The sequence below is a fragment of the Hemibagrus wyckioides genome, linkage group LG19 (genome assembly GCF_019097595.1).
Source record: "Hemibagrus wyckioides isolate EC202008001 linkage group LG19, SWU_Hwy_1.0, whole genome shotgun sequence".
Lineage (NCBI taxonomy): Eukaryota > Metazoa > Chordata > Actinopteri > Siluriformes > Bagridae > Hemibagrus > Hemibagrus wyckioides.
The window spans coordinates 9,750,656-9,822,744 of NC_080728.1; the positions used below are offsets into that span (position 1 = coordinate 9,750,656).

At 39.4% G+C, this 72,089-nt stretch overlaps 4 protein-coding genes across 7 annotated transcripts; 2 read left to right on the plus strand and 2 right to left on the minus strand.

The window, feature by feature from the left end:
• Window positions 1–19,728: 19,728 nt before the first annotated feature.
• brd1a (bromodomain containing 1a) lies at window positions 19,729–37,592 on the minus strand. 4 transcript variants are annotated; one of them, XM_058417587.1, is made up of 13 exons: window positions 36,916–37,197; window positions 34,872–36,240; window positions 34,243–34,399; window positions 34,028–34,159; window positions 33,135–33,263; window positions 31,175–31,487; window positions 29,763–30,017; window positions 28,343–28,789; window positions 27,930–28,056; window positions 25,083–25,216; window positions 23,771–23,880; window positions 22,555–22,709; window positions 19,729–21,517 (listed from the first exon to the last, which is right to left on the minus strand). In XM_058417587.1, the coding sequence occupies exons 2-13, from the start codon at window positions 36,221–36,223 to the stop codon at window positions 21,334–21,336; spliced, it is 3,495 nt and encodes a 1,164-aa protein (XP_058273570.1). In that variant the 5' UTR covers window positions 36,224–36,240; window positions 36,916–37,197; the 3' UTR covers window positions 19,729–21,333. The 4 variants fall into 4 exon arrangements, with proteins under 4 accessions (XP_058273570.1, XP_058273572.1, XP_058273569.1 ...); XM_058417586.1 differs by lacking the exon at window positions 36,916–37,197 and adding an exon at window positions 37,266–37,592 and having other exon boundaries at window positions 19,730–21,517; XM_058417589.1 differs by lacking the exons at window positions 28,343–28,789; window positions 36,916–37,197 and adding an exon at window positions 37,266–37,592.
• A 307-nt stretch (window positions 37,593–37,899) lies between these two features.
• Window positions 37,900–46,835, plus strand: zbed4 (zinc finger, BED-type containing 4). Its single transcript, XM_058417585.1, has 2 exons — window positions 37,900–38,575; window positions 42,101–46,835. The coding sequence occupies exon 2, from the start codon at window positions 42,303–42,305 to the stop codon at window positions 46,062–46,064; it is 3,762 nt and encodes a 1,253-aa protein (XP_058273568.1). The 5' UTR covers window positions 37,900–38,575; window positions 42,101–42,302; the 3' UTR covers window positions 46,065–46,835.
• Window positions 46,836–46,875: 40 nt separating this feature from the next.
• On the minus strand, window positions 46,876–51,207 carry alg12 (ALG12 alpha-1,6-mannosyltransferase). Its single transcript, XM_058417590.1, has 9 exons — window positions 50,965–51,207; window positions 50,575–50,707; window positions 50,323–50,496; window positions 49,987–50,181; window positions 49,804–49,908; window positions 48,661–48,883; window positions 48,323–48,492; window positions 48,138–48,213; window positions 46,876–48,057 (listed from the first exon to the last, which is right to left on the minus strand). Exons 1-9 carry the CDS (start codon window positions 51,190–51,192, stop codon window positions 47,820–47,822), a joined length of 1,542 nt encoding a protein of 513 aa, XP_058273573.1. The 5' UTR covers window positions 51,193–51,207; the 3' UTR covers window positions 46,876–47,819.
• Window positions 51,208–51,894: 687 nt separating this feature from the next.
• Window positions 51,895–57,365, plus strand: creld2 (cysteine-rich with EGF-like domains 2). The gene is made up of 10 exons (XM_058417591.1): window positions 51,895–52,250; window positions 52,362–52,444; window positions 52,617–52,727; window positions 52,851–52,942; window positions 53,019–53,195; window positions 54,245–54,343; window positions 54,512–54,595; window positions 55,591–55,686; window positions 55,793–55,933; window positions 56,908–57,365. Exons 1-10 carry the CDS (start codon window positions 52,122–52,124, stop codon window positions 56,985–56,987), a joined length of 1,092 nt encoding a protein of 363 aa, XP_058273574.1. The 5' UTR covers window positions 51,895–52,121; the 3' UTR covers window positions 56,988–57,365.
• The last annotated feature ends 14,724 nt before the right edge of the window (window positions 57,366–72,089 follow it).

Sequence of the window (72,089 nt, forward strand, 5' to 3'; positions counted from 1 at the left end):
GGGCTCACTGAGAACTCTGAGGTTTTCATGTTATGGTGTTGGTAAGAGGTTGATATACTTGTAATGGTTAGGCACATAGTCATAATGGGGTTCATGCAGACTTATACCGCACTGGTAAAGTCCAACTGGTCAGAAAGTGTGCAATTTAATTTTGCTGACTGCAGGAGAAATCCACAGGTTTATATTAATAAGCTCATTCAAAGAAATTATCATGTCTATAGTAACAACTCACTTACAGGAACTTTTTCCCCCCACAAATGACATGCCATATAATCCCTGAAAGTATAAATCTTAAGCTTTACTCTGATCATATTGAACACTGAATCTAAAATGTGTTAACCCAGCTGGTATTCATAAAAATACATTCAAATCCTACTCAGAAAAACATTCAAATCCTACTCTTGCTCCTGAGTGGCATGAAAGAAATATTAAATGCTAAAAAACGAAAGAAAGGAAAAGGGAAAATAAGGTGAAAACTTACTTTTCTTCTCGGCCTGATCTTCAGAAATTCCGATTACAGGTCTTCCAGTTGAATGTGTGACTTTGGTAAAGTGGGTTTAGTGATTCTAGTAGGACTAGAGTTAAATATACATTTTTTTCATCTTTTATGATGAATGTCTAATCTGAACAGATGTTTCAGGAATGAGCTCTTAAATTGATTCACACTTAATGGAAAATAAATCAAGAAAGAAATCATTCAGAAGTATTTTCATTTTAATTATTAGGTTTATAGGTACTAAGTTGTAGAGAGCCAAGACAAACCAAAAACTATATATATATATATATATATATATATATATATATATATATATATATATATATATATATATATATATATATATATATACACAGACAAGATTTTTGTGACGTCATTAATTATCGCAAAGTTGTCTGATTCCATTTTAACAAATAATAATAATAGATAATCAAATAATAAAATCACCCAACCAACTGTGATCAAAAGTTTACATATCCTTGAATGTTTGGCAACATTACAAACACACAGGTTGACACACAGAGGTTTAAAAGGCTATAAAAGGGAAGTTTCCACACCTGTGAATTATTGTAATTGTAATTGTCTGCGTATAAATACAGTCAGTCAGTTTCTCAGCTCATGAGGTGATGCATGACTACTGCCAGAAGAATTGTTCGGGATGCAAAGAAAAACCCACAAACAACTTTGAGAGAAATATAGGGTGCTCTGGAAAAAAGTGGTGTTGTTTCAAGGAGCACAATAAGGAGGTACTTGAACACAAATGACCTGCATGGTCGAGTTGCCAACGGATAGCCGTTACTGCGCCCATGCCACAAAATGGCCCGCTTTCAATACGCCAGATAGCACTTAGACAAACCTCACAGCTTCTGGAGTCCTTTGGAGTGATGAGACCAAAAATTGAACTTTATAGTCACAACCATAAATGCTACATTTGGAGAGGAGTCAACAAGGCCTACGATGAAAAGTACACCAGTACACTATAAAGCATGGTGGTGGATCTCTTATGTTTTGGGGCTGTGTGAGCTTCAGTGGCACAAAGAAGTTAGTCAACATTGATGGCAAGATGAATGCAGCATGTTATCTGAAATTACTGGCAGACAATTTGCATTGGAAGCTCCTGGATGTTCCAACATGACAATGATCCAAAGCATAAGCTCCAATGGCTACAGCAAAGAAAAAAAAGTGAACATTCTGGAGTGTCCATCACAGTCCCCATACCTCAGTATCATTGAGCCACTTTGGGGAGATCAAATGTGCAGTTTGTGCAAGACAACCAAAAAATTTACAGGAACTGGAGGCATTTTGCCAAGAAGAATGGGCAGCTATACCACCTGAGAGAATTAAGGACCTCATGCACAATTATTACAAAAGACTGCATGCCATCATTGATGCTAAAGGGGGCAATACACGATATTAAGAACTAAAGGTATGCAAACTATTGAACAGAGATTATTTCCTCATATTCTTTATTGTCATGTTTTGTTTGAAGATTGTACCATTCTGTTATGCCTTACATATGAACTTGAGTCCTATAAGAAATATATAGTTAGTGTGTGTGTGTGTGTGTGTGTGTGTGTGTATAAATCTAATATCATCAGAACACAAATAGCACACAGTCGAACCACTTGTATCGCAAGTTGAATCAAGTTGAATATGCGCTTAAGCTCTTATATCTGTTAACAGCATGTTTTTCCCTCCAAATCTGTATCGTTCCTCTATGGACTAGGGATTTCTAAGTAACAGCAATGGTCGATTTACTCCAAGCTGTTTGGAATCATTAATCATACCTAAACTAATACAAAAATAATAATGTATGTAAATGTAGGTATTAAGAATGGAAAAAAATGATGATGATGATGATTATGATGATGATTGCTATTATTATTATTACAGACATCACTGCATAATGTTTTAACCTACAGTTAATCTCTTGTAGTAAATGTCTAGATGGGGAATGAGTAATCTATGACTCAGAATGTCCTATAATGATATTATAAAGGTCATCATGTAGTCATAATCTTTTTACGATGTTACAGTGGTCAGACTTGCAGTCATAATGTAGTTAAAATGGTGTGTAGAGCAGCAAAGTAATATTTAGAGACCAATTAGCATTAAAATATAGATTATAGTATAAACAACTTGGGGAAGAACTTTTATCGAAATAATGATTTTATACACAAATACATCCAACCTCTCTGAACCCAATCATCTCATTTCTAGTAGTTTAATACACCTCTAAACTCTAAGCCACAAGCATGAATAAAATCAACAAATCACACAAGCAAACGTCCACGAACATATCAATATCCTCCAATTTGATGTGCCGTTTAAAACTACTAGAATTCTAGCAAAACATGATTTGAGTCAATAATGAATCATTTTCTGTGTAACACTGGCCCAAGGCTTTCCAGCTGGCCTTTCCGAAAGTTCAACCCTGATCGTCAAACAGATCATCAAAATAATTGAAATTTAAATATTTACACAACCGAAAACAAGCATGCAGGAGCAAATGTGACCTCATCTTTCAAATCTGATGAAATATTGAATTAATCTTACCCCCTGATTTTAAGGACATTTATGACTGCATAACTGTTGTGCTACCTCGTCTACAACCTCTCCAAATGCTTCAGACAACGTCTTGTAGGTCTGGCATGTTGTGACTAATTAATATATTGTGATTAAATAAACAAATAATATCCTTTTTGTGTTGTAGCCAGATTTGCTGAAATGAAAGACTGAATTAGCAGAAAATTTGAGGAAGACGCTGGAGAGCTTCCAGTCCTGTAACAGTGGAATTAGATGCAGTTAATGACACGGGGTTCTCTGTTCTTACTAACGCTACAACGCCTAAATGCAGCTGTCATTTTAATGCCTCACTAGTTTGGACATCAACAGTTCCTTTGTGCTTTATTATTTGGAGGCTGTCGAAGCTGTAATATCACAAATGTTTCATTTCAATGCTCTTGGCCTGATAACTGGCCAGCGCAGCAGCAGTGGGGAATTCTAACAAGGTCGTTAGTAAGAGGGGGTTTTACAGTGCAACGTCGTTAGTAAGGGGTTTTACAGTCATTATCTGTTAGAAGCAGGCCACAGCATTAACAAAGCTGTCAGCTCTGAGTTAATTCACTCAGTGATTATTTGTGTCCTTCACAGCCATATATTTGCCTCCATTTTGTGAGGTGATTTGCTATTTATGAACAGATAAAAGCTTTGTGTTCAGGACAAGAGCCTTCAGAAAGACGTGATGTCCCAGTGAAGCTTCGGTGAACAGATATGCAGTGAGTGGATGTTCACCCTTTCCCCTCCCACACTCCTCTCTCAACTCTCGATCACTTTAAGGCATTTGTGCATCTCCTGCTATTGTATTCTTTGCACAAACTGCAATTGGGCTGGTAATGGACCCTTTCTGTCCTGTGTGAGCAAAGTGAGAGACCTTTTTTTTTTTTTTCCTTAAACTTTTGTCTCATCTGTCTAAAGGACGAGTACAGGAGTACAGGAGTTGATGTATGGAAGAGAGAGTTTGTACAGAGCCACAGGAGCATCACATTAGCATGTGTAGACAGGAGGTTAATAGCCTAGAGGCTCTGCTCTGACAGAATCGCAAAGGTTACCGAAGCGAAATAAAAAAAAATATATAAGTCTGATATTTAGATTTCATCAAACTGAAAGTGGGTGCAATTAGGGTTCCGTTGTTCTGGCTGATTTCAGATGGGACACGGAGTCAAAACTAAAAGATTTCCATTGTAAATATGAGAGAGGGAGGAATTTCTCCCACTTTAACAAGAGTTGACATTAGCAGCAAGATTTTAGTGTGCCAAATTTACAAGATTTTTGAAAGCAAAGTCATCAGAGAGATGTGAATTTACATTAAATAATTATTGCCCATTTTGTGCACTTTTAAAATAAATAGATGCTTTTACAATAAATTCTTGTGCTTTATCACACTGAGCCTTTAGTGGAAAGGCTGTCAAATCAATATCCGTCCTTTCAGCCTGTTTTATTCTTATTTGTAACAGTGTAGTTAAAAACAGTCCCATGTCAGGAGCTCAAGTGACACAGCCCAATAAAGTCAAGTGGTAAAAGTCAGTTCTTAGCAGTAGAGTGGTCAGAGTCTTGGGAAAATCCCATCAAGGCCTTATGTCTTTCTTAGCATGGTTAGAAAAGAGCTGCCTCTCTGTACTCATATATTTTATGTTCCAAGCTTTGCTGTGTAAAATAACATCAACAGTAAAACTAGGTGACATAAAGCAAGCACTTTTTATGGCTAAAATAAATCATATTGACTTTTGAGTGACCCAGCAGAAATGTGTTTGCTCTATTGTCAGGAGATCGCAAGTTTGAAACCTGACAGCGAGACAGGAGAGAAAGGGGATGCCAAGGGAGCAAAATTGGCCGTGCTGTCTGGGTGGGAGGGATGGCACGCTCTCTCTCCTCTGTCAATCACAGTGACACTAGCCGATCATGGGCCTCTGTCAGTATGCAGAAGAGGGTAGATAGCACTTTGTGTGTTACACTGCCCTGTGATGCTGCAAGAGCAACATTTCAAAAAGATGTGGTCCGTTGGTTTCACATGTCACATGAGAGGGGGGGGGTATGGTAGAAAGCAGGGTCACAGTGAATTTGGAGTCGGAAGTCTCCACAACACTGGGTATGAGGCAGGAATGCAGCCTGGATGGGATGCCAGTCTATTGCTCGTCAACACACACACACACACATTTTTCTTCTTCTCTTAACCAATCCACCTACCAGCATGAGATCTAATTGGGAAATCAGAAGACATGGAGGAAACCCATTCAGAACATGACAAGTGCAGTGCAAGTCCAGAGCAGGACAAGTGAATTTCCACACAGACACAGCTCTGACACCCAGCTGAATGTGAACCAAAATGTAGTATTTCTAAATAGTTTTGTCTTCTAAAACAATTACACTGCAGGGAATTTTTTATTTTAATCTTAAGAAGTACAGTGAAGAGCTCGATCAAAAATAACACCCTAGATCATTGCAAAATGTTTTATTTTATAGTATTAAAATCTTCATATTTAGTCTAATATAGTAGAATCTTCATATTTAGGCTAATATAGTAGAAAGCAGTAAAAATGACTGCTAGTGTTCTTGCTACTACAGTCAATTAATATGAGGTCATAATGTACAATGCATCAACTCATATTCTTATTTTGCTCACTTTTCAGTGTCAGAACATGAGGACTGTGAATTTAGCAGTGTTTTTGTGCACTCTTGGTGAACAGAGGCAGAAGTTTGCCATCTCCAAAGGGAGTTATCAACAGGCAGGGAATCAGTCTCATCTTTATGCATAATGAGGAAGTTTATTTTGGGAACATCAGGTCCTTTTTTTTTTTTTTTTTTTTTTTTTCTAAATTTTATCTTACAGAGGATGAGACATGATGTTTCTATTCCCTGCTCTGCACTCTGCATCACACCACTGCAGAAAAAAAGGAGCAGTGGGAATTCAACATGAATACAGAAGCATAATTCAAAACTGCAGATACAAAACAACCTTGTTTGCAGTGAGGGCGATGCGAAAAAGTTAAGACTCTGATTCCACACTCCTTGTTCTTTAAATATGATGGTATTTCAATTCTTTTAAATATAGATGGGTCCATAAATAGTGGAAATCCATAGCAGTAACAGAGATTTGCAGTTGGCTGTCATGTGTTTCCACAATCTCCCATTTCAACACTACATCTTCCAGAGGCACGACTGAAATAAACAAAGAGTGTGAGGGCTTTGGGGGAGTAGCAAAGCCATAACAAATAATTCCCTTTTCTTTCACTTTGGGTCTGCCAGTAAAAGCATCTGAAATAGTCGTGTGGCTCGGGACAGTTTAAAAATGAAAGAATGCAGCAAAAGTAACCCACAGGAAAGAATGACACAATGAGGTCAGGAGCAGGATAATTGCACACCAGGATGTGAGAAGCACAACAATTAAGCAATTTAGACACTTTGGATGTTTTCTAATTTAAGGAGAATAAATGTATATCATTTACATTATTGCAATTGCTGTAAGAGTTTATTGTGAAAACAATCAGACAAATCCAAAGCATGTAAAAAAAAAAAGAAGAGAAAAGAAAAAACAGGCAGAGACCAGACTATGAGTAAACTACAAAATAAGGGCAAATCCAAACTAAAACTAGGTTGAGGGCAAATATCAGAAAACCAGGAAAACAATACTCTATAAATGGCTTTGTAAGGTGAGGTAATGAGCAGTACTTTGCACCTGGCTACATGTTTGTTGTCGGTTTCTATACAGTAGATGCAGGTGTAACTGTGAACAGATGTGCATGCTTGAAAATCTGTTGAGTGTGAACAAGGCAGAGCTCATTGTTTCTTCGCAAGGGTCATCTATGAGCAGCCAAGATCATTTAAAATTAAAATGATCTTCCAGACCTGCCTGGTGTGACACTGGTTCATCAACCTCTCATCATGTGACTCCTCTGGTTTCACTAGAAAAATATATATCTTGGTAAGTAAGTATAGAAAAATGTATCTAATAATTCTCATTATAAGCTATTTTTATGTAGACTATTTTATACGTCTTTACTATAGTCAAGTTATACAGGGTCCCCTTTGTGTCATTCTATAATTATCTGTCATCTGAAGAAATTCTGTAATGAATAAACTATAGAACTAAGGGGAAATTAAGGAGTTGTGCTGTCACAGAAAAAAGCAAACTATTTTATTGTGCACATCACTCTGAACAATTAGTTTCATTTATTTGTTTTTTTTTCCTCATTTTATAGTTACCTTTAACGTACTGGAATATTACTAAAAATGTGAATATCACATTAAAGGTTTTTAGTTACCTTTAATGTAGTGGAATATCACTAAAACATATCACTCTTGTATTACTGAATATGTATATGTCATCCTATTCATAAACCACACCATGAAGACTAGCCAAGAGCGAAAAAACCTAAAGGAAAGGCTTTAATTCTCACTGTTACAAAGTGCTGTGACTGGAGACTCCTTCCATAAATTCTCATTCTGAAAACTTCCACCATATCAAACACAATGCATTTTAAATACATTTATTGTTTGACTTGGATTTAGTTTGATTTAGTTATTTGTATACATACAAATGATGAGATAAGTTATTAGAATGGGTTCATTAATAAAGCAGCCAGAACTGCTGCTATAGAAAAGTAATCTATAACTCCTGCCCAATCAGTATCAATCATAAGAAGTACTCTGTATCTCAACTTGCCAATATTCAGCTTTTCCACTTGCTCTCATTTTTGCAGCGCTGGATCCATTTTCACATATAATGAATAATTTCATCTGGATGTCTCACTTCATCAGAATTGCTGATTTGATTATAAATCAGGGCATGTGATCAAAACTATTTCTGTGCCATTTTCATATTGAGAACCTCACAATCAATATTCTTATTCCTAACATCCTGTATATGTTTAATATAATCAATCCTGTACCTTTCCTCTGCATGACGCAAGTACTATAATACTGTAATTCATCAGGAAAATCAAAATCCCTTCATCTGGTGCCATCCACAAGAGGAGGGTTTCCTATTTGAGTGCTGCTTTTCTCTTGGTTTCCTTTTTACTTTCTCAAGGGAGTTTTTTCTTGCCACGCTCACCTCTGGCTGGCTCATTAGTGTCTAGACTGGGATTTCTGTAAAACTACTTTGTGACCATGCCTGTTGTTAAAAGTGCTATACAAATAAAATTTTTATGATTTCAGGGTCTTTTTTCCTTTTGGAACAAAAGTCCATTCATTACATTTTGTTACATTTAATTAAAATTTTATGTGACGGCCCAGGAAAGTCAATTTTTGAATTTTTCTATTACATAGTAAATAGGATATATAGCCGAAAAGTTTGTCAGTCAAACCTTGATGTGGTTGTTGAACATCCTATACCAAATTTAGTCCCCCTTTGCTGTTATAATAACTTCCACTCTTCTGGGAAGACTTTCAAATAAATGGAGGAGTGTGACTGTGGGGATTTATGTTCATTCAGCCACAAGAGCATTAGTGAGATCAGGCACTGATGTTGGCTGAAGAGGCCTAGTGCATCTCATTCTAATTCATCACAAAGGTGTTCAGTGGGGATGAAGTCAGGACTCTTTGCAGGCCACTCGAGTTCTTCCGCTCCAAACTTGGCAAAGCATGTTGTTCACCGGGCTCACTTTGTGCACAGGGCATTGTCATGCTGGAAGACGTGTGGGCCTCTTAGTTCCAGTGACAGACAAGGCAAGGGCCAAATAGATTATGCAACTTAAAATATGGCATTTCAAATAACAAATTATTTCCATTTTTGAGCTCATTAATAAGCAGCAGCCTGTGACTTATCAGCATGTTTTCATCCCGCTCAGTTAACCGGCAGCTAGACTAACTCACTTCTCCAGTTTGCTAATCTGCTGCTGCCCTCTATAATGGCTCTGTTAGTGGGCTGGTGCAGTGCCAGCAGTGACGGAGAGATTGATGTCCACAGCCTGTACGATGTCGACAGCAAAGCAGGGCACGGTGTTTCTAGCCATGACAGGCCGCAGGGGGAGAATACGAGATGGAGTGGCCTGTGGAGCCCGTGATCCTGTCCTCCCTCTTATGGCCCAATTTCAGGCATCAGGGTGGTCAGTGAATACTAGAGAGCTCACACAGAGCAAAAGAAAGGGATACTGAGAAAAAGCAATAAGGCAAAACATGTAAAGAAAGGGGATTTAGTACATTTTATGTGAGGAGAATGAGCCAAAAATGCTCTGCATTCAAATGCAATAAAAATCTGCTATATCATTGCAGCAAATCATTCTACATTATTTGCGCGTTAATGGCAGTGTTTTAACATTTCCGCTGGCTCCCATCATGCTTCTCTCTCTCATTTTCTCTTTCTCTCTCTCTCTCTCTCTTTTTTTTTCTCTGTCACTCTCTCCTACTCCCACAGGCAGCAGACCTCAGACCTTCAGCATATAAATTTCTCTGTTTCCCGCTGGAGTCCATTTCAGGCATTCGCTCGCCCACACACACTCTGGTGCCTAACCCACCGCTGCTTGAAGGCCTGGGCCTCAGGTCCAGCCTGGGGGCCACTTCACACCTGAGTATGTACTGGATAAAAACAAGAGCACAGACCAGGTCCTTTTCAAGAGAACTGGAGTTTGGTGTTAAACAGGTTCCCCCTGTCATTTTTCCTATGTCCTAACCTCACTCCCAGTCCTCTGGTCCTCTCAGTGCTTCTTTGCGCCTATCAGCTGTCGAGGAGATATTGATAATGCTAAATGAACCCCTAAATTTATCATCTCACAATGAATATTGAACTGAGCTACCATGCAATATGCATGCAGGATCATCATTTCTCTAAATTGTATCCATGAGCTTCAAGTTGTTTCAAATATTCATTTTATATTACTAGAATTTTTACTGAATACAAGGCTGTACTGAATACAAGGGCAAGGCTGTTAACCCTTTCTACTTCAGGGGTCATATCATGGCAGACCCTAACCTCTGACCCCAAATTCCTTCCAAGCTTGGATATTTTACAAACTGGGTAGACTCTAGTTTTTTTCACAAAAAGTTCCAGCAGGTTAAGCGGCTACTCTAAATTGCCTGTAGGTGTAAATGAGTGTACAAATGATGCCCTGTGATAAGCTGGCATCCCATCCAGAGTATACTTCCCTTCGGTGTGACTGGGATAGACTCCAGATCGACCACAATTCTGAACAGGATAAAGGAGTTGTGGATGATAAATGAATGACTTAAATAACTGAAATATAATATGGCAGCTTGTGGTTTTTGGCAGCAGTGTGCCTCAGCAGGTAGTGTCAGTGCCTCACAGGTACAGGATCTTGGGTTCAATCCTGAGCTCAAGATAAGCTGGTCATTTACTTCAAATGGAAAACATGTTTTTTTGGGTGGAACAAAGACACAGTGGTTTCAGTCTTTTGTTCTAAAACCTCCCACTGTCCTTAGTTGGTCCAAAATATCACATGGTTGTATGCATCACTGTGTAAAGTGGCAGTTTTATTTCATTGTGATTTGCTTGTCTTTTGCAGCTGGAATACATTTGAGGGAACATTTTATTATACCTTTTTTCCTTTTTTAAATAAACCAACACAACAGGCCATATGTTTCATTGTCACATCCGTGCCTCTGACACCGCTGCTTTTTGCTTGCTGTTTGACATGGTTGTCAAAAGCATTACACAAAACACAAGCCAAATCAAACCCTTTATACTGATTTAATAGAATCTAAATAAATATTTCCCTACATAATTCCTTTACATAGGTCCTAAAGTGATCTTGTAATTTTAGAGATACATACAGAACAGCTATGAGACTAAGTAGACCAGTTTCACTGACACACAACAAAAAATACCATCAGTATAACAATACGTAACAATATACTGTCATGTACACAGTTAATTCTGAGACAAAGCATTCAACCCATTGCAGTTCAGAGTAATCTATGAATTCTGGCAACATCATTTGATGCCATACATGAGCTTAGCTATCAACACCTTTAAGAACTGTTGGTTCTTAGCAGCACAGGGCCCTAGAAAGAAATATAATAAAGATCACTAAATATTCACCAGTGGTTGTTTGTCTAGATCTTTTGATATGGGTTTTCTCCATTTCTCCACTTTTCTTCTTCCTATAGGCTACACCTGGCTACTCTAAAGTGCCCCTAAGGGTGGATTTCTGCTGTTCAATGTTCTTTGACTTCGCTCCAAATCTACCGCGCCACTGACTGGGGTGAATCATTTCCTAAAGTTGAATGAGTTTGCCATTTTTATATCCAACCAATTTTTAAGAATAGTCTCTTTACCTTTATTAATAGCTCTGCCTTTTCTTAGCATCTTTAGGAGGCCTGACTATCTACTCCATAGCACAAGCCCCCCAGCACAACTTCAGAGAATTTTCCTATATTACAACAAATACAAAATGACTCTCTGGATCATTTAGTTAATTCACAAATACAGGCTTTCATCACTGTTTCAACCCACACACACAGCAACATTTGAACAAAACTAATGTATAGAGCAGACATGCGTTAAGCCAATTTGACATAAGTGTGTGCAGGTGATGGTTAGATAATACTGCAGGTAATTACCTGCATCCCCCATGTAATTTCAGGAACATTCTCCCTCTTCCTTTGTACTTAGATCAATTCTCTTGAGAATGAACAACAGTGTTTTATTCACAAGTAATCAGTCAACACCGGTGACAGAGCGATGGAGACAGACAAAGGATGACTGTGCTGAAACACAGCACATTCCCCATTCAGCAGGACAAGATTTGATAGTGGATCTAAAACTAGCTCAAACCTGTCTGCTCTCCTGCATCCAAGGTAAAACACCATTAAAGGGATGCAGAAGCATCAGCTCTTTTTAGTCTATCTTGAAAATTACATTGTGACTGTCTTTTGCAATTGCAACAATTTCAAAATATGTCATGCTTCTATACTGCTGAAGTACCAGACGTCACATCCGTCTTCACTGTAGTGACAGAGCTCTGTGACAGGGTGGATATCTTCCAAATTCAGTACTATAAATCAGGGTTTTGGCCCTTTCCTCTACAGATAAGGCATTTCACTCTAATGACGTTCCTGCCAGTTTCATTGCAGTGAGAAAGCTATCTTAAGACAGGCAGAATGGGCTTTTTTGTGAACACCCGAGCAAGCATCAGGAAGACCCTGACTGAGATTGACATTTAGAGCCAGAGACATAATGCCTTCAGGGCAAATGAAGAGATTTTTACATTCATAATAGTTTTCGTCTCTGACTGAGACAGACTGAGTGTAAGTTAATAACAAACATTCATCAATCCTCTTAACCTTGGCAGGGGAAGTCATGCTAGACGGAGGAAGGTTCCAATTATCCCAGAAATGTTTTGGACAAAAAAACTGACGAATAATTTAACTAGCCCATTTATTAAGCCAAGAATAAACATTCAAAAACAAGGTTTATGTGTATTTAATCATCCATTGTCTAGTGTTGGAATGACGCAGTAGTGAATCTGCGTCCTAATTTGATCTGAACCAACAGAAAATGATTTAAAGCCTGTTTTGCCTCCTCTACATATTTTCACAAAGAGAGAGAGAGAGAGAGAGAGAGAGAGAGAGAGAGTAAAACTTGTTACTTTGCCCAGCTTTATTGTTAATTCTCTCTCACACACTCACTCACTCACACAGACCGACTCACACACACTCACTCACACTTCAATAGCCCTTCTTCAATGAATAAAAGTGGTAGTACTGTCATGGAGGTATGGTGTTGTAGTTTGAGGGTTCCTGATTTAATCCTTAGCTTGAGAGTAAGTTTCACATATTGTTCCTGCAACTCTGTGGGCTTTCTTAGGGTTCGCCAGTTTCCTCCCACCCCAAAACACTGAATGTTTTCTATTGTATATTATGTATTTATATTTCACACCCATGGATGGTGCCATGGATCCACCAATGGGCACAGTCTCAATGAAATTTATTGATAAACCTGTGCCTGCTGTAGCCTTAGATTCCAGTTTCTTAGCTGACAGGAGCAGAACCAAATGGAGATGGTTTTCTGCTGACCATGGTTGCAAAGAGTGGTTGCTATAGACTCTGTCACAGCTCAAACGAGTCTTGCCGTTCTCCTCTGACCTCTTTCATCTGCAATGCATTCCACCCACAGAACTGCCACTCATTGCATGTTTCTTGTTTTTCACACCATTCTGTGCGTGAAAATTCCAGGAAATCAGCCATTTCTGAAATACTCAAAGCAGCCAACAGCTTGGCACCAACAACCATGCAAATGTCAATGAGATCACATTTTTCCCCAATTCTGATGTTTGAATATGAAGCTCTATGACTATTAAGCTCTGGACATGTATGCACTGGCACATGTTTGGCCTATATATATAGGAATGTTGATGAGGTTGGCAGATTTTTTCCCCTCTGTGTCAGTCAATTAATCAATGAATTACACTGAACACTATATGCATATCCCATATACAAATAAATCTGTAAACACATCCCACACATAGACACATATGTGTGTGCATTATCTAACCCTTTTATCATGTACATCATCTAGTATTAACAGCAGTTTTGATTAGAGCAAAGTAAAAGATGGCATACTATCCAGCATCCCAAACCTTCATCCTCATCCTCCTCTACAACAGCACACGTGCTTGGCTGTGTTCATGCTGTAATTAGGCTCTGCCTCGCAAAGAAGCATCATATACAGTCAGGAGCTTGTAGTCTCCAGTCTATTTACTTTAAAGCTGGACTCAGCTAATTACCTTCACTGCACAACTAATTATGCCTCGCTTCAAAGCCTTTCCTGATGTGGCTTGAGTTCCGCTGTTTACAAGGTGGACTGAATCGTGACATTTATAACCATGTTTCCTGAAGGAGAACGGGCACACAGAGGCCGTGCAGCTTGATTACTAGTTGAATACAAATCTTTTGCTGCTAAGTTCTCATCTTGTTTTGCTGAAACAGAAGACAGGCTTGAAAGAACCATTTCCAACAGTTTCTTTATACCGAGAGATCTTGATGCAAAAAAAAAAAGAGCCCAAAGACACCTCACAACACCAGCTTGTGAGTAATCCATTGTCTCTATCTAAATATTTATTCCATCTGATCATTTTGCACTACTAACATCAGCAGCTGCCACAGTGTTCTTTGTTACAGTTTCCAGAGCTCTATTAGCATAAAAATCAATCGTCTGTGTAGGTAAATGTGGCCCACCAGCAGAGTTTGGCAATGCAGAGGAAGCACATCAATGACAAATGAGCCTGGGCTTGCCATTTTTAATCAGAGATATGATTACAGAGACTCCATTCGAGAGCTACAACAGATGGAATAGATTTATCCTGTTTAAGTTCATGATGCCTTATCAATATGATGCCGGTGTAATTCATAGATGGCAAAGGGGACAATCAGCGATTCAGAAGATTTAAAAGACAAGCTGGTTGATGGAGAGCTTGAGAAGCAAGACTCATCTGTCAGTCATCTTGAGAAAGCAGGTTTTGAGCCAACATTGGAAACAAGTGCAGTCATGATGGCAGTAGTAAATGATCCTGTTTGATCCTGTTGATCTTCATTTCATGCTTTAAATACTGTAAAGATGGTGCAAAAACACATTTAAAAACTTATTCCGTTGGGCAGGACTGGAAAGGAACAAGTACTTTTGCTAATGTGAAATTAGCAGTGGTGTTCGTTCATTCATTCATTCATTCATTCATTCATTCATTCATATTCAGTGGCAGCTTTATCCTGGTCAGAGTTGCTGTGAAACAATGATAAGGCGGAGGCAGGACCAAAACCAAGACAAAAGCATTACATGCTCTATGTATGCTTGTTGTCCATGTTTGTTACAGTAATAATAATGTATACTTGGAGAACAGCATTTTAAATGTAATGTTTGTCATTTCATTTGATTTACTAGCACAACACTCGTTTACTTTTCTACCAACTTTTAACAGCCAGTCTATGCATACTTAGGCTGAAGTACACAAGATGCCAATTAAACTAACAGGCTTTTATATGGGGAAGTATAAAAATATATTTCATTTTATTTCATATATATTTTAGAATTGTTGATCTTAGACCTCCGTTGCTCTATATTTAGTGGACATTTTTAATGGAATGGAATAGTTATTTATGGTTTGTTGTGTGAGTATCTAATACATGGGTATGTAGTACCATGTAAATGATCTTAATGGATTAAGATGTGGCCTGTGACTGATTACTCAGTGGGATTTAACAGATTTGGATGGTCTTAATGATTGTGTTAATTATGATCTTGTGGCTATAGGCTGTGTCAAGTAGGTCCAGTAGTGATGCAGTTTATCTTCCCCATCAGTCTGCCATTGTGATCAAAACTATTACGATAATAATTAAACAATGAAAGTAATGACACACAAACTATGTTCTAGATCTTTAACTGAATGAAGCATAAATTAACCCTTAAGAGGTTTCAGCCAGGGTTGCCAGGGTTTTTGAAAGACTTTCAGTTGAGAGTAAAAAAATGTTGTTATCTACAGTAAATGCATTGTCTATTGTGTAACTATATGTAGTTCTTATAAAATGTAGTGCAATATCAGGCATGTGTAGAAACTACAGTAACAACCTACAAAATAAAAAAACAGACAACCAGAACATACAGTGGCTTTAATACGCAGAGCAAGAGCATGAGGTAGACTACAGGGTATTTGATTATACCACATCTATGTAAACATCATACCAGCAAATATCCTACCCCAACCTCATCAAGATATCATTCTGGAAATATCCATGTACTATTAGCAAAATTCACAAAATAAGAAATACTACAGCAATAGTACTTCTAATGTGCTGATTAGTGTAACGTGTTCAAAGAAGCAAATCTGCTGATGCACTGACTTGGAAATGTGGACGGACGGACAGACAGACATTTAATCCAATGAAATCTCCACCTGCAGATTATTTACTTTTTTTGACTGTATAAAAGCGGACTTGTGATGGACAGCTCAGTAAAAGGCATTTAATAGTGCAATCATGAGCTAAGCAATTGGAGGTTTTAACAACTTTTGACCACTTGACAATTCTTTAGAATTATATGCCATCCTATTCGTTCTGTATATATTTAACACCTTAAAAAATGCAATTTGGAGTTACAGAATGAATGTCCTAGTTGCATGGATACGTCACAGTTACAGAAGGGAAATGATTTATAATCACACCGGGTCACCCAGATGAGGATGATTCCCTTTTGAGTCTGGTTCTTCTTGATTTCTTTCTGATATCATTTCAAGGAGATTTTCCTTGCCATTGTTACCTCTGGCTTGCTTATTAGGCCTATATTGATAAGTCTTAAATTCACAATCTGATTTTATATATTTCTTTAAAGCCGCTTTGTGAGAATGTTCACTGTTAAAAGTGCTATACAAATAATATTGAATTTATTTCATTTAATATGGGGACATTTAAGATTTATGTTTAGGAGAACAGCATGATTTAATGTGGCTTCATATACATACATATATATATATATATATATATATATATATATATATATATACACAATGATATTCATTATTTTGGAGATTAACAGAGGATTTGGGAAGGTGTAACGTTTCTCCTCAGTCTTGGGGTTTGATGAGATTATGGGAGCTGCATTACCAGGGTGTTGCGAGCAGGTTAGCAAGCAGTCCCAGTACACACTTTTTGACAGAATATTACTTATTTATTTGCTACACTGAACATGCGAGCCAGGCCCCACAGATACTAATCACCACATACATGAAGGGTAATGAACATTCTCATGCAACTACTGTCATTACTACAGGCTCAGTGCAATTACACAGTACACACACATTTTATCCTGCTCCAGTGGATTACTATATAACATTCATTACACGATATACCTTAAATCGGCAGTATTTAATGATTTTGAATTTTGGAACCGGAGCAGCTTTATATTCATTTATATTCATCTAGCTTCTACTCCTCCTGAATTTCTTTATGTTCATTGCTAAGGAAAAAATCCCACAGTAGCAGCATAGCACTTTCCATACTTGGCATATTACTTCAAATTGAAACTTGTGTAATTAATTTCTGTCCACAGTTTACATCTCATACATATCCATTCTGACCAGCCTGCTTAATGCTAACTCAGTTAAATAGCACTGCAAATTCATGCATTCTGGGATTTGGTTCCAATTTCTGCTTCAGTGCTTTACTTTATTAAGAGACTGGTACAGTGTTTCCCAAACTAGGTCCTTCCCTGCATTGCACATTTTACTGTTTTCCTGTTCAACACATCAGCTCATTAGCAAAACCCTGTGTGAGGTTAACAAATGGATGTGATGTGTTGGAGGAGAGAAATGTAGAAAAATGTGCAACTCCGGGAGCTGGACCGAGATCTACTGGCTTAGTGTGAGTTGTTTACAATTAGGGTGCCAGTGAGGGCTTGAAACTCTTAAACAATAAACTAAGAAAACCTGCATTTAACTATTCGAAAATGTGTGAATCCATTTCAGGCAGCAGTATCAGTTTTAAAGGGTATTGGCAATTGTTGCATTTTGCTGTTAAATGAGTAACAGGGTTGAGTTTGTTTAGCAACTGGCAAATACACGAAATGGAGTTAACTACCATCTATGCTAATAGTTCAAGTGCATTCTAATGATATTTATTTCAATTATTATTTATTATTTAAAGGACTTACAAATTATACAGTCAATATTACAATATCTTAAGAATGAAAAACTTACTTTTTTTTCTCCAGGAATTTCAGGAAATCTGGATGATGAAGCTTCATGTTGAACATGTGACTTGTGGAATATTCCAAATATTTTATAGGGGTGAATGTCGTCAGATGAAAAATTTAAGTTATGAAAGAACTGGAACTTTCTTTCTTTAACCTATAAAAGTCATGGAAAAGGATGTTTGAAGCATGAGATGTGAAATGGATTTGCACTATAACTTATAACAAAGGACATGGTCTCAAAGCAGCTTTAGAGAACTCTAAAAACATAGAAAGAAAATTACAAAGTATAAAATTAATTTAGTATTCATCCCTAACATTTATCCCTAATGAGCGAGCCTAGGGCAATGGTAATGTATGGAAAAAAAATTTTTTATGCATTTTAGTGATTATATTTCAAGGTAAAGTTTAGTTAGAGTGGTGTAAATAGATTTTGTTGTAAATGTGTTAATTTATTCATGTCAAATACTGTATGTTCTGTGAAGGATCCTTCTTTGAAGGATTTTCAAATGGTTTTTCCTTTCACTTTATATTTGAAAGTGTAATAACTCTGAGACACAAATGGCACGCACCCCAGTCAGTGAATCTCCCTGCTGCTCCTGCGGCTTCATCAGCGGGGATAGATGGAGACTAGAGGCTGAGTGGAGTTTGACAGATTAGACAGATTTCAGAGAGAATAAGCTTTCACAGATATTTTATATGTGTCATCACTTCGTGTAGTTTGATTAGCCGTTATAGCTGTTATAAAAAAGAAAGTCATTAGACCAGGCAGATCAGACTATTCAATTATTCAGCTTTCTCTTGTTCACTGTTTTTTCTCTTCCCATGTCTGTCTCAGTTGCAATGAGAACGGTCAAGTAAAAAAAAAGGCCTTATAGATGAATCTAACTGACCAGGACAACTTTTTGAATTGAAATATGGCTTAAAATGTTAAAGAATCTCACTCTGATTTCTTGCATGCTCTAAATTCAAAGTTCAGTGTGTTAAAGACATGTTTCAGTAAGAAATACACAGGCTAAGTAAATGATTTGCTATTTGTACAGATATCTAACGGCAGTGATTTGTGTAACACGGCGCATTAATACGCTTGATGTTTGACATGTTCAGTCAGTTTTTATAACCTAAGCCGTGTGAATGTGCTCAGTGTGAAGTAAAAAAAAAAAAATGAAGGAATTTACAAAAAAGAAAAGAAAATGACAGCAAGGTCAGTCACCCTTTTCCTCAACAAAGTTTTCCACTACAGTTGTCATTTTGCACTAAACCCTTGTGACACCACTATGCAATATAAGAGGGATCATACAGCTTCACCCGCTGACTTTGATCAGTGAAGCTCCCAGGCCTCTCAGAACGAAGCGAAGCCTCCTGAGTGGGCCGAGATAATTAGGGCACTTAGGCGTCGTCAAAGTCATTTTGACAACACTGATGTGGGAGATTGATATTCATGCTCCACTTGCCACCTTCTCCACCTGAGCGTGGCGTTTACTTCCCCATGCAATTAGTACCTGATGGTGAGGAGAGATGACAAAAGTGGAGCTGGGGCCGTATTAGCATTCAGTGGCATTCGTGCTACAAGCTACCAAGCAGCATAACCAACAGCTTTTTTGGCCCTTTGGATACGGTCAATTTCATACTTGCAGAAATGAAAGATTTGACGTTTTCTAGATGTGTTACTTGCTATTGATAGGTATATTGAGTTTATGAATAGCAAAAGGGTCAGGCCTGCCTTACATGCATAGTTTAAACAACTCATGCAAGGCTTGGCAAAACACGCAGCTGACAGCCATCAGAGGGCCAAGATTCTGCAAAACAAAATAATAAAAATCTGTAATGTACAAGAATGGCCTTAATATTTTAAAGCAAGAAGTTGGCACATAGAAAGGTATGTAAATTTTCTTCTTAAAAGTATGCAAATGAAATGCATAAAAAGGTATTTGCTTGTGCCTTCTGAAAGCAGAATGAGGACTACAGCGTATCCAAAGGAAGCCAGTTACACAACTCGGTAATTTCACGTCTGTTTAATCATGTAGCCACAGTGCCATCCAGTGGCAAGAACTCTCTGAACAGATTGGTGAGATGTAGACAAATGAACAATCTTCTAACTTTATTCATTCAGTTTCAGTAAGTGCTTTATTCTAGTCAGTGTCGTGGTAGTTTTGGAGTCTAGGAATACTAGCCAAGAAGGCAGGAATATACACATATTAAATGCCTGTCCATTTTAAAGCACACATTCACACCTGGGGGGACAAAAAAATCACAAAACCTGACAGGTTTCAGGGAGATGGGAGAAAACCTGAGATCTTGGAAGAAATCCAGACAGACACATGGCAATCTCCACACCTGAGGATCAAACTGACGACCCTCAAGCTGTGAGGCATCACCGTGATCATGAGCCGTCAACATGCTCGATAAAACTAAAAGAACAAATGAAGACTCTGCTAGTGCATATGTTTAGTCAGTTTAGTCATCTTTTTTATTATCTATAAAAAAACTCCCAGCAATTCTTCAGTTATCCAATAAAAAAAAACTATAATGTATAAAATGTGTCCACCCTTATGCCTACCCATTGCTACCCAGAGAACAGCTAAATGACCGCAATGAATTATTTCACTAAACAGTCACAACTACCAGTATTTATATCAGGGCTATCATTAGAGAGCCAATGGAATGTGCCAACTGAAATCTCTCAATCTCTCAATTATTTAATCTCTCCCCAAATAATTTAACATGACCACATCATTCGAGTACAACATCGCGAAGGTCCCAAATACGCAACCAATACACAAAAAAAAAAAAACACAAACAAACAAACAAAGAAAAAAAACAATACAGTGTAGACAAGGCTGTTTAAACAACACAAACAAAACTTTTAAAAATATATTTAAAAAAAAAGGAAATGTCTGGGCAGCATTTTTTTCTTTTGGTTTCATGAGAACAACACACTTTCAGTTTCCATAACAACAGTAATTTGTGTGAGCATCTAAAGAATACAGATATATATATTTACTTATATAAATATATCACAACAAAATAGGCTAAAACTGTTATAAAAACATTATTGGGTACAAAAGACATAATACCAAAAAAGAAGTTTATGCATATAAACCTCAATAATTTAAATGATAAAAAAAAAGAAAGAAAAACAATATTCTCACATTATTTTTTTAAGCCCTGATCAAGCGTCGTGTCCTGCTTGAACTCTTTTTTTCTGCATCAGTGAGGAAGACGCTGAGATGCTAAAGGTAATTCACCAACAGAAAAATATTATATAAATACTACAAAAAAAGGAACTAAATTTACAGTACCCAGTGCGGCAACTCTACAGAATAAGTTAGGATGAAGCCATTTACAGTTATTTACAGAGTTCGTCAAACACATGAACACTTTTAGTGAGTGGAAATGAGAACTTCGGGTGGAAATGAAGGAGGTGAGTGGCAGTGAAGGTGGCAGCGAGCGGCCGGCACAGTGAAGGAGAAACAATCAAATGCATTCACGCACACGCTCATCGAAGCAGCAGTCGCCAGAGCAACTTTCTCGTCATGAGGAGGAGGAAAAAGAGCTTTGGCAGCGGACAATTTGAAGATCTGAGCAAGGCATGGAGAATACTAAGGCTTTCCAGTCCAGCCATGTGCCCTGTGGTTCTCTGCTGTTAGTCCACGTCACTGAGATCGCTGCTCGGCTCGTCCTGCACTCGGCTCAGGTGGTTCATGGCCCGCGTGAAGGCGACGTGAACGGCTTTGCGGATGGCCGAGGTGCGGCCCTCCATCATTTTGATCTTGTCGAGGGTTTTGTCGATTCCGAGAGGAACCATTTTGGATTTAGGAAGCCATTGCCTAGACAGATGGAATTGCAATGACATTTAAGTATTGTGCACGTTATCAAATCATGATGGTGTTTGTGTGATGCTTTAGGAAAACCCATCACATTTCACTGCGCTTGAATTCAGGCAAACTGCCATAATGTGGAATGAGAAAAATAAATCAGGTTTTGCACAAAGCTTTTTTCTCTGCTTAACACAAGTTTATTGCTGTCTTAAGAAAACAAATAGGATTTAAAATTAAAATAAAATTCTCTCTAACCTTGCCTTTCTAAGGAACATGTTCTAGAGAACTTTGTTAAACAAACACAGCTGTATAGTCAGACTGCCCAAAGCTGTTTTTAGTATTAGTCTCCTAGCAAAATCCTCTCCTTATTCAATGCCTCTCGGATTTGTAATTTGAAATCACAACAAAATCACACTCTGTGTTATTCAGAGGAGTTTGCCATTTTTAAAAAATTACCACAAATTTGGGTCAGGATGTGTTGTGATATCATTACAACACACATTCAGCCAGAGCCGTCTCAGATTCACACGCGTTGAACATGAGTCCAGCTCTCATAGAAAGTAATTACATACTTTCTGCAAAAAAATAAAATTCCTCCACAAGCTGCATCACAAATTTTGAAAGAAGATGCACAAAAAAACTATAAATAAATAAATAAATCTGAGACCCTATCCGTACAGACTTATATTATGCATATGATCATGTGTGCTATTTTTTTCTTTCCTGCATAGAGCTTACACTGATAATTAGATTCCAGTTGGCTTTATTTACAGCCATAATGAATGTGATCATTGCAAGAAAATGTTGCAATGAAAATCCCACCCCCCAGCTATGTTTCCCAGACTTTGAGAAGCATGGCCTGCTGCTGTAGAGAAGGCAGTGAACTAGTGACGTGTGAAAGGATTTTCTCAGGCAGTCACACAATATATTTTAAAAAAAAAGAAAAAAAAGAGACAGTTCTGCCATTAAATGGCGATATTCACTAAGGATTTAAATTCTGTTAACGTCAACAAAAAAAGAAAAGAAAAGAAAAACTGAAAGCTCACCAGCTGCGCTTGTTGTCGAAGAAAAGGACGAGGTGGAGCTTCTCTTCGGACTTGTACTGCATTTGCTCTCCAATGCGGAGCACGTCCAGTGGCGGGATTGGTATGGACACCCCGTTGTGATTGCAGCCCACCCGAGGCATGTGAGGGTCGATTATCTATGAGAAACAAAGATGTAGAGCAGATGAATGTGATGACTAAAAGCTAGGTATGCGATATGCACATGCATACACAGGCAGCTACTTGTGTCCTAATGGCTTCAGTGCATTCAATCAATGAGGCTTTCTTTCTGAAGACGCGTGTGTGTGTGTGTGTCCTGTCATGATGCGATACATTTCACGACATGAAATCTCAGCTCATCCAATCATCCGCGCTTTAAATAAGACTGTTAGCTTTGATTTGTGAACTAATACAATGAAATGATATCAGTAACAGAAAAAAAAGAGCTGATTCAGGGGTTGAATCTTTAATATAAAAAATGATCTATTGCTGTATTAAAGGGTAGAATGCTGCCATCTAGTGGACATTAAAAAAGATCATGACTACTCAGGGCATGTAGTGTGAAAAAACATGCATATTATACAGTCCCTCCGGATTTTAAGATTTTGTGATTGCAGAAATTAACACAAAATAAAGCAAACTCAAAAGGGAGCTTGCAATTAAAATAATAATAAAAAAAAAAACAATAACACTATTTACATGTGTGGAACATGTGTACAGCAGAAATCAGAAATAATTACGTGTCTAAATTGGTAGCAGCTTGAAAGAAGAATCATGGGCTTACATTCCTGTCATTTAGCAGACACCCTCATCCAGAGCGACTTACATTTTATCTCAATTTTTATACATCTGAGCAATTGAAGGTTAAAGGCCTTGCTCAAAGGTCCAGCTTAGTGGACCTGGGATTCAAACTCACAACCTTCTGATCAGTTGTCCAACACCTTAACCACTAAGATACCACATCCCACAAAGTTCATGTAGTTTTCTAAAAAGGAAAAAAAATCCTTTTGGGGGAAAAAAAGAAGGAAAAAAAACAATTATTTTTGGACGCAATCACAATAAAAAAAACCCAAATCCTGAAGGGACTGATAATCATCCTGGAAACAAACACGAGTGCATTAAATGAATGAAGTCACTTTGTGCACGGTTTTGTAGAGTGTTCTTCACTCACTTTGTTTCCTGGATGGAGGAAATAGTTAGTACACGGTCACACACTCACCAAGGCAGGGTAGGACGGATATCCACTACATTTTGCCCAAACTAGTTTTAGAGGTTCCAGAACAACTGTTGCAGCATTAGCAGGCATCCACAAACTGCTGTTCCCAACTTCTATGGAAGCAGGAATAACGACAATGTGGTTAGGGGGGATTCGCTGCAAACAGAGCACAACACTTCCAAAGCCATGCTTAAGGAGGCAGAGTATTCACAGCAACACACGCCAAAACTCACACCGGCACGTGACACATTCACAGAATTTAAAACAGTCACAATATTCTGTTTTTCTGAAGTAAACATTCACGCTAAGCTATAGCTGATGTCTAAGGATGCTTTCATGTAGTCAGTGTTTCGTTTGTTCGAATCGAACCCTGGTGTGTTTTCACCCCAGGGCAAAGTTTTTTAGGTTAAAGCTGGTCAGAGCGACATCCACACAACATCAGGCGCAGACAACAACAACCGGAACAGTCTGAGCGATGTGGTGATGCAATGAGAATGTGACCTTGAATCAACCCAACTGCAAGAAGTAATGCAGGAAAAATGCTGGGTATTTTTAGGTCACAAAATGCGGTTCATATATTCAAGCTGCTAATCTGACCTGCAAAGAAGAAACTGAACAAAAGGACAGAGCTGTAGCACTACAGGAACTCTGTGTTTCTCACAAGAAGGCCAATGAATAAAATGAGAAAATAATCACTTTATAAAATACTGCAAAATAGATCATTATTATCTATATAACAATTAAATAAATAATTAGATAATAAAAAAAGATAAATAAATAAATAAATAAATATATATTAGTAATAAATAAATAAATAAATAAATAAATAAATAAATAAATAATAATATTAATTCAGCACCTCCTCCATGTTCAGCAACAGACATTTTTATGTCACCATATAACTTAACAATGAATAGACTAAATAAATTTAAAAAATAATAAAAAAAAATAATAACAATAATAATAGATCTGATTCAGGCTCAGAACAGTTTGAGCATATTTTAAGAAATTAAAATATTTTAATATTTCACTCAAGAAAGAGTCTTACAGAATCATTGGCTTCTATTCAAACGTTAAAAAAATGGCTAGTGGTAATCAAACAACCTCAGACCTCGGATCAGTGCTAACGCATAGTTAGTGTGGCAGACATCCAACCACCAGTGAAACCCTAACACTGGACTACAGCCCACACGGTAAAAAGCGATAAAATAAAGACTTCACTATGAGCTCGGCTTAGTGTTAAATACCGTGGTGCACACATAGACACACACATACATACACACACAGCTCTCCACCTCAAGAGCTTCCTACTCACCAGCAGCGAGTCTAGCAGCTTTGGCGAAATTCCCGGTCTCTATGCAAGCGATGAGCTCAGTTTTGTCGTCCACTGTGTTCCTGCGCACGAGAGCCGGCTTCCCTTTTCCACACTTCGGGAAACTCAGAGGAGCGCTGCCGACAGAAAGAAAGAGACAGTTACAAGTTTATTTGTCATAAGTACAGACGGTTTGTACAATGAAATGCTTAGGTGAGGCTTATGCAAACTACAGCAATAACGTTAGCAAAAACCTAAAGTAAAAAATAAAACGCTTACGGATTGTAATATTATATACAGTATATGGATATGTCTGTGTATCTATTTATATATTACATATTGAGGTAGTTAACAGAAGGTGTGCAAAATATAGTGTATGCAAGTGAGGTGTAAATAGTTCTGAGAATCAATTGTGCAGTTGCAGTGTGTTAACAGAAAGTGTGCAAGTAGATGCAAAAGTACCGATTATGTTATCAGATAGTGCAACATGTTAAGTATAGAGTATTTTTGCAGTTATGCTTTGCAGTAAGTCTGTATTAGAGTCTGATTATTGTTAGATCTACGGATTGTGCCTTAAATACACCAAAGAATCTAAACTCGCTAAAATCATGATCACATTGTACAAAGGTTTTCATGAGTGCTGATCTAACAAGCATTTCGCTCATGGATGTGAAAGTGAGGGTCAAGTGAAACTGTATTAAAATCAGACATCAGCAAAGGAAACCAGTCAAGAGGAAAAGAGGTGTCAAGCTCAACATAGGTTTGGGAAAGCATACTCTGTCCTGTAATCTTCCTTATGTTTAGAATTTTACCTGAACTAAATCCTTAACAGGGGAAAAGATAAGATTGCATGCACACAAGGCATCTGTTCAGTGTGCTAATATCAGCCTATTTTGACCCCAGCTGGCTCAGTGCACCAAGGAAGATGAAATGGCAATTCGACAATACAAAAGCTTTTGTTATCATCAAAACAATTAGAAAGACATACAGTGCAAAACAAAATTTATTCTCCAGACAAGCAAGACACAGCAAGTCTGTATGTGTATTGTTAAAAGGAAAAATGCAACGTAGTACTAAAGTTTACAGGGACGTTTCTCTCGAAACATTTCAGAGAATCAGCTGTTCAGGCAAACAAAGTTTCTTCTGACGCAATGCCGAGTCAAAGCAGCTGTTATTTGCATAATTTATACAAATTCATATCGCATGAATACAGACTGCTCTGACCTCCTACAGCTTCGGGATCACTTTAAGCACAGCTAATAAAACATTTTTAATCTAAAACCATCCGTTTCCCTGAAAATGTTGTGTACATTGCTGCCCCCCTTTAATATGTGCATTTATTATGCAACACTGCATATATGAATAAATAGCGTAATTCATTTTCAAAGTTCCTATGAAACTGTTCTTATGAATGGTTTAGGAAACGCAGTGAAGAAATGATAAAAAAAACAAACAAATTATGATCACTGCCATCACAGCTAATTAAATGATCAGTAACACGCTAAATTGTGTTTTGCTTGCAGGACTGGGTATTGTCTGAAGTGTGTGTGTTTATCTGTCTCTCTATGCATGCAAGTGTCTGTCTTTCTGCCTATGCATCTGTGTCTGTCTGTCTGTGCATCTATGTCTGTCTCTGTGTGTGTCTGACTACATGTGTGTGCCTGTCTGCCTGCGCATTTGTCAGTCTGCCCCTGTTGTGTCTCTGTCTGTGTATGTGTCTGTCTATGCATGTGTGTCTGTGCATGCGTGTCTGTCCATGTATGTGTGTCTGTCTCTCCATATATGTGTCTGTGTAACTGTGCATGTGAGTCTGTCTGTCCATATATGTGCCTGTCTTAGCTTGTGTGTCTGTCTGTCCATGTGTGTCTGTCTGTGCATGTGAGTCTGTCTGTCCATATATGTGCCTGTCTTAGCTTGTGTGTCTGTCTGTGCATGTGTGTCTGTCTGTCTGTGTGTGTGCCTGTCTGTGCATGTGTGTCTGTCTGTCCATGTGTGTATGTCTGTCTCTCGATATATGTGTCTGTGTGACTGTGCATGTGAGTCTGTCTGTCCATGTATGTGCCTGTCTTTGCATGTGTGTCTGTCTGTCCATGTATGCGTCTGTCTTTGCAGGTGTGTCCGTCTGTCCATGTATGTGCCTGTCTGTCTGTCTAACTACCTGTCTGCCTATGCATCTGTGTCTGTCAGACCGCACATGAGTGTGTCTGTCTGCGCGTTTGTCAGTCTGAACCTTTTGTGTCTATTTGTCTGTATTTCCGTGTGTGTGTGTGTGTGTCGGCCTTTCTGTGTGTGTGTTTCAGTTTGAGCTTGAGCAAAAGTTATGTTATTATTACTATCCTTGTGGATGTTTTTTTTTTTATCTCAGAGAGGAAATCAGAGTAGTAATACTCTGCAGTAGAGTAAAACTGTTAAGTGTGCTCAAATGCATTATTTCAGCTTAAATAAGTCTTTTATTGGGAGTGAATAAGGTTGATTTAGGACAGCACCAGTGCTTCTCCAATTTCTCTTCAGCCTCATAAAGAGGTGCCTGGTGCACTATACCGTTACACAAAGGGAGTGAAATTAACAGCTCAGTCTGAGGCAGTTTGGGTGAAAGTAGTCCTTTTATACTGATACAAGGAGTTTCTCTATGTCTCTTAATGTGGTTATTGTCGTTTTGATTGAATGTAAAGGCCATTTTTCCACTACAAGTAAAATAACTCAGTCATTATCATTGATCAAATTTAAGAACCTTCTACAACAAGCATTTTTGCTTGATCAGGGATTTTGAATAAAGTCTTTTCTTGGTACATCAGTATGAATGCTGTATAAGGATTATAGATGTGTGTGTGTGTGTGTGTGTGAGTGTACCTGGTGTTGCCCAACAGACTGCTGCTGGATGAAATGCTGGATTCTGAGGCACATCTGCGGCGGGGCTCCTGCTGCCTGCTGGGACTCGATGCCTTCTGCTCCTCCAGAACAAAACCGTTCGACAGACCTGACAGATTCACAGAAAACGAGAGAGATGGAGGGTCAACATGTCTAACAAAATCTGCACAGAGAAGAGTGGATTCTGCCTGAGGGGAAACAAACTGCAGTCTGAATTCAGGACATTTCATATATTTTTTTCCCCTTCTCTTCACACCATTTCTTTAACCTTAAATCCTAACTCAGGGCTCTACAGAAAACAAAGACTATCCAAACAGTGCAGCTTTGGGTAAGTTGTCTATTGATATAGTTATGATCTAGTTGTGTCAGTGCTTCTGCACTGCTCTGGGCAGTACCAGGACGCTTTGTAGACATCTCCTCTTCGCCCTCGCTGCCCCGGCTGGCACTACGCGTCCTCTTCCTGGTGTGAAGCAGGGTCTCCAACCGTGGGATCACTACTGACAGGATGGTCTTGGCGCCTATTTGGGCTTCTTCCCCTCCCGCGGCCTTTTGGGGGCTTGTGCTTTTGGACTTCCGGAAAAGCACAGACGTGCGCCTGTTCACAGGAGCCGAACGCTCAGCGACGGTGGACGTAGCCACCACGCTGACATCAGCATTGTCCATCAGTAACCGATCCCGGGAGAGTCCGTTCAGCGTCTCTGTGCGCTCGGGCTTTCCCAGCCGCGGCTGCTCTGAGGTAAGCTCGACAGGGTTCAGCGTGGGCGGCTCCAACGGGCCGTCTGATTGGACGACAGGGGGGTGAGAATCTGACGGCTCCAGCTTTGGAGGGGCTGATTTGTCTCCTGAAAAAAGACAAAAGGCTTAAAGGCTTAGTCCAGTGTGTAAAAGCTCTGACAAAAAAAGCCTTTTTTTCAAAACACGTTTTCAGGCTTCAGATGTGAGGATCCAGATGTGAGTATCCTTCACATGGATATCCTTAACATGAGTTATTATTTAGGACAGTGGGTCAATAAGGGCCCGGCTGGTACTTTTAGCCCCATGTCTGAAAGGTTACATGTTTATACATCATACCACAGCACAATTCAATCCTAAAAATCAGATGCCTTTTATTTCTCTGAACTATGCAAGAAGCTCTGACTGTACCATACAGGATAGATCTATATTAATTCACTTGTTTATATGTTATAGTACATTATCGTTTATATAGAAGCACTTGGACTTGTTTGCAGGACTCTCCACATAAACTAATAATAAACATATTAAGAAAACAAAAATAAAATCATTGAAATGGTGGAGTTTTCAGTTATTTATCCTTAATGGAAGGAGACTCCAGTGTCAGTACTTTGTAACAGTCAGTAAATCTTCCGTCATGGGAGTCCATAATGATGGAGCACTGGGTGCTTATTGATTTCTGGCTAAAAACAAGCATTGTTTTTATCTTAACTACTAGACAGTGAGGGGGAAAAAAGCAAGTGATCGCCGAAGGTAAATTATCTCTGAGATATTCTATAACATTAAATGTAAATAGAAATAGTTAATTAATAAATTAGATGATTTTTTTTCTATAACAGCACCCGTTTTATTCCTTATTTAAACCACACAGATCATTCTTAAACAAATTACAAACTGGATTCTTTCACACATACATATCAGCCTATGGAAATCTTTACTTGATTAAACACTTTGGAAAGGCGATCTTAAATACAGGTTCAAGTACCTCTCAGCTGAACCAGACCCAATGATGGCGTTTCCATGGTGATTAAACCACACCAACAAACAAACTGAAGTTCTTTCATGTGTTCTGCTCGCACTAACCTTCGTCAGCTGAGCTGTGCGCTTCTGCTGATGTATCGTCTGCCGGTCTCGCGTGTTCGGACATGTGGGACGCCGTGTTCCTCTGACTCATTTCCATCCTCACGTCGCTGATGGTCTTCTTCAGCAGCTTCAGCCGTTTGCTACGTGAAGGGCTCGTTTTCATGGCCGTGGTCAGATCGAACTTCTCCAAAAGCTCTTTTAGCTGATCCTCAAGAGACATATGCTGCCTGTTGGCTGGGCTTAGCAACCGATCCACTGAGGGAGAACATGAGAAAGTTGTGTTTTTATTTACAGCTCTGTATTCACTATAAACAGGGCTGGGTGGAGGATACAAGCCAGCGAGGTTCTACAGAATTTAATACCATACCACTGATGTATACTTAATTCTGACTTGGTTAGAAGGTGTTGATTCATTTTCTATACCAGCATGTTACTGTGTGATTTCTTCCTTATTACAACTTGCAGCAACAAAATCAAGTTTAAGGTGCTTTAACACTGGACACGTGTTCTGCAGTCTAAATTCGAGTGTGACTGTACTCTGCATTTTTTGGTGTTATTACGCAAAGTAAAGCATCTGACCTCTTCTGTGCCCCACAACGTTCCATTGTCACTCAGGCTACATATGTGTTGTGGAAACCGCACTCACACCACCTCCTGAAGTGAGTCTCAGGTTCGATACTAAGGTTTCCAATTTTTTTCACGCGAACTCTGCTCTGTTTCAGACTAAACCGCAGTGTGAAAGCCTTGTGAGTTTAATGAAAGTTTGTTCAGCCTGTATGCTGTGCGGAGGAACTGTTATTATGTCAGACATCTGTATTAGATTACCGAATTCACTGTTCAGGTATTCATTATGCCCTACATCCACATGAGGTCAGTGAGAAAACATGAAAAAGAAAAGACTAATTCGTCAAGCCGAGGAGAGATTTTTCGCTGCACGCGGCTTGGAAGGTTCTGAATTATAACAGCTGTTACAGCTGGGTGTGCTGAAATACCAAACAGACACATGAGGAAAACTTTTGTTTTGTGCTTAAAATTTCTGTTTATTATTTCTCTATATTACCTTCCCAGGCATGAACACCATGAGACTACCAAAACAAGGAAAGTAGTTTATCACAGCATATGAAAAAGTCGCACTGAAATAAATAAATATTTTATAACTAACTTCTGTGGATATTTGGATACATACAGTTTTTTAAAAAGCAGTGAAAATCATCACTGTAATAAATGTTCAATACCCTGCAACACTTATTTTACCTGCATGTGTGTGTGTGTGTGTGTGTAGCATGATTACATGGAAACTGATCACTCAGCTACACAGTGTGCTGGAATGAGGAAGAAATGTTAGCTGGAAATGGCCAGAAATAATCGAGTTTCTCTCCTGTCTGTGAAAAAAAACGAACATTTGTGCTTACCTTCTTCCCAGGAGAAAGGAGGAGGTGCCTCGACCTTAGGTGCTTCACATGTGTGCATGCCTGTGCCTGGCTCGAAGCCGATGCGTTCGATATGACGACGTGCCTTCCTTAGCAAAACTCCTCCCTGATCCCTCAGTCTGACAGCCGCACGGTAAAAATATGTGTCCTTGGCATTGTATTTCATGCAGTTTGCGATGATAAGATCGAAATCGGCCTCAAAGTCTTCCAGATTACTGTAAGCCTGTGCGTCTATACGTTTCCTCATAGTGGAGAAGTCCATGGGGTGCTTGATGTGGTCCAGGTAATCAGGTACCTGAAAAGGGAAAAGGCAGCTACTTAAATCTAGTTCTATGTTTGACAGCATGACAGTATTCCTCACTGTCACTGTATAGAGAAGAAAAGGCATTCATAGCAAGAGAGCTAATACTATGGCAGTATTTGATATCCAGAGATCTTGCTGATATGGAGTAAGCATTTATGTGGGTAGAAATGTTTGGTGAAGTATTTAAGCAGGAATGGAAGACTATATACATTTATAAACAAATCCACCAGTCAGGTAAAATGCCCAGTTTTACTGTATGCTTTGATTGAAGGTTAAAAAGTGGTAGCTAACAATGTCATGTCATATAACGTATAGTGAGCTAGTTAAGTGCATTAATAGAGAAAAGCAAATGAAGTATACATATACAAATTCCTGGAGAGAAGATGACTTTATACACTGACAAGGCATAACATTATGACCACCTGCTTAATATTGTGTTGGTCCTCCTTTTGCTGCCAAAACAGCCCCGACCCAACATGCACTGTTTATTCTATTGTTTATGCTTTCTATTACCAGCTAACTTCTTCAGCAATCTAAAACCAGCATTAACTTCTTCAGCAATCTGAGCAACAGTAGCTCGTCTGTTGGATTCGACCTCACGGGCCAGCCTTCACTCCCCACGTCCATCAATGAGCCTAAACTGCCCATGACCCTTTCGCCGGTTCACCACTGTTCCTTCCTTGGTCCACTTTTGATAGATACTGACCACTGCAGACTGGGAACACCCCACAAGAGCTGCAGTTTTGGAGATGCTCTGATCCAGTCGTCTAGACATCACAATCTGGCTCTTCGTCAAATCCTTACACTTGCCCATTTTTCCTGCTTCTAACATCAACTGTGAGGACAAAATATTCACTTGCTGCCTAATATATCCCACCCACTAACAGGTGCCATGATGAGGAGATAATCAGAGTTATTCACTTCACCTCTCAATGCTCATAATGTTATGTCTGATTGATGTATATCCTTTGTTTAAAGTTCCCATGACAGCAATGTTTCAGCTATGACGTGGAGTTCTCTCTCCTCACATTACACATACCAAATACTTAAGTCTTTCTGTCCTGCTGAGTAAAAACTGTCAGCCAGTTGGCGAGTTACGAAATCTATAGTTACTGCATGGAGGTGAAGTTAATTAAGTTTCTATTTGCACAACAAATAAAAACTCATTTGCAAATGTCACTAAAGAGTGGTGCTTGTTTACTGGTTGTTGAAACAAGAGCTGAAAAAACTCAAACAGCTTCCTGTTCTGGTGACTACATAAACAACTGGACTGCACACATGATCTACTTGCCCGAGCTCGTGACTGCTCACTGCTGCTCCGTGTATTCAACGACAAAATAAATTAATGGTCTTTTTAGAGTTAGTCAGCAATAAGCAGAGTCTTATCTTGGTCTGGTTTAAGTCTGGGGTTAACTGAGCCGGTCAGTATTAACACTCCCATCGTCCACTGGGCCTTCCACCATAACAGACGTATCATTCAGTGTGCATCCTAACTGGCTGTTAAGTTAAGCTAAACCTACAGGTCACACGATGAAAACAGAAATGACAACATTTTGCTGAATTTGAATACCATAAGATTATCATTATTGAACATTATTAAACTATAATTTTTTTCCCCTCGCCCAGTATGACACTCACCTCCTCGATGCTGACAGGCTGTGCAAAGATCTTGGCCTGGTCTTTTTCCTGCAGCTGGTCCAACACTGCCTTCAGCAAAATGTTTAACGGGGAGAGCTGCACTTCTAAAATTGACTGCTGCAGTTTAATCTGTGGAGAAACCAAGAAACAATGAAAATGATTAAAAAATGAATAAATGCAAGTGGTTAGACTGTGCAGGTCAAATTTACTGTACCCTGTGGGGTTAAGGACAACAGGTTCTCTGAAATTAGGCTGATCTGAGGGAATGCTTCCAAATGCACTCGGTAAACCTCACAATACTGTTCTTAATTATAATTGCAAAGTTAATTACCGCTATTATAATTAAGACGTGAATTTCAACAGCATCCAATTCCACAGATTTGTTTTGTAATGAATTTGAGCTGACTTTTGTTAGTAGAAATTTCTCTAATTGGCATGTTGGTCTATTTTCACATCACCCGCAATGCAGTTTGTCTACCTTCTAACTAGCCAAGAAGAACCAGTATAACCCCGGGAAATCGTGTCATATAGCTGCATTGTAGTCTAGAACTCTGCTGTCTTTACTACTTCGGTGCTGGACGTGAACATCAGTGGGAAAAATTGAAGGACACTTTCAGGGACACTACTATGACTTAGCAGTTGTGTGCCATGCTGGGTAACATCACTAGCAAACTTTCTCAAAGGAAAACTGAAAATACAGCATCACCCAACAAAGCAACAAATTAACACTGATATCACTAAGTACATCAGCAATATACGGATATAAAGGCTTTAGGTTTTTCTTTAGGTTCCTTTAGGTATTGTTGCAGTTGCGTCACTGTCTCTTTATAGGCATTCTGAATTCCGAGCTCTTCCTAAAAGTAGCCGAGTGAAATAGTGAACCAGGTCATTACCTCCTCTCTCTTGAGCTTCTCTCTCTTCCTGATAAGCTCCAGCAATAGCCTGGCTCTCTCGAGGTCATGCCTCAAACGTTGCCACTCCTTCAGCTGCTCCTTCAGCGCCCGGCTCTCCTCCTCGCTGTGCTTCTGCACAAATGAAACACAAAGGTTTCAGATAACATTATTCAACATTTTCAAGCCAGTGAAGCGCAGGGTCTCGTCGGACTCACGGGCTGGGCAGTTTTCTGGGACTGGAGGCTGGAGTGCAGTCGTCTGATCAGTGGCAGCCCATTCCGTGATTGTCTCTTCAGGGTCCAGTAGTTCAAGGCCAGTTCGACAAATGCCTTTTTTCTCTGGAGAGAAACTTGACTGAGGATGGAGTCCAACCTGTTGCATATAGGAAGGAGGTTAGGGTGAATATGGAGGACCTAAAGTCGCTCAGCTCTCATATTTAACGTTGGCCTTGATAGAAGGAACAAAACCAAAACAAAAATCACCACAAAGCAATCTCATTACCACAACAGCCATTTGTGTGCACTCGGCCTTAATCCTCTTTTTGTAGATGAAGCTCCATACATTAAAGAAACGTTCCAGAAATGATCTACCACATCTGAAGTGCATGCAATTACTTCGGACAGTTAATTGTCTGTACTGAGAACACAGAGTCTGAGAAACAGTTATAAAGGACATGTGATTGTGACACGATTATTAAACCCATTCAATTCAAGTCACCTTATAAACAGGGTAATAACTATAAGAACTGTGTAATAACTTAGTAAATACAGGTTCACAGACACCTGGGGGTCTAACTTTTTGATAAAAGTACATTCATGACTCACTCTTTCCCTCTAACGCTTACCTATGTGGAGGAAAACTGCAAACAGTCATAGCTGGGACTGCGGCTACAGACTCTATGCTCTTTTTGTTCTTTTTGTTCTTCTGCTTTTTCGTCAGACTCGTTTTCTTCTTCGGCGTCCGACAGAGTCCGTTTTTGGTTTTGCTTTTGGGATCGTTGTATATATTGAGGGGTCTCTTGACGCACCCGTTGGGGGTGTGAGCTCCGCAATAGGCCGTCTTCTTCACAGTGAAGGTGGGTTCGCCGGCATCGTTAGTCTCTTTAATAGGCTCCATCTTCAAGAAAAGGCCAGCTTTCTGTGCGCAACTGACGTGGAAGGCGGTGTAGCAGTTAGCCTTGTGGCACTGGATGCAGGCGCCGACACCTTTCTCCTTACAAAGGTAGCAGGTGAGTTTCCAGCGGGCGGGTGGAATGTTGGCTACGCCGTCAATGGGCTCGATAAAGACCGTGTTAGAGAAGCCAACCTCGGGTACCCAAAGAGCACAGACCACATGCCCCCAGCGGTCATCCTCTGTCTTTTTAACGGCGCCACCTTTGTTGGGGCAGAGGATGCATTCGGCGGGCTGAGTGGGAGACTGCAGGCAGTGGCGGCACAACCACTGTCCCTCAGGGATGTAGGGAACTCCGTAACACTCCTGATGCACTGCGAGGTTACACATGTCACAGAAAAGGATGGCGTTGCTGTCCTGACATTCTCCATCCATACAGATGCAGCACACTGCGTCCTCATCCACCAGAGACTGTGGATCCTGCTGGCCCTGGCTCTGCAAGAATGACTCCTTCTCAAAACGGTCCACGAGGAACTCGAAGACATTGGGTGAGACCTGACTGAAGCCTTCGCTGCGTCTCTTTTCATTGACCAGCTCCAGCCACGCGTAATCCTCCTCGTCCATGTCATATTCGACTTCCTCATCTAGCTCCTCTGGGGCTTTCTCTTCGTACCTATAATACGTTTGAGGTCTTCGTGGCACAGCTGGTAGGTTATACTCCACAGTGCGGAATTTTGGCTCAGGCAGGGTGCAGGATGATGCCTGAGCCCCTTGTGTGTTTACAGCGGCGTTCTTTTTCAGACGGTTGTTTTTCAGACGTGCCGACCGCAACGGGGCCTGCTGTGGTTTTTCTGTGTTCTCCTTATTGCTGGTGCATTCCATGATCTCCTGAGCCACAGGGTCGTCATCGTTGATGACATCAAGCTTGTCGAAGATGCTGATCCGGTGCACGCGGCCATCAACTTCCAGTTCCACCATGCGCTGGGCTTGTGCGTAGGTCAGGGTCTCCCTGTTTGGTGACGGTTTGATGGGAGAGGGCGCCCGCTGCAGTGCGGGGATCTTGTTGTTCCGGGCTTTCTTCCCCATCTTGGACCCTGAAATATCTGCAGAGGAAAACAGATTTAATTAACAGATGTCATTTCCAGTCACAGCATAACACACTAACCGAAAATAAACAAGCAGTCAGAACCAGTGACTCATACACACTCATCACATTTCCAATTTAAAAATGGCCAATGAAATGGTTTCGTTTTGCTGCTGAAATTAAAAGATCTCAGTTACGGGTTTATCGCCTTCTCAAATATAGAAGGAATACACAAGTGAAAAAGTTTTCTGGAGATCTGCGAGGATGGGGCTCCTGGTGATAAACAGTGGTGACGGTAAAGTCCCACTTCTAAATACAACTTTCATGTGACTTCAGATCTTTATCAAATGCCTGCAGCACATGTTGCTGTTGTGATAACCGCAGAGCAAAACCTCAAATCTTTCAAGAAGCACTCAGGAGAGCAAACCTGTTCCAATGAAGCAAAGGACGGAAAATCAACCTATTTTGAGCAACACTGTAACACTGAGCTGAAGCAAACTCATTAGAGTTGCACTCTTCAGCTGGGAAACTTGTAGCAGCAGTGCACCATAAAAAAAATGAATGGGCGCCTGGGCTGGCCCCTTCACATAAACACAAAAAATAACGCGAACTGGAAGTTACCACAACATATGAACATCCGGAAAAAGAGGAAGCGTTTCTATGGTAATAAATAGTGACAGATTTTGTTGCATACCACAGTTGTGGGTGTTGTGGTGGGGGCGGGGAAACACACACGACCCCAAACCGTGAATCTCATTCAGCTCCGTTTAGCCGTACTACTGTGGATTTTCTTAGTGTCTTTAGGGACGTCAGAAGAAGCACCTCAAGCAGCGGAACTGCTCCTAATAAAACACTAAAACACCAAATGGCGCCATAGCAAACAAACCAGGCACTGTACTGCTCGAGACCCTTTAAATACATGTCACAACAACGAGCAGATCTCATAGACTTGTGTCTGTGCGCTGATCACATCTGATCACAACAGCTACAAGCGCTCACAACGTCGGATCGCCATCGTTCTGTAGAAAAACAGCGTATCATTACCTGGGAGGCCCTATGCTTTTATTTGGAGACAGAGGCAGCGGCTGCTGAAAGCAATGGCGATACGGCCTGCTCGGCGGCTCTGATTCCGCACACAATGTTCTCATCCAAAGGGCGCAGGCTGAGCTTCCTGTTGACGAATTAGTATTACACCGAAAACGATCCACGATGGCTTCCAAGATTATGCTTCCCAGAACGTGTAAAATGGCTGAAACCCAGCTTTAAAAGCCATCCATTAAATCTGCAACGTCCTCTTCCCTGTGAACGCAGAGCTGCTGCTGCTACAAGATTCGCCTTCCCCCCCACAACAATGCGGACGGGTTTGCTACAGAAAGCACCGCCCACTACGCACGACGCGATGACGTTCCACGTCGGGGTGGGGAGGGGGGTTCAAGAAACACGTTGTCGCCATGGCTGCATGCCAAATGAATTGAAACTCCCTAAGTAAGTGCGCTAGTTGTGGTATGAAATCGCGGCTGCTGGGATTAATGAAGTGCACTATTATTTCTGGTAGCGGGCCATTTGGAATAGACCAGGCTTTAGGTAAATTGTCGCTTCCTCGCCCTTTGTAGAACACATTTGTCCGCTCGAAACGGATGTAGGTTATTTTATTAGGGCTGTAGTACACTAAAGAAAACATGAGCGAATATGGAAGATAATTACATAGTAACGAATTAGTAATACTACTATTAATACTACTACTAATAATAATTGTCTATTATATATACGTTTTTAAACATAGTGCTTTTGCCTTCCTGCTGCCGTCCTTTCAGAGGATCAGAAGATAAAAGCCTATTTTTAAATCCCCCAAAGAGCCCCGTTTGCCCCACCCCTGCTGGCGCCTTGGTGCCCCTGAAAGAGACCCTCAGGTCAAGAAACCCCGTATGTTTGCCTTCCTAACCCGATAAGACCGCTTACAACACATTTCCTTTAAATTAAAGTGCGCCCTAGCAGCACACAGAATAAACAATCGTTTGGACTGACTTTCTGGCGTTTATACACCAACGAGGCCCCAGTTGCCCCGCCGGTCTCGCAGTATAACCCAGGCGACGAGTTTTTGTTTTCTTTTTCTTTTCTTTTTTTTTTTAAATAATTGCCCCCATCGCCGCCATGTTGAAAGCCTCGATACCCCCATGACGTCACTAAAGCGCGTTTCTTCCGCCCGACGCTGAGTGGAGCTGCAACTGCTGAGTGTTTAACCCGCACTGGAGACAAAGCCACGAAAATAATCACCTCGCTTTGGATCAATCAGACGTGTTTATTTACCTTATTAAAGAACTCCGATTGATTGAATTACGCACCAGCAATTGAAGGTATGTGAACTTGTGTACATTTCTCCGAGCTGAGACCGTGAACGGCCGTAATGAGCGGCGCGGTGTGGGGTTTCGGTTAGATCCAGTTCTCTGGCTGGTTCTACTACCACCAGGATCTGGTTCTGCCCCGCCAGGCAGGTTGTTGCCCCCTGCGCTGTGGGCCGCGCTAGCTAGCTAAAAAGGTCCTTCTTCTGCACGGTATCTTACTAACCCTAATTCACCTTACCTCATTTAAGACTTCTAATGTGTCATGTTGATGTATGAAGTGTGGCTTTGCTTTAGTTGCTCTGTCAGTGTGCTCTTAATCCATGTGACAGTGCGATGGCCAGTGTTAGCTTCAACCATTAGCTTGAAGAGGTGAAATGTGTTCCTCTAAGCTAACAGGCTAACTTGCTCCAAATGAGGCTGCTGCTACTGCTAATAATAATAGTAATAAAACGAGCGTGTAGTACAGAACATATTGCAAACTTGATTTAAATTATGGACTTTTCCACAGAAACGTGACTAAATGCAGATTAATCATTAAACTACATGTTATTAATGGCTGAATAACAAAAATGAGACACTTATAAATTAAAATATTACATAAATTGTTTATTTATTTATTTATTTATTTATTTATCACTACTACTACTTATGTATTTTCCACTGTAGGTAAAAGCGTTAAAAGCGGTAGTTATTTATTTTTTTTACAAGCTGTTTAGCCAGGGCCTGTGTACACAAACAAGCAAGCAAACAAACAAAACAAAACAAAAAAATAGGCAACATTTTCCCGGATAGTTTTAAAACAAGCTAAAAAAAAAAAAAAAGGAAAGAAAAGTAGGCAAAGGTTGTTTGATAAGCTCTCTGCTCACACAAACATAAACAGCGACACGGCTAGCTAACGTTAATTCATTTTCCGGATCTGAGGAACTTATGGCTGAAACCTTTTGTGTTAATGCTGTTCTAGACATTTAGCATTGTATTGTTTACATTTATTTCCCCACAGCGCTGTTCTTTTAGTTGTATTCTGTAAGCTTTATTGCTTTTGTTTCGGTGTAAGTCGAGTAGAGGGGGAGAAAATGAGACGAGTGCCACTGCATCGTAGTGTACTACAGTTCCGGGTTAAAGTAGCCCACTCTGTCAAACACCAGCTCCGGCATCTGCGAGGTCAGCACTCATGATCTCCAGCTCAGGACTGATTAAAATACACCTCATAGTCTTGAAATATTATCTTTCCTAAAGAAGATATGAATTAGAGTTTGATAGATGATAATATATGATGTCTAGAATGGAGCTCTCATAAGCTCAGGGCTGAAACTACTTTGAGGTAGATTTATATTTATTCACTTCTGTTCACAGATCTGTCTAAATTATTTTTCTTTAAATATGTTCTAACATCCAGGTATTATATAGGACGGAGGTGTCGGTAGTCATCACACTAGCACCAACTTGCACTTTTTTTAAAGTTTATATTTCTACACCTCATATACATGATGTACAATAGACTTGTAGAAGTCTTAAACCTGACCGGCGAGACGGTGAGGATTCATGTTTTCTGACCGTAGTGCAGTTTGTGGAAATCGGTTTGTTTTGCAGGTTTATATTTATGCCCTAGTTCTAATGTTATTGTTTCTGTAATAACAAGCCACAGGGACGTAATATGGTGGATGTTCTACATAATTTAACCCCAGTAATAAACAGATTAAAAACATATCATTTCACAAAGAAAAACATTTTTGATAATGTGAATTTATTAATGATGTTTTTCTTTGTAAAATAATGCAGCACATAACAAAATAAAAGATAATTGTTTGCTTTGGATATCTGTATGTTTTATAGAGAGAGTGTGTTATTGCTAGGAAGAGAGAAGGAGAGAGAGTCTGATGACCCGAAATGTAGATTTTTAAAGTGCATCACGACAAACTTTGATGTTGGCTTGACAAACGTAGTAGTCGTAATGTCCGATGCTTTTTGGAGGCGAGTGGAGAGACAAGTTGGCAATACTTTTGGTGGCGAGTGGAGAGACAAGTTGGCAATACTTTTGGTGGCGAGTGGAGAGACAAGTTGGCAATACTTTTGGTGGCGAGTGGAGAGACAAGTTGGCAATACTTTTGGTGGCGAGTGGAGAGACAAGTTGGCATTACTTTTGGTGGCGAGTGGAGAGACAAGTTGGCATTACTTTTGGTGGCGAGTGGAGAGACAAGTTGGCAATACTTTTGGTGGCGAGTGGAGAGACAAGTTGGCATTACTTTTGGTGGCGAGTGGAGAGACAAGTTGGCATTACTTTTGGTGGCGAGTGGAGAGACAAGTTGGCATTACTTTTGGTGGTGAGTGGAAAGATAGGGTGCCAGTGCTTCTGGAGTTGAGTGAATACCAAAACACACATAACCCACCAAACCTCGATGTGCTGAATGTTTTGATATGTCATGTGTATGTTTTGTGATTTCACCTAATTTTGTGGTCGATGCGAGTGTGACGTCACGTGACATCATCATAAATTTATTTATCATTTCAGGGAAGGAGTATCAGATGTCAGACCTTTATATACAGTTTCCGCCATAGAAAAAGTTGTTCAGGATAGAAGACTGAGCTTTCTGTTTTCTCAGTAATATGACTAACTGCGCTTTTGTTTTATTAAGTCCAAGAGAGAAGAAAAGAGACGTTGAGGGAATGGCTGTTTATAGATGCATTGATGACAGGAACTAACTGATGTTAAATGTAAGATAGTACTACATTGCTAATTCAGTGCCGTATAAGACACTTTAGAGCCTGCTGTTGGAAGAAAATAATCATCCTCAGGGTGGTAACAGGAAATATGCTTCACATCAGGTCACATCACAGCACTCTGTCATTGACTATTTTTCACACCCTGCAGCACACCTTGAAGTGTTTTATGCCATATCTAGTACATGTGTATCTATCACGTACATCAATATTTATTATATTGCTTTCATTAGATACAATTTAGATCAATTTTACTGATAAAAGCATATACATATTCATGAATATAGTAAAGCATAGCCACATGATTTTCTAGCCTCAAGTTAGTAAGATTTCATACACATGTTAGGCAGCGTCTGTTTGAATATATTTTTTTGGCAGGAAGGAATTAGTGCTCAGTAATGAACTCAGAAACTACACTGACCTATTAGTTCCTCAGGAGCTCTTGGTTGTACAGTTATTTGTGACTGTAAACTGTTTAAGAAAGGACATTACATTATTTACTGTCCAGTGTCAGACAAACGAGGATGGGATTCCTTCTGAGTCTGGTTCCTCTCAAGGTTACTTCCTCATATCATCTCAGAGAGATTTCCTTACCACCGTTGCCTCAGGCTTGCTCATTAGAGATAAATAGTAACTTTACACTTTATAATTTTGCCTATGTTTCTGTACTTATGTCAAGCTGCTTTGAGACAATGTCCATCATTGAAAGCACTATAGAAATAAATTGAATTGCATATTAGCCTACATTATACTCATGTCTGAGTATTTGCCTCTTTATAGCAAACCTTTAATTCTCCCCTTTTATCCTTTAATTTACAGATTCCACCAAGTATAGAAGTTTCCACTCTCCTAAATGGATATGTTTCATATGTCTTCATCATCCGGCTTGAAATGTAATACGCCGCTGTAGCCATTCGACTGGTTGTTTGGCGAGACAGCCACACAGATGACACTGGAATACTCGACAAGCTGCTTTCATTAGAGAAAGTTTAGTTTCTTAGCAGAAATTCCGTCTGCTAAAATGGACAGCGAGGAAGTCCTTTCTCAAAAGACTGATGATGTGCACTTGGAAAATAACTGTTCTGTGGAGAACGACAAGAGAAAAGAGGTCAAAAGCACCTGTTTGAAAATCGAGGGGCAAGACGGTTATGTTTTCAAATCATACAGCATGACCCCTCACGAGAGTCCACTGGCAAAAAAGTCTTCGCTTGTGTCCTCGCCCCTGGAGGGGACACCTAATAACGTATCTTCTCAGGTTGATGGACATTTAGAAGATGGTCTAGAGGCAGAAACCTGCAATAGGCAGGACAGTCCAACTTCTCCAGCCATTTCAGATTATACAACTCAGACTACTGAACCAGACAAAACCAATTCAGTAAATGACCAGAGTGTGCATATCAAAGAGGAACCAATTGAAACGGGTGAAAGTTCTCAGGAGGACGATAAGTTATTCTTTGATGGGGCTGTAGGCCCCTTTGTCACTAGAAGTAATGATGATGATTATGACAACCTACTGAGTGGCTACACAAGTACTCTTTACGACGTTGCAATGGATGCAGTCACACAAAGCCTTCTGACATCTATTAGAAACCCTCTTAATCCAAGAAAGAAATCTCCTGCATGGAACCATTTTTTCATCTCTCCTCGCGATAGTACCAAAGCTATCTGTATGTATTGTATGAAAGAGTTCAGTCGGGGTAAAAATGAGAAAGACCTCAGCACTAGTTGTTTAATGAGGCATGTGCGAAGGGCTCACCCTACTGTACTTTTACAAGACAGTGACTCGCCAAATACTTCATCTAATTCTGCCTCAAGTCTAATACCTCCTGTCAAATCACCAAATAACGATCTGGCAGCTAGCAGTAAATCACACTCAGTCAGTCACACCTCACCGTCCACCTCGACATCAGAAGCCGCAGATGTAGCATCCAAAGAGGCATCCCAAAAAACCAAGCCAAAAGTGGAAAAGAGTGCCAAGGCCGACTCTGGTGCAGCCCCATCCCCTCATTCCATTAACAACCACAGCGACGATGCCATGGACACGGGGCCTGATGGCTCAGGGTCTACCCCCAAGAGCGCAAATTCTCGAAGACGATCGGCTGTGTGGAAACACTTCTATCTGTCTCCTGCTGATAGCTCCAAAGCTGTGTGTATTCACTGTATGAATGAGTTCAGTCGGGGTAAAAATGGGAAAGACCTGGGGACAAGTTGTCTAATTCGCCACATGTGGAGAGCCCACCGAGACATCGTCATCGAAGAAAATGGACAGGGTTCAGCAATTCCACCACCATATTCAACTCCACCAACATTATTATCACACTCGCAGATGCAGGACCCTGTAGAGATTAAAAAAGAACCCCTGTGTACCTCCTCATCCCCTGAAACCATGTCAGATGAAGTACCCATGGATGACAGCATGAAATGTGAAAATATGGATTTAAAGGAGGAGTTACAGGACACCTCGTATAATTCTGGACAAGAGTCTTCACTGAACATGTCTTTTGGTCTCAAAAGTGAAAGCATGCAGCTGTCATCCTCACCAGACGAATCTGCTGAAGTCTCGAGCCTAGCTCAAGAGCCAAGCTCGGTTTTCCAACAAAACAAAAAGATCATGAAAAGAGTGAAATCTGAAGTATGGCACCACTTCATTGTCTCCCCAGTCGACCAACTTAAGGCTTTGTGTCGATACTGTCCATGCGTCATTAGTCGCGGCAAACGTGGAGACTTCGGCACAAGCTGTTTGATGCGCCATCTGATGAGACGGCACCCTGATGTCCTCAAGAACCAAAAAAGCACAAGTGACAAAGCGACCTTACCTCAGTCACTCCACAGCACCCTCGCCACGGAGGACGAGATGTCAACCAACGTGACCGACAGCCCTGTTAGTGAGAAGAAACAGCACACACAAACTATTTTTAGCAAAAAGACTTCAAAGCTGTGGAATCACTTTTCTCTTTCATCTGCAGACCCCACAAAAGTGGTCTGTTTGCACTGTAACCGCACAATAAGCAGGGGGAAAAAGACAACAAACCTGGGCACTAGTTGTTTATTTAGGCACATGCAGAGGTTTCATGGGCATGTGCTCGAAAATAATAGTAATATCTCAGGTGATGCATCGTCTGCTGAAATTCAAGTAAAACAGAAGCTCATGGACACATCTACTTACATGGAAAGTAGTGAGAAATTTGATGAGTGTCACCCAGTCGCCAAAAAAATCACCAAACTTGTTGCTGAAATGCTTGCACTGGATCTTCAGCCATCGGCTGTGGTGGAAAACATCGGTCTGAACCGATTACTGGAATACCTCCAACCACAGTATTCTCTTCCTTCTTCATCATACTTCACCAGCACTGCCATACCAGAAATGTACGAAAGTGTAAAAAAGGTTGTTCTGACTCACCTCAAGGAGGCCGAGAGTGGAATCATTCATTTCACAACAAGCATATGGGTAAGCAGCCAAACACGGGAATACCTGACTCTCACAGCCCACTGGGTGACGTTTGAGTCACGTGTCCGACCTCAGGGGCAAGATTTCCACTGCTCAGCTCTGCTCGGTGTCTCCCCAATTGACTGTGATTATAACATGCTTAGCATACAGAAGCAACTTGAGTACCTTTGGGACACCTGGATCGTCTCCTCAGGCCTGAAGCTTGGATTCACTGTCACTGATAATCAAGCCATTGGAAATGTCCTGGAGGACAATGCTCACACCCTCATGAACTGTTTTGGTCATAACATAGATCTCATTGTTAATGAAGCCATAAAGAGCCAGAGGATGGTACAGAGTTTGCTGAGCATCGCACGGAAGATCTGTGAAAGAGTACATCGTTCGGCAAAGGCAAAAGAGAAGCTGGCGGAACTTCAAAAAGCCTATAACTTGCCTGAAAATCAGCTGATCCAGGACGTTCCGTCCAAGTGGAAGACCTCGTATTTTATGCTTGAAAGGTTAGTTGAGCAAAAGAAAGCCATTGACGAAATGTCTTTAGAGTGCAATTTCAGGGAACTTATAAGCTGTGACCAGTGGGAGGTGATGCAATCCGTTTGCAACGCTCTGAAACCTTTCGAGGTGGCCTGCAGGGAAATGAGCAATCGAACGGCCACGCTTGGCCAGGTCATACCCCTCATTCACATTCTCAACCGCAAGATAGACATGCTTTTCGACGAGACTATGGGTATTGACAACATGCTTAAATCTCTAAAAGAGGCCATGGTGACCAGAATGTCTCCCACACTTCATGATCCGCGTTATACCTGGGCAACCATGCTGGACCCTAGGTACAAGACCTCCCTTTTCACTGAGGAGGAGGCGGAAAAGTGTAAGCAGGAGCTCATACGAGAGGTTCAGAGGGTGTCTGTGTCTGCATCTGCAGAAACCAAACCTCCATTGTCTAACGGGTGCAGCGAGGACCCATCTCCATCTAACAGTTCAACCACAAACAAGGACAACCTATGGGCCCTGATGGATGACATAAGGCAAAAGATTAAGCAAGACGACAGGCCAAAGTCATCAGAGCTTGCCGTTCTGGAGTATTTAGAGGAGGATATTCTTGACCAGAGCTGTGATCCTTTGGACTATTGGAATCTCAAGTTGTTCTTATGGCCTGAGCTTGCCAAAGTAGCCGTACGTTACGTGGGTTGCCCACCCAGCATTGTACCAGCAGATACACTGTTCAGCACATCAAGCGTGAACTGTGCCCTGAATCAGTCTCGACCATTGCTAGAAAATCTTGAAAGACTCTTATTTTTAAAGGTTAACCTTCCTTTGATATATTTTCAGTACTAAGAACAATTTTTTTTTGTGTGGAAGAGTTTCTTAGATCCCCATGAACCCTGTCCAAGGACCAAATCACTTGTGAGATGGCCCTTTAAAACTTAATACATTACACTGAGGTTTAGATTTGGTATATAGAACATGTTAAGTTAAATAATTGTTTTGTATGCATACTACTGTTCAATGCTTGATAACTGGAGTTAGTCTTCTACCCGGTGAAAAGTGTTTCAGGGAGTGAGTGTGGGAGGGAGAGATACTTAGATTTAGGGGTTGGGGTGTGTGTGTTGCTGTATACTTTTTATGGCCAGAAATTTTTTTTCCTTCTCTCTTCTTGTGCCTTATATGAACTACTTCAGGTCAAAATGCTGTATATATTATTTGATGTGCAACAATGTTTTTGTCTTCTGACTTTAATGATTATGTAAAATGCAAACAGATGCTGAATACTGTTTTTTATATATAAGAACACATGACCCAAAAAGAAATGCTGTGACTGAAAACTGTTTAAATGTCTTTAATTTAATTATTTCTGTGATCTTATGGTTTACGGTACTGTCCATTAGAATTAGTACTTTTTTTTTTATCTTGGAAAAACAATAGCATTATGTAATATGGTGTTGTAATTTCAGGGTGAGCAATCTGTTTAAAAAAAAAAAATCATTTCTCAGGCACAATTCTTTTTATTTTTTTTTTCCTGGGGTATTAAATTATGGATCACTGTCAAGATGATGTACATTTTATAAAATGATTTCCAAAAAAAATTTGCAAAAAGAGTCTGACTGAAACCATGCAATTTTGGTGGTTATTTGTTAATAAAATGTTTACCCTTTTTCCTCGTTTTATTTTTCCTTTTTTTTTGTAAAGATTTTTTCCTCCAGCACTAGATAACTTCTTAACAAACTATAATCTGGTTTCAATGTAATGAAACAAGTGTGAGAGCTTTCCTTTTCTCACACAGGAAACTTTATGTGCCAGTAACAGTTTGTTTTCACTCTTGGAAAGGGAAGTGGTGAGCAGATGACCAAGCCGTTACACAACCCAGGTGGCTCTTGGTAGGCAATTAGACATTAGGCCCACACAAACCAGTTTTTCTTGAGAGTCGAGAATAGGTGCAGTGTGGCATCACTGTCTCAGAGTAAACATCATGCTTGCTTAGCCCCAAATGTTGAGAACAACGGTCTAGGAGGTGCTTTATTTAAAAAATAAAGTTTATTACTATATTTGGACATCCAGCATGAAAACTTTGGCAGTAACCATCCACCAGTACAACACTGAAGAGGAATAATGTGTTGCATCATGGAAGGGGGAAAAACAAAAATACACCAAGTAGTTAATAACAGTTTAGATTTTAAACAAATCAATCATCCCTTGTAGCAATGTTCCCAAACCCAATTTGTAACCAAAAACCTAAAATACCAGCTGAGATTTCACTTACATCCTTAATAAATATAGTAATAAACTGCTCTTAATTGTATACTTCTCTTCTCATAGATGAATTGTACAACCTTTATCAAGTTTTTAATGAACTCATTTTCCATTCGACAGCATATGACCCTGCTGACACTCAAGTGGGAAAATCAAGTTCGAGCACCTAACAAAACATTACTAAACTTCAGATTAGAGGAAGGAGGTGGAGCTTTCAGAGGGAGTCAGTTAATATCAGAGATACACCTACACACTGCTGCTGTTTTTATTTGGGGAGAAAAAGATCTGAGAGATAACTCCAATCTCCTACACACAAAATGCATGAAGCTTTGCAGGTCTGTGTCAGCTAGGTCTAGAGTGTGTCAAGCTCTCGAGAAGCACAAGCTTATTGCTTAATTGCACCCTGAGTGGAGGAAACTGCAAAGCATCAACAACCAAGCGTTCATATCCCTGGATGTAGAGGAGTGGTTTGTGAGAACTACTTAGTAGTGATACAAGCGTTGCGTTTGCCTCCATCAGGACATGCGAGTACGTCTTCATTAGTGGGTCTGTAGGCATCACATCTTCTCTCTTGTCATAGCTTTAATAAAAAAAAAAAAAAGAGCTTTGTCTGCTTCCACAACATACACGATACATAAGTGTTTTTGTCTCTTCACTCACCTCCACTTAGCGTTCAGCTCCAAGAAGCGCGAAACACCCGTCTGTGCAGCAAGAACATCTATGTGCAAGTTCACTTCTGAACCAAAAAGAGTATATGTTACTAAATTTCATTGTGCATTGTACTGGGTTATTTCTATTATTTTTGTCATTTCTGGTGTTATCTGTTGCTACCAGAATGAACATACCTGAATTAGCTGGCACTAACGTGTGCAGCTCCTGCATGGCTTTTCCTCCTGGGTAGTTGTGATGTGAAACATATAACGAAACGCCCGAAAAAACGCCATTAGCCACAAAATGGCCAATTACAGCAACAGACCCAATTTTATACAGCCATGACTTCCGATAGTTGTTTAAACTGAAACAAAAGGAAGTAAAACTAAAAATCCTTCCTCAATGGTGATATATTTTATGAATTCATTTATATTATACTCGGCTAATTAACTAGTCGAGTAAAAGTATGTGAATTTATCATCTGTCCTACTACAGTGCAGCACATAATCAGTCCAGTCATGTCATCACTTACACAAAGGAACAGCCACGAGCTGCCACTAGGTTGAAGATGGGGAATGTGTAAATAATGAAGCGGAGTTCCTTATGTGGCAGAAAGGAGTACAGCAGGATGAAGCCTACGACCGGAATCAGCAGCCTGTGCATCCGCCTGTCCAAAAGACCCAAAGGAACAAAGACGATGCTGGCACCAAGGGCCCGAGGAACAGCCGAGTAGAAATACCAGAGGAATGGTGAGGTTTATTGAGAAGATGTGGTTAAGGAAATGCAAGGGAAAAATGCAGTAGTGACTAATGACCTGATGATAAAACTACATATAGGCTTTGGTAAAATCTTCATACATGGATTACTGAGTTAGCACGATTTGACACATGGGCGCACCATGTACTAAAATTAGCCGAGTTTTCTTCAGCAGAATCTGGCAGAATTAGGTATTAAACTTAGATCATGCCATAACAACCATTTGTTTTCTTTTTTTTCTATTGCAAGTTCTCAAATTAATATTAACATAAATAAAATGACTTTTTTGTTAAATTTCTGCTTTCATCTGAAGATAAAATGCCCATAATTTAACATATAGACCAAACAAACTGCTTAGGAGAAGTATTAAGTATCATTTGCCATATTAAATCATGCACTTTTTGCGAACAGGAAAAAGTGCTCTACAGCTCTGCACCTTCCCCATTATCTGGTAGACTTGTTGATAACTGTTTCATGTCTCTATATGATTGCTCTTATACAAATAATGCAGGACTGCATTAGTTTTCTCAGACAATTCGACCTGGTCATTTTTAATCAAGATCTGTTACACAGCTGAACATTTTACATAACCTGTGGGCAGTTATTATTTAGAAAATGTGGCATGCATCTTCTTTAATACAATTCTGTTTACTTTAAAAAAAAAATGACATCTGTAAACTTATATTTAGATTGTTAAGGAGAATGGCAGAGGTCACTGTAGCAAGTAAGAAAAATGTCCTGAAATGATATGAGGAAGAAAGCAATAAGAGGAACCAAACTCAAAAGGGAAGCCATCCTCTTCTGGGTGACACCAGATAGTGCGATTATAAATCATGACTATTTCACAACTATATACTGCAAAGTTTTTTATGCATTTGTTAAGGGATATACATAGAACAGTGTTCTGAGCAAAAGGATATTCCCCAGTTAGAGCTTTTGTTCAAGATGGTGTTGTACCAGAGAACCTGGCCTTCAGGCCACAGCAGCTTCCTCCAGAACACAGAGTCAACACCGATAGTGAAACCTACAACAACAACCAGGTTTACTTCAAACCTTCACATAAAACAACAAGGGAAACCCACACTTTCAAAACAACACTTACCAAGTGACAAAATGCCAGCTGGTACAGCATAACAAAGCAACTTTTTTATACTGAGCTTCTTGGATAGAAGTGACAGCAGCAACATGAGTCCAAGCAGGAGGCACAGCTCTGAGCGGAACACGATAATAACCAAAGCAGAGAGCATGATGAACTGGCCATGCTGCTGAGACATCCAGGATGTGAATGCCAGCAAAACTGTAAAATAAAAGGTGATTCGGTTCATTTACAGCCCCATGAAAACATTTGTATCTGTAACAATACACATCTAAACATGTAATTTGTACTACACATACACTTCATATTATATGCACACATACTTCCAGTTAAAACACACACCTATAGGCAGAGCGAACACGTTCGGCAGAGTCCTTGTGCTGTAAAACATCAGGTGAAACTGTGACATGCACATAAGGCAGAAGAGGCCAGAGGCGAGCGATCCAAACAATCTCCGCACCTGTTTCTGCATGTGCCATAGACTCAGGCAGACGCACATCCCCAAAACACCACGCACTGTGAAGAACACAACATCCATCGCATGTCAGTCTGGAAAACTGGACGCACACACTCTGTAGGAAATAACATGCATACCAACAATCTGTGTGTAAAACTTTGGAGCCTCAAGGTGGGAGAGTAAAGCAGCCATAGGTGTACTGAGGACAGAGATGAACAACGGCCCCAGGAAGGTGCGAGGAACCACACCAGGGAAGTCATGATGATCATACTGAAGAGAGAGAACACATTTATGCCCTAAAACACAGCTTACTACTTACAACTTACTAGACCTCATACATATAGACTTAGTTGTGTGACTGAACTTTGGCCTAAATGTATGAAGTCTAGCAAATAACTTTCAGTCAATCAAACAACTAACATATGATCTCCAGAAACTAATGTGAAGTCAGAGCCTACTCCATGACTTAACCAGTATAAAAACTAGAAATACTAGAATTATAAAATGCAATGTTGCAAGCTCCTTACCTTTTCTAAATCAAATCTGTGATAAAGAATATCATGAATGGCTTGCAGGTTAAAACTCTCTTCGACTTTGGCAAAAGGGCACGCGATCAAATGCACAGAAATGACACATATCAATAATATAAAGTGTAGGAACTGGGGAATCGTTCGCTTCCGCGCCATGCTGGACGAGCAGGTTAAACTGCGCATGCGCACCATAAATCGGTTGGCCCAGCTAGTCATGTACGTCATCAAGTCGGAAGTAAAGTTTGAAGCTTATCTGCCTTTACTTCTCATGATTTTTAGATTAGTAATAAGTAAGAATTTGTTTGTCTAAAAGACTTGTTTTTTTAGACTTTAGGTCCATTTCAGGAACTATGTAACTTGAATAACGCCTGATCTTCTGGACAAATCGGAGCTCTGGCTCACATCCGGGTATTAGCCCCACCGTTAGTGTGTGTTCATGGGATTTGTAGTTTTTTATTCATGTAAAATAATCGCTTCATAAAATTGACAGATATGTAAAATGTATGGCCTAAACCTACGTGTGACAGTAACTGGCATCATGTAAGATAATTACAAAAATACAGACTTTGTGCTGTGTGTGTGAAATGTTTACATTACATGTATCTATCTATATATTATTACTGTTGTTTGTTTATTTGTCTTGAGCAATCGATATTGCCCGAAAATGGTTATTAAACATAAACGTACTAAGCCCTCCAGGACATTCTAAGGAAGGCTTTGTATTATTTTACATTTTGTGTTATTTTACTAAAACAGACCTGTGGGCAGTAAGTGTTAAAATCCACAATAAAGTGGGACAAATCCTACCCTACACACACACGCGGTTTGAAATAGAAGGCCCGCGCGTGGCGGCATCCCATTGGCTCAGACTTTGACTGATCGGGAGAATCAACCAATCAGAAGAAGCCACAATCGTAACAAGGGGACTAATGCGGAAGTGGAGCGGCGCTGGTAGCCGGCATGAGAGTTGTGAAGCTTTGCATATCCATCAGTATATAGAGTAGTCCATTATCGGGTACCGTTTCCTGATGATGGAGGCTACTTGTTGACTGGAAGTTGATACTGTTAACCGCTTTGTTTGCTTTTCTTCTTTAGTAGTAACTTTTTTTTTATCATGATTTTTGGAGTTTGGTAGTTAGGCAGCTTTTCTAAACATGCCACTGTCTGACATGATCAGTCTGCTCTTCTGTCTTGTTTTTGTTTTATCCTTTGGCAATGGCAACGCAAAGGATTTGGGGGCTCTGTGTTCCACTTGTAAACAAATAACTGATAATTTCAACAAGGTAAGTCCTGTGTGATCTGGTTCCAAAGTGCAGATGTTCAGGATGAGCGAAAGGTGACCGCTATAGTTTAATCACTACATAATCTGATTGCATTATATCCATTTTTGTAAGGGTTTTGAAAGAACTACAAAGAAGAATTTTGGTGGTGGAAATACAGCATGGGAAGAAAGGAAGCTGTCAAAATATGAGACCAGGTGAGGTTTGATGCATGCACCTTTAAAATGCTGACCTGCATGCAGGCAAAGATTGTGAAGGCTTTCACGTGTGTTCTACAGAGTGAACATGCATTATTTCTATACATTGTGTGTTGACATGGGGTGTATACTGTGACATCCTGGAGTGACTGTGTTTTCGTTGTGTTTTCAGTGAGATTCGGCTGGTGGAGATTCTCGAGGGTTTGTGTGACAGCAGCAGTTTTGAGTGTAACCACATGGTAGAAGAATATGAGGAGCACTTTGAGACTTGGTGGTTCAAGAGGTCAGGAATTGAGCTCCATCTCCTGAATAACATGCAGCATGATTTGTTTAATTCATGTTTAATTTGTACACTCTCCATAGTATGCTAAACGTTTCATTGTAATTCCATGTTAATTGGTTGCAGGAAAACGAAGCACCCCGATCTACACAAATGGTTTTGTATCGAAACAATCAAAGTCTGCTGCCCTAAAGGAACATTTGGACCAGATTGTAACTGTAAGTCAGTACAATTGCTTCTGCTTTGTTTCAAGGTATCCTGTTTGTTAAGTTACATTTACTTGTTTTGATGTAGCCTGTGTAGGAGGATCTGACAGACCGTGCCATGGAAACGGTAGATGTGACGGTGATGGGACGAGGGGAGGAAGCGGCAAGTGCACATGTGACCCTGGATATGAAGGAGAGTTTTGCCTGGACTGTGCTGAGAGATATTTCAGTGAGGAGAGGAATGACACCTTCTCCTCATGCAAAGGTAAGCAGCATAGATTGCATATAGATTTGGGTTTCCTTCCCTTCCCATACTCAAGAGTTTCTTTTCAAAACCTGTTTTTAAAACTGCCGGAGAAACATTAACTGAAGAAATTGTAAGGGCAGGTTTAAAACTGATGCTATGGATGATCTATAATAACGGTTTTAGCTATAATTATATAGCTATAATTATGGTTTTCTATAATAACTGTAAGGTATCAGGACCAGCTAGAGGCCTGTAACAATAACAGAATGAAAGTTGTGATCTGTATATTTAAAGATGATCTGCAATGCTGTAACTATAGCATGTGCTACATATCAGTTTTTACTAGGCAGATGAATTTGTGTTAGAATTTGTGTGCACGGATGACTGCTATGTGAAAAACACCGGTGAAACACACAAAATGGAGTCAGTGAAAAGTTAAATAACTGTGGCTAAAAAAATACTGAAACAAAATAAAGATGCTAACCAGACTCTAATCTAACACATGATGTAAGAGACGTATGCAAGCTGCCTTTCCCTTAGGCACGCTCATGGATGTACTCTTTTACCACTGAGTGCTGCTGTTATGTTATGATTTATATAATCTACTTTCAGTTAACTTATTAGGCTGAAAAGTGGCAACTAAATGAAAAGCCTGATTAGCTAATGATATACATTAATACAGACTATAGTCACATAAGTTTACATACAGATGTTGTGCACTGTGTCAACACTGTTTCCCCTAGAAATATCGTCTAGCATCAGATCATGTTAATTAACATCCCCCTCTAAAATAAAGTTCCTACTGACAGCCCATTCTTTTACCACCAAGAAAGATCTGAACCAAATTGAAAGTGTTGCATTTAAGCAAATTCACTTGTCTTTTGTGAAAGTCAACAGGAAGTCTTTTTTTTTTTCTTCATCTGATGGTTGGTTGGCTGAGATTTTTTTTCTTGGATGCATAATCTACTTGTCTATTGGCAATTCAAGCGCTTTAACATATAATCATGCCTGAGTTTAGCTGGTGCAGCTGGAACTGGCTTATGATGGTGATGTGATCGTGTTTGCAGAGTGTCACTCATCTTGCACAACCTGCACTGGAGCCACTAATAAGGACTGTAATGACTGCCGTGATGGCTGGGAAGAAGATGAGGAAGAAGCATGTATTGGTGAGAATAATTTCCTTGTTGCAGTTATCCTCATTTTATTCTTCTGTTATGTATTTTTCTATATGTGTTTGCATTCCTGGCTGTTGTGAGCATAGACATGCGCATTTAGAGGAGAATTTAGACCTAGACCTAACATGCATCTCAATACGATCTTCTACAATGTTTCAGACATTGACGAGTGCTCCAAAGACCCTCCTCCATGCAAAGACAAGGAATACTGCTTGAACACTGATGGATCATATTCCTGCAATGGTTAGTAAGCATAAACTTCTTCACTACTTATTATGGGTTGTACATTTGTTGGGGATTACTTGGTGTAAAAAAAAAAAAAAATAAAAAGTTGCCAGTTGCTTTAATGCAATATGACAAGTGCTAGTACAGTGGCCATCAGACTCCTCAGTACAGACCTGTCCACCATACATATCCTTAGTGACTCTACACTCCACTGTCCCTTCACACTGCACTGTTCTGTTACTGTTACCACACAAAACACAACTAAACATTTTGTAGATTCAATTCAAACCCATTCAATTTCTTTTGAGTTCAGGTTTTCATTTCACTGCACGTTGTATATTGTATGTAAGTGTGTATGAGATAAACCAAAAAAATCTTGAATCTTAATGCCAGAGAGCTTCTGTTGGCCTTCAAGCAAGCTTTGTTACCTTGTTAGATTAAGATTAAACCATTGCTATTGCGCATACAGTCAGGGGTTTAAGGGGTGCGCCAGTGTTGGGCCCTTGAGCAAGATCTTTAACCCTCTCTGCTACACATTGCTGTATTATGGCTGACCCTACCTTTTTTTTTTTTTACAAGCTAGGATGTGCGATGAAAAGAATTTCACGGTGCTGTAATGTATGTGTGTCAAATAAATGCTTCCGCTTCTTCTTCTTCTTCTACTGAAAGCTGCACATCTTAGCTTTTACAGCTAAAGCAGTGGTCAGCCTAAATGAGGAAAGCATGCAGGATGTGAGAGACTCATTTGCTTCTGGTAGTAGTTATTTTCACTTCTCATCAGTTTTATCTAGGTGAATTTGTGTTAAAACAAAACAAGGGCAGGGCTCTGTGTTCATGCAACTTTAAAAGCATAGGGTAGGATTTGTCGTTTATTTAATTATGCCACTGCAGAAAAATTCAGATTTTTTTCTGTGCATGCTAAGATTTTCCTGTTAGCAATGTTGGCACCTTTGGATGCAGTTTTGTATGTGTGTAGACTCACTGTGTTCCCCTGGGTCCTTTCTGTACCACAGTGTGTGACGGCAGATGCTCAGGCTGCAAAGGGCCAGGACCTGGGAACTGCGTGGCCTGTGCTGAAGGCTACAAGGACGAAGAGGGCACTTGCACGGGTACAGATCCAGCTCCGACGTCAGCTTTAACTTTATCAGTGTTTGTCTTGTACTTTACAGATTTGATAATGTTCATTGTTACCACTTTGTTCTTTCTGTCTGTCAGACGTGGACGAGTGCGAGCTGCCTGACGCAGTGTGTACTGAGGAACACCAGGAGTGCGTCAACACTAACGGCAGCTACAAGTGCCGCTGTGCAGGAGGCTTTGAGGAGCATGATGGAGTTTGTGTTCAGCAAGCTCAACCAGGTATCTTTTCTAATTAACCTTTAAAGATATAGCTATGTGTTTGAGGTTGTAGTGTTTCCGAGTCCATTTCAGTTTTCAATCCAGAGATAAAAGATAAATACTTGCAGGTTACAGGCAATGGTGTAAAATGAAAAAAACTATTTCTATGTATGATATTCATGGTGGCAGAGAAGTGCAAAACAAATAAACAAATCTGAAACAATTCAGACTCTTACTCCAAGTCTTAGTACTGATTGGACAAGACATCTGTCACTCAGGATATACAAGAAGTAAGAAATTGTGTATCTGACTTTATCTTGTGCATGTCTGGAGGTCTGTGTTCACTTTAAACCATATTTTTCGATAGTTGCACTTTAAATCTAATAAAATAACAAAAATATATATTTAAAATATCAAAAATAACAAGGAAAATGGAATTCATTCAACGGTACTTTAAGGATAGACATTCAAATGTCGTGATTCTGGATATACTGATAGCGTATCATGGCATAAAGTTTGTGAGGTCTAAAAACACACCTAAAGAACACAGGTATGTTTTTCGAAGACAAAACTATTCCAGATTAAAACGATGTAAGGAATGCTATAAGAGCAGAGCTGCGTTCATATACACACAAATCAACTTTCTATTGCTCTTGAGTGACCTGTCTCCTCCAATCAGCGGTAAGAATTCCATTTGCAAACTAGACCTACGTTTTCTGTTTGTCTGAATTGTCGTTCTATTTTGTTTTTGTATTTGTTATTTTGCTTTCAGATTTGTTATTGTTTTGCACTTCTCGGCCACCGTAGGTAGCTAGACAGTTTTTAAATATCCAATTCAATTTAATTGATTTGTATAGCGCTTTTAACACTAGACATTGTCTAAGCTGGATCCAAAGCACTTTTGGATACAGTAATTTCTAAGTGAAAATTAAGCTAGAAATATGATCAGAAACTGCTAATCTGACCAAATAATTTTTCCTCTTTTGTGTCCACAGAGGACAGTCAGGAAGGACCTGCTGAGGACACTGAATACTCCAATACAGAAAATGTTTTAACAGAACACCAAGACCTGTGAGCTATTGCTGGAGTTCTCAAATCAGCCACTAGGGGTCAGTAATGGCTCTGAACGTATTTTGACCACCACTTGGTATTTACTGTACATATTTGAGAAACTGCACTTACGTACCGGTCAAACATGGACAACTCTTTATTCCGGTGGAAAACGTCGAACCCAAGCACTGCTGCTCAAATGAGAAAAGGCCGTTGTCTCGTTTTAAAATATGTTTTTTTTTTCTTCTTCATTTATTTGTGAAGTAAAATAAAGTCACACCACATCATCTCTTGTGTTCATTTTGTGTAGGATTTGGGTGTCATAGGGTTTGGGTCCTGACACATTGGGGTAGTTGCATATACTTTGTATGAGAGAATGAAAAATAAAAACCTATTAATGATATGCTTTGGTGTTTGGGTTAAACTACATTTTTAATTATTATTTTCCTTTTCCTCCCTTCATGGCAAAGAATCTTATAAGAGTTTCTTTTTAAAACCTGTTCTGAAAACATTTACTGAGGAAAATGTAAGACTGATGCTATGGATGATCGTACTTCCCATGAATGATTATCGACAGATGTGTGACAAAGATGAGGCTGCATGTTAAAGTCAAATAAAAATACAATGTTTAGAGGGCTGGAAGTGCTGAGATGAAATAAATAAATTATATGCATAATTATTATTAAGTAATTATTTAGGTGATTAATTAATTAAAAGTAAAAATTAGTTAGGGTAAATATATAAAATATATCAATTTTACTGATGACCTGTGCTTTGTATTCACAACTGTTAACAAATAATTTGTAGATTAAATATAAATATAATTAACGGTAGGCTTAACTTTGTCTGGTAGTGACTGTAAATTATATTTACAGCATTCCTACTGTCATGATTACTGCTGTAGTTGTGCAGCAATACAGTTGTTTTAGCTATTTTTATATTTATATCTGGAATAAATTTGATTCACTGATCCTAATAAAAGAATGGTGTTTGTTTATTTGTTTATTTATTTATTTATAATATAATATAATTAAAGCAATCATTTTGGTTGACATAAGAAAGAATTAGAAATCAAATTCCACAATAACAGCTTGTTAAAATGAACATCAAGTCAGACTAAATGAAAGCAAACAAAAAGAAAGCACGCTTTATTGGTTGTGAGCTTGCTGGTAAGCATTACAGACCTAATATTACCTAATAATTCTTAGCTTTACTTTGAGTTTAAATGTACATTTTATCCAAAGCCGCTTACTAATGAGGAAACACAAGCAAAGTGATATATCAAGCAGAGGATAATAAAAATAGTGCTACCAGATACAATATATTGCCAAAAGTTTTGGGACACCCCTCCAAATCATTGAATTCAGGTGTTGTTTATCAGGGGTTAGGTTCGGCCCCTTAGTTCCAGTGAAAGGAACTCTTAATGCTTCAGCATACCAAGACATTATGGACAATTTCATGCTCCCAACTTTGTAGGAACAGTTTGGTGATGACCCCTTCCTGTTCCAACATGACTGTACACCAGGGCACAAAGCAAGGTCCATAAAGACATGGATGAACGAGTTTGGTGTGGAGGAACTTGACTGACCTGCACAGAGTCAACCTGATAGAATATCTTTGGGATGAATTAGAGTGGAGACTGTATGTATTGCTTCCCTGTTACTCTCACCCCGTTTGACTGAAATGAATGAATGCTGTTCCTTTTTTTTCTTTTTTTTTTAAATAAAAAATATAGGATGTTAAAAAATAATGAAAGAATTGTTGAAAAAATAGTATTTACTTTGCTTCTTGTAAATGCTTTGGAGATTCAGATTTATATGATAAGGGATGTACCTGACCATACTGACCTAAATGACACTTCTGACCTAAATTAAAATGTCACTTCAACTCAGACATGTGCAGCAAAAGGGTGATTTTTGGCATGGACAGAGTAATGCTTCATTATACAGAGAAAAGAAAATCTGTTATAATGGAAATCTGTTAGTAGATGCTGTAGATCTGAATCTATAGCTAGTGAATACTGAAGACAGGACAGATACCTGCACCTGTTTAGTAAAGCTGCTGTTTTGATATTTGATCTATATCAGGACCTACACAGGAAAGTTTAGGGAGGCTTATAGAGATCGAGATATTCACAAACACTTTTTCTCCTTGTTTTCTACATGCTTTGAAATCTAGTTGTAGAGTAAAATTAGTCATGCTGTAAGTTGTAGTATGTTATAATTACAACAGTGTTACAGCAGCTACAAAGCAAAGTCCTCTAAATACAGACTGATGCTACAGCTTGTACTGTGAACATTTTCCTAGAATAGAAGGCAGGCTGATGTATCAAACTGGTCTGGTCACAGTATTCTAGAAATGACATGAAATTCTGACAGTAAAGCCAAACACGTGTTTTATTAAATGGAGACACAGTTTAATTAACAGTTGTGCATCCTTTGGTGACTATACAGTATGTTGTGTACTTATTCCTAATTAGACTGAATTGTACCCATTGTATCGGGTTAGATTGTGTCCAAAAAAGAAGACATTTTGTCTTGATCCACAGTCTCAAAGTGGGGTCTGGGGACCTTGTGGTATCAATGAAGCATAATAAGGGAGCCAGGGGTACCATGGACATGTCCAGCGAAGCACTGGCAAGGACTTCCACTATAAAGTTATACTTATTATTATGCTTTTAAAAAAAAAAAAAATTATTACATTGTTTGACTGGTCAGGTGATGGGGTTTGATCCAAATAATACACATATAAATAATAAAACCCTCAATAGATGTACAATTCTTGACTCAAATACCATGCTTAAATATCAAATAAATATCCTTAAACAATGTGAGTGTAAATACTACTACTACTACTACTACTACTACAATTAATAATAATAATAATAATAATAATAATGATATTAATAATAATAATAACAATTATTATTATTATTAATATTAATATTGTTTTATTATTATTATTATTATTATTATTATTATTATTATTATTATTATTATTATAGGATTCTTTTTCTCACATAAATCTGAAAGAGGTCCACATTTTTTGTTTGTTTGTCTCTCTGTTTTCAAAGGACCCTTGACCATATAAGATCCCCTTTTCCAGATTTTCAAATCTACAGTAAAATAAGTTCATTAATTGTTTAATTTTAAGTGTTTCTCTCTTATGGCACAGTTTCCCAACTTTGGACCTAGAATACCCATTCTCCTAAACATTTAGTCTTTTCTCTGATGTCAATCACAACATCCACAGCTAATCAGTGAAATAAAGACACTTTTTGAGCTGATGTGTTTAAAATAGTCATTAAAGGTCAATGCATACTCCAGGATCAGCTTTGGGAAAGCGTTGATATTCTGGTGTTTTTCAGTATGAGCGATGGTATTTGTATCCACTTGGTGGCAGTATAAAACCAAATTTCAGATATTTCGGCATTGTACCAGGTAGACCTGAGGGCCGGAGGTGCTTCAGTTCCTGCCTTTGTTCCTCAATGATAGCAATGTGTGGAGTGATACACACTTAAGCCTCATGCTTATAAGATGTTTTTCTGGATCAACTGCCAGAGTGCTATGTGTTCAGTTACACACTCTACAAGCTACAAAGAACTAGCATACTTTTCTAAAGTTTTTTATTTTCTTCTTTTAGAAGGAGTCTCTGCCTCTGCTGGAGGGAAATCTAGTACATGCTCAGGCATGTAACAAAGCCTGCACCTTCTTTTGTGTGTTTGTAGTTTCTCAATCCCCCTTATTTACGTCCATCATCTCAGGGGAAAATGCCCACTGACTCACATGATGAATGAGGACTCAGTAAATATGCCCTGGACATTTCTGTCTCTCATCATTTAAGGCTACAGGGGAAAGAATGGTGGAACTTATTTATGCATGTTTTTATCTTTCTATACGTGCCACATACATAGTCTACACGTAGTGTTTGACTATATGCAAAAAATCTGTGGCATTAATAAGTATAAAAAGTGTAGCTTCAATAAGGACAAAACCATGAAGTGATCAGCACCAGATCAGGAACACTTTGGGGTGTGATCTTATAGGAAAATAATTTATTTACTATACAGAGGTTAATTCATTTTCTCTAACAATACATCCTGAAGTATTTTATTGCTTTTAGACCACAGCGAAATGACTTTATTTATTTGTTACATTATTAATGAAATACACAACACTTTTTTCCTGGTATTTTTATGCATTTAAAACACTACACATTTTACAAGATGGACAGTCAACATGCAGTGAATAAAAAGGTACCTCACTGTGTATTGCACTTAATGTAATAATCTGGGATAATGGGGTTAAATTTAACTGGAGTGATAACCCAGCACATTTATTTGTCCGGTTATAGCTACATTAAATGTATTGGAACATCTCTGAGACAAGTTTTACTGTTACCTTCTTAAAGCAAAAGAGCTTCTGTTGTCACTCATCATTTTCAAGCATTGTTTAAAAATGAGTTGAGTTTCAGAATTTAATACAGCAATATGATGCAGCTGCACTGAAGTACAGCCGAGTCTTGGCTTAGCTAGTTAGAGATCTATGAGATGACAAGTAAACAGTGCTGGTGATATTTAGTATGAAAGTTGAAGTTACAGAGTGTATAAACAAAAAGGTGAGAGAGCTGGTCAAAGTAAAGGACCAAAGCATTGTGGAAACGCTCTCTTAAGGCAGAGTGAAAACATCACTGGCATCACTATTAGGGAGCAGGTAGTCAATTGGCATTGTGGGTATAAAAACAGACCGACATTTTGACGAAAGTTTATTTTGTTTGTCGCTGAAGATCACATGTTGATTAGATAGATTAATACATCTAAAAAAAACCTCAATGACTCTCCTGACCTGAATTAAACTCTTACTCTTGAAATCAGTCTTACCAAAGCAGTGATACTCTCTCTCTCTCACTGTGTCTCACACATACAGAATAGGAAGCAGCTGTAGCATGTGCTTTTGCTTAGACCCTCTTTTTTCTGAGGCGAACCTCTGATCCGTGCCTCTCAGATGTGGTTGCCCTACTTCCTACACACAGCTGGAGCTCAAGCCACCATCAATAAGACGAACAAATTTTGCCCACACGGCACAGCTGAGCTCAGACGTTTGGCCTGTTATGAACCTGAGAGAGGCAGGAGTGGGAACAGGGAGGAGGGAGTGCACTGTGATACCAGACATACTGTACTGTTTAGGAGAAAAAGTTAAGACTGCAGCACAGATTCAGATTCATACCCAGGCTGCTCATTTGCTTAGCACTATAGGATTATACTGTTTACCAGCATACTGTTTTCCACTACAATATTCCTTCTGTTTAACAATCCTATCCTGTTGAATAAAAAACACTGGATATTCCATGGACCTCCTGCCATCTCAGGAACACCTGTACAGCTTATTCATGCCATTATCCATTTGGCATCAGCACAATACATAAAATCATGTGGTTACAAGTCAAGAGCTCCAGTTAATGTTCACATCAAACATCAGAATGAAGAAACAGTGTGATCTCTATGACTTTGATTGTGGCATGCTGTTTCAAGTGTTACAGAAACTGCTCATCTCCTGGGACTCTAGAGTTTACATAGAATGGTGCAAAAAAACTAAAAACAAACTGCTTGTGGATGAGAGAGGCGAGAAAGATCTTATTGTATGCATTGCACTGCTGTCACATGACTGGCTGCTTGGATAACAGCATTAATGAGCAAGTGTATAGGTGTTTTTATTAAAATAGAAAGTAAGTGTAGTCACTCTGGTTCTTTGCTAGTTCATAGCCAGCCAACTGAATGAAGTTTTATTTAAAAAAAAAAATACAATATATAGTATCTAAATATATGGTATTAGCAATAGCAACACTCTTTACTGAAGTGTATAGTATTACATCATACTTTATGCATCATATTTATATGACCAGCCATCCATCCATCTATTCTCTGTAAAGCTTATCCTACACAGGGTAAGCAGGGACAGGGACACCCTGGATAGGGACAGAGTGCCAACACATTGCAGTACACACACACTATGGACAAACCCTGGACAACACACGTCTATGGATTGAAGGAAACCAGAGAACCTAGATTAGGAAACCCCTGAAGCATGGAGAGAGCATGCAAACTCCCCGAACACAGGATGGAGCTGGGAATCAAACCACCTGCACCCCCAACACCCATTTATTTAATCTTGTTATTTGTCATCTGTCAGTGTCTTCAGAAAGGAAGGAGTTTTGATAAAACCCAACTGTCGTCACATAAGGATGTTTCATATAAGGATGTGTACACAGAATAGTTGGGAGAAATTGTGATGTCATCATATGAGTCCGCTAAGGCTAAACGTAATCCTGTAATAAAACTGATGATTTTTCTAAAATGATCCTTAGAAACCTTTATTGTTGTAATAGTTGTAGTTCTGAATTGGTATGCCTATTGTTAAAATTTAGAAAATGCCCTTAAACTCTAGATGCCCTTAAATGCCCTTAAAATTAACTTACTTACTGGAGTAAACCCTGAGTAAGCAGATTTCATTTGCTTTTCTTATTATGGAGGAACATGTCCAAGTTCGTTTTCATGATAATGACACTGATGTACTGATGCAGTAGACAGAGATTAGCTTTTTAAAAAAATCCATTAGATTATCTCTTTGACGTTTTGAAGCTGAACACTATGTAGTGGTTTTATTTGATTTCGCATATTGACTCCCTTTGCACGAAACTCCCTAATTTGCACTGTATCTTCCTGAAGACTGAGGCTTAACAGGTAGATCTCATGCTCACTTCAGTCACCGTGTTTATGTTCTGAGAGAGTCTGGATGGAGGGCTGTTGGCACAGCCATCGTCAGAGATTTGGCAGATAACACAGCTGGAGTAATGCACGTCTCCGTCTCGCCTTTGATCTGCGGCCCAGTGCGTGCATCTGTGTTCTGATCTCCCATTCACCTCACACTTTAAACACCCAAACAGCTCTGATCTGAGTGAGCACTTTGTCTGGGGGCTTTTACCTCAAGCACAGGCACTGACGTGATTGTGGTCTGTGACTTGATGTTCTGGGCTTCTCTGTTCCAGCTGTGGTGTCTGGATGTTCCTGTTTGGGATGTTAGCAAATTATGTGATGACATGGTCCACACAGAAAGACATTAGCCTAAGAAGGAAACCAGACGTTTTTCATTAGACGTAAGTTAAATAACCTTTTTTTTGTTTTTTACTTTGTTCTACTAGACTAGGCTTAACCTGTCGCCAGAATGAAATCCCCTGCTTGGCTTTTCAAATCTTTTAGTGAGGGAGATTTATATGAAATTTGAGTTAATGGTCTACCTAGCAGTTGTGGTTTAAAATATTTACAGTATGATAACCTACTTTTAAATCTGATTCAGTATTAAATAGGAGGCAGTTGCAAAATCTGACTCACAGTTTTGTGCAGTCACAACTAAAACTCCTAGTGGATGAGAAAGGTCTGCATAAATGAGCAAGTGTATAGGTGTTCCTATTAAAGTAGCAAGTAAGTGCATTCCTGTCTCATGCCCAGCGTTCCTAATACAGACCAGACTTTGTTAGGTTATAGTCAGCCAAGTGGCAATATACTGTATATTCTCTCCGTATATGCTATTAGCAAGAGGAACACTTTGTTGAAGTAGACAAAACCTTATACTTAGCAGACTAGCTACTCAGTGCACCATCTCCTTCTTTCATCAACCGCCCTGTAAAATCCCAGCGTAAAACCTGGTAGTTTTCCTCCACTATCTATATTTATCATATTCATATTTATTGCACATGTATTGTAGTCTCTCCGGTAAAGGTGATCGCAGCAGAGACAATTGTACAGATTGTACAGTGACCATATTTTGTCAGCACACTGAATGAAGTGTTATCTGAAAGACAGGAAGCTTGGTTCTGTGATTTACAATCCCAGAGGAGCACGGATTCATTTTTTGAGTCTGGTTTCTTTCGAGGTTTCTTCCTCGTGTCATCCCCGGGAGTTTTTCCTTGCCATTGTCACCTCTGGCTTGCTCATCAAGGAATCAAAATCTACATCTGGATTTTTGTTGGGACAGTTAAAAGAGATAGACAAATAAAACTGAAAAGATGATATCATCCGTCTGCAACTTATAAGTTTAAAGGCTTTAATGAAGGGCTCATGGGTTATACAGAGTGGCTTAGATTATTAATGTACAACAGAGGCTTTGGCAAACAAACACTGAAACGAACCTGCCAACTCAATTACAGGCCAGACATCTGATAAAACCATTTGATATTTATAAAATCAACAGTCAGTTATTTGCCTGAAGTCCTGGGCTTTCCCCTCTCAGGAGAAAGATAACTGGGCAAATTAGTCTTTGCCTCTTCAGAAAGTCTGTTTACTATAAGCCGTGTGGCCACATGAAAGGATGGGCGAGCCGCAGACATCTCAGTTGCGCTTATTAAAAAGGACCTAATGTAGAGCAGACCTCTCTGCTGTTACGCTATCATGTCACATTCATTTCCTGAGCAATATCAATTCATATGGTTTTGTTTTATCAAGATGCCGACTAGAGAAGAGGCTCAAGAGTGAGATTGCTCCCGTCTGAGAACTCGGTGAGGCTCAGCTGTGGAATTCACACTGCCCTCGTGACTTGGGCTGACCGGTGCCTGTTGTGTAACAGAGCACTTTTTCTGGGAGATCACAACCACTGAGGCAGATCTTTGTAAAGCTGTTGTTATTCCTCAGAGCTTCCTGAGGGAAGGTCTTTGTGAAGGTCAAGGGAGCGCTGGTATCTTGGTGATTTTCTCACAGATGCAGGTCGTGCAACAGGATCATGTACAAATACAGATGATTTTTCTAATAGGTATATATGAGTGCAATGTGAAAAAAAATACAGAACAAAAAATGTATATTATTTATTTATTTATTATATTATACCACAGTGCTGTTAAATTCTCTAATCAGATCGGTCAGAATGTGCTGATTACTATTGACTATAAAAGCAGTTCTGACAATGGTTCAAACTGGAATAAAACAGTATCAAAAGTACGTATTTATAATTCATTCATTGTAATATTTATAGGACTGATTAAGAGGTAATTGTATTGAATACGCCACAAAATTAAAACTAATAACAAACAGATTAAAATATAAGTTATTTATCACAGAGAGACAGAGAGAGACAGAGAGAGAGAGAGAGAGTGGGAGAGAAAGGGTTGATAGAGACAGAAACACACACAGAATGGGGGGGGGCAAAGAGAAAGGGGTGATAGAGAGAGAGAGAGAGAGAGAGAGAGAGAGAGAGAGAGAGAGAGACTGAGAGATAGCGATGATTCTGCAGTCCTGCTGGGTGGGGCATTGCTGATTCAGCACCAGGCTCCCTGGTGGGTTGTGACAGGTCAGCATTTCAAGATATCACATACACACACACACACACCTGGGAATTTGGGCTGTCAAAGTGGGTTCATTCCCTTTTGGCTTGTACCACTGACGCTCCAGTGATTTGTAGCACTTTAAAATAACAATAATAATGATTTACTGGATGTATTGTCACATTAGAATGCTATTATGATAAATATGAAATGTTCAGATGCTGGCCAAGCTGGAAAATGAAAAATATTATGGCATGGAGGCACATTTTAAAATTAGCTTTGGACTCTGAAACTGATCATGAGGTTTTCAGCAAGAGTATCTGATCCTACATCCTTACTCCTGAATTGACTCAAAGGGTCTAAAAATGTTGCTGGAAAACATGATCAACCATTAGAAAAATTCAGTTACAGGACACTAACTGTACTCTAACAAGTAGATAGAAATGCTTGCTCCTTAAATCTATATGCAGTCAGGGAAAGTAATTTAACTTGAAACAAAAAATATATGTGGAAATAAACATTGGCCAGTCTCTCCCCCTCTCTCTCTCTCTCTCTCTCTCTCTCTCTCACACACACCCACACACACACACACACAGAATCACACCTAAATGAAATTTACAGTTGCCCATATGGACATGGATAAATAAATCTGAAAGTCTATACTAACCTAATGTGCCTAATATTTGAATAGTCCTAAAATCATAAATGGTCATTGAGCCTGAATTGTATGCTCTGGATTTTGCTGTATATTTTATTACACGAGTCAGCAAGTTAGAGACCATTTTATCACATGGTATCAGTTATTTTGCTCTAATCATTATGTTGGAAAGCACTACAAAGCCTTGCTAGTATTAACCACTAGATGGTAGCCTTGCCAAAATCCACTGATGCGACTGATAAATTGTCTAACAGCACATGAAACACCTGAAACCCTCATAATTACCATGTAATGCCATGTCAGGAACCAAGTGTTCTCCAGTGGGCCACTTCCTAAACCGAGTGTTCAAAGGGGGCTCCTGCTGCTTTTTGTTTGCCCTAAAGGGAGAAAAGTAATCCACTTTATGAGCAGCTGCTTTATTGATCTGAGAAGCCGTTATATGGCCGGAGAGATCAAGAGATAATGAGAGAAAGAGATGAGGGCACAACTCAACAGAAATGCCTCACACTGCCTTACTCCTGTAGATCCAAGGGTTTCTAGATGCTCCTTTGCCTCTAACTTGTGCTTCCTGCCCGGGCTCAGAGGAGACGGAGTTTACATCTAGGTGAACCACCTGTAAAGGGAGGGAAGTACAAGCTGTGCTGGAATGCACCGACACGCAGTGACAAGACAGGCACGCTATGTAAAACAGGCTCAATTAACAGGGAAAATAACAAGCCGTGAATGCAGGTCAGGCCAGAGGAAGTCGGCCTGCATCTCCTTTTGGTATGAGTGGCGTTCAAAGCAACATCTGAGCATCTTACACTGAGTGGCACCATTTGCATTTTTTGCGTATTGAACATGTGATTGTCCAATAAACCTCGTCATCCTGTTTTCCTCTTAGCTGCTTAAACCCCACAGACTCTACTATGTGCGCTTAAGACAAAGCAGGGTGAATCCCATTGATCTCTTTCCTCCCGCTCTCATTGGTTGTGAATGGACTGTTAGAATGGCAGAAGCACTGATTTTCTGTTAATGATGAGAGATTAATGAGAGTGAATGTGTGCTTCCTGCCAGTTTGCGTTTTTGGCAGCGCCTCAATGTCAGGAGTGAGTGAACGGTACAATCACAGCCCGGAGGAGCTACAAGAACAGCTATCTGGGAACAATGCGGCTCTTTCTCTGCCCACTTGTTTTCCTGTTTCTGCCCACACACATTCACACATACACATGTACTCATACACTTTCACACACATTTACACATGCTGCAAAATACAAGCCAAGATACTAAGGCCCAGATGGCTGCTCTTAGAACGCTTATTATGTAACAACCTGGCATAAATGTATGTCAGTGCCACACAGTGAATCAAACTAAGTTGCAACAAATTGTTCAAACAGCATAACCCGTAGTACACCTCCTGTGCTCTGATGAGAACTATTTCAGTTTCATTTTATAAGAAATCTTGGCAGCGCCTACTATAAAGCTGTTACTCATTCAGTCAGAACTGTGCAATGATTTCTTTTTTAATCTGACTTCATACATTTTCAGTAAAGTCTGTGATTAAAGGAGTATTACACCATGTTTTCAACATAACTCCATATGTCTGTAACATGTGCAATTACCATGAACAATCATTTTTAACACCATGAAAAACCCTGTTGTTTTGACAGTCAAGTACTTTCTTTCTCTTTCTTTCTACCAGTATCTAATCTCTAAGAAGGGTGTCATGAGGGTGCAGTGCTATTATCAGGGTTTGATTATGGTCCTGGGATAGGCCCTGGCTCGGCCACTGTGACCCTGATTAAGATAGAGTAGTTAATGGAAATCAATGAACTCCAAGAATCTTCCACACTTCCCTTCATTACCCATAACATAATATACAGCATAGTATGTAGTATAATCATTTTACCTTGTTTACCATTTACAGTCTTAGTAAAAAGATAACATTTAAAAAACCATTTTGATCACCAATTGTTAACTAGAAAGTAAAAAGGCATTTTTGAACATATGTTGAATAATGGCACTTACATGTTTATAAGGGCAGCATGGTGGCACAGCAGACAGGTCTGAGAGGACAATGTGGTTGGTGTTACAGCTGTGTCTGACACGCCATCATGTGCAGACTACAATTCCCATCATCCTTATGAGCCCCAGTCAGGCACCCAACCAGAGGAGATCCAGTGGGCATGACACCAAATCAGCCAATTAAATAACAGATTTTCTCTATCACTCACAAATTACATTGGCCAATCAAAAATGTAAATTATATTGCCGCTATTTTATGCATTAGCCAACAGATCTTTGTTACTAGACTGGAGATACTTGGTATTTAGGTTGTAAGTTAATCTGATGCAAATTGTGATTGACAGCCATAAGCAGTTACTTTACTAATTGACGCAGAAAATAACTGAGAGACGATTCCTTACCTATGATCCCGCCCACTGGTTCTCTATGCTGCAGCATGTCACTAGTACATATCCCTGCTCAGAATCACCTGATTATTAATGACACTCAACCTTTTGCAATTGCACCACTCTTGTAAAATAACCAAGCTACTCTGCTCATAGTATTGTTTCTGTATTGATTCCAGGCCTGTTTTCTGCCAGTTTTGATTACAGTTGGACGATAAGCCTGCTTCACAATCCGTGTTTCCACTGTAAGACTTTTTGCCCCAGTTTTGCTGTTAAGCAAAAAATGCATCTAGTAAAATAATGCTATTGTTGTAAGTTAAGATTGAAGGCCTTAATGCATAATGTGACAGAGAATATTTATGTTTATGTGACCCCATTTTCTGCACAGATCACAATAAAGGCTCTTCATCATATAATCTGTCAAGAACATATGGAACATATGGTATTTTACAATCCGTTATGCAATGTGGCTAAGATTTTATTGGGATCATCTCTCAAATAATAACCTAATGACTGACTAATGTTTTCTTGTGCCAGTCTGTTCGCTCCGTTGCAGTTGGAATTCATTTCATTTCATACAATATCAACTGTCCTTGTCCTTACCTAACCATGTCTTTAACTACAACCTTAATTATTTATTTGTCCATGCACATACAATACAATGTTGTATGTATAGAGGGTTTATGGAAAGTTCATCAAACATGTTATTCAGTATTAATGAGAAATCCTACCACTGCTGCAAAGGCTTTGATGATTTGAATTGATTTTGAGAACATTTCATATACCACTATCTCTTATGCACTGTAACTGTAACTAAGCTGCCTTAAAACACACGCCCTCTCGTTCATCAGTCCCTCACATTCACACGGACATGGTGCACTCTGTCCTCTCACTCCTCTGCACAGTCAGAACTTAACCCATAGCCAGAGAGAGAGCAAGAGAGAGATGGAGAGAGGTAAGGAGGGAGTGATGACGAGATGGAGAAAGTGGAAGGAGGCTGCTTGTTTTGAAATGTAACCTTGGCCCCCATGGGCAGTGTAACTGGAAGCAGCTGCAGTGGATCGTGCCACACACAGCTCTGGGCAGCCGGACAACAGGCTCTCTGTGGGCGCTGCCGTCACCTCACTGCCTGCCAGAACACTGGAGCTCTGTGAGGGAGGCCCAGCTTTCTTCACCACACTCCAGTCCTGCTCACAAAGAGCCAAGTTAGGATCCAGGGTAGACAGCAGCTTACATATACCCAGGCACACATATAGCTTTGCACTGAACAAACCCTGTAACCCCTAAGACAGAGAGATACATGACACCAACCGTAGATTCCTACACAGCCAAATATGTTCTCTCTGATGGACTAATATCACTTAAAATATTCTCTGACACCCTTTGCTACTTCATCAGTTTAAAAAATGGTAAGGGTAGTAGATTTTACCGTCAGATTCTGTTCTCTGAGTTAATCTTCAGTCTGTGAGGTGCCTCTCGGGGGCTTTTTAACAGACCACTTTGATTAATAGACAATAACACTGCTTCAGTTTTATCCCATAATAATAATGTCAGATGTTTTTACCCATCCTGGAAATTTAGTGACCTGGAAAAACCCTTTACATGGTCAAGATTTTGACATATTCTACTTATTTCTGTAAGCTACAGACTTTTATTATTTCTTTTTTGCATGAATTTCAGCCACCTTTATATTTATGACTTGCCTCTACCTCTACAAAAATATTATTATTACAAAATTTTAAAGATTTTGAATGAAAGGAAAGATAAATTATCATTTTGATTATCAGCATCACCAACATCAATCACTGTCTCCTGGAGTAAATCTCATAATATCTGATAAATCAGAGCCACCTAATTTTTTAATGCACAGACTTTTTATTCACAAATCAGTGTTAGCTATTTAATGAAAATATCCATCGCTTGTATGTTTACATTGAAATACAGAATAGTTGGTGTGTTAAGTGATTTAGCTGCTAATTTGTTGGTTTGTGTTGCATTTTTGTTATACATGTAAGACATTATTGGTCGTGTTGCTCTAACATTATCGTATGGCATCGCTAGCACAGTTTGTGTCAGAGGCAATGGATGCAAGTGCAGTGCCTGGTTAGTTAGTGACAAGTGAATATACAGTCTATCGACAATTTGAAAGCATTTTAAATCAACATTCAATACAAAACAAGCCTTGCATGCCATTGCAATTATAAAGATGATCATTCCAGTCATTTAGGTTGGATTTATTCTTAACTCGTAAAATCATGTCCTCTCTACATTGCATTGTAACTCCATCCATGTCCTCTGGCTATGATTTTTGGATTTGTCTCAATGAACCCCACAACAAACACAATTTGTGTCCCTTAATCCACACCTGCACAACACCTTACAATCTTATATAAGTCTATTAAACATACGCAGCTGCACTTTGCCACTTTATCCCAGGCCGCATACCTGCTGTTTGAGCAGCTGGTTAGGTCTCTGCTCTTCATGAATCCAGGGGAAAAAGTGCAAAGTGCATAAATCGCTTTCAGTGTGACACAACAAAACACACCCAGAAAAACAATGTGGGGCTGAGAGTAGTGAACCATCAGCTAATGAGAAAATATGCTGCTTTCCAACAACAATGAAGCCCTTTAACATGTGTTCAATGATTTGGGTTTCAAAATATGTATTAGCAAGTCAGTTATGTTTGGGTTAAGAGGAAAATTATATTCTTGCCAAAATCATTACTTATTGGCCAAGTAAGATTTCACTTACAAGGAATTTGACTTGGATT

Bases quoted from the DNA above. Each gene is read 5' to 3' on its own strand.
- brd1a (XM_058417587.1), bottom strand. From the start codon at position 36,223: ATGGGGAAGAAAGCCCGGAACAACAAGATCCCCGCACTGCAGCGGGCG. The intron at 33,264-34,027 runs GTAATGACCTGG...GTTTCTCCACAG, and splicing joins AGAAGCTCAAGAGAGAGGAG to ATTAAACTGCAGCAGTCAAT. The intron at 22,710-23,770 runs GTGAGTGTGTGA...TGTTTCTCATAG, and splicing joins ATCCGTCCTACCCTGCCTTG to ATAATCGACCCTCACATGCC.
- zbed4 (XM_058417585.1), top strand. From the start codon at position 42,303: ATGGACAGCGAGGAAGTCCTTTCTCAAAAGACTGATGATGTGCACTTG.
- alg12 (XM_058417590.1), bottom strand. From the start codon at position 51,192: ATGACGTACATGACTAGCTGGGCCAACCGATTTATGGTGCGCATGCGC. The intron at 50,708-50,964 runs GTAAGGAGCTTG...CTCTCTCTTCAG, and splicing joins ACAGATTTGATTTAGAAAAG to TATGATCATCATGACTTCCC. The intron at 50,497-50,574 runs GTATGCATGTTA...TGTTCTTCACAG, and splicing joins GTTTTACACACAGATTGTTG to TGCGTGGTGTTTTGGGGATG.
- creld2 (XM_058417591.1), top strand. From the start codon at position 52,122: ATGCCACTGTCTGACATGATCAGTCTGCTCTTCTGTCTTGTTTTTGTT. The intron at 52,943-53,018 runs GTAAGTCAGTAC...GTTTTGATGTAG, and splicing joins ATTTGGACCAGATTGTAACT to CCTGTGTAGGAGGATCTGAC. The intron at 54,344-54,511 runs GTGAGAATAATT...ACAATGTTTCAG, and splicing joins TGAGGAAGAAGCATGTATTG to ACATTGACGAGTGCTCCAAA.